This window comes from Chelonoidis abingdonii, chromosome 1 (assembly GCF_003597395.2).
Source record: "Chelonoidis abingdonii isolate Lonesome George chromosome 1, CheloAbing_2.0, whole genome shotgun sequence".
Lineage (NCBI taxonomy): Eukaryota > Metazoa > Chordata > Testudines > Testudinidae > Chelonoidis > Chelonoidis abingdonii.
The window spans coordinates 202,910,674-202,981,984 of record NC_133769.1 but is presented as its reverse complement, the minus strand read 5'-3'; the positions used below and the strand labels follow the sequence as shown (position 1 = coordinate 202,981,984).

At 45.2% G+C, this 71,311-nt stretch overlaps 1 protein-coding gene and 1 non-coding gene across 2 annotated transcripts; both read right to left on the bottom strand.

Moving 5' to 3' along the window:
- Positions 1-1,069: 1,069 nt before the first annotated feature.
- Positions 1,070-2,648, bottom strand: KCNE2 (potassium voltage-gated channel subfamily E regulatory subunit 2). Its single transcript, XM_075073610.1, has one exon. It carries the CDS (start codon positions 2,646-2,648, stop codon positions 2,271-2,273), a length of 378 nt encoding a protein of 125 aa, XP_074929711.1. The 3' UTR covers positions 1,070-2,270.
- A 33,407-nt stretch (positions 2,649-36,055) lies between these two features.
- Positions 36,056-49,742, bottom strand: LOC116827443 (uncharacterized). The gene is made up of 3 exons (XR_012657246.1): positions 49,576-49,742; positions 39,090-39,172; positions 36,056-38,155 (listed from the first exon to the last, which is right to left on the bottom strand). It is a non-coding gene; the product is annotated as an uncharacterized LOC116827443 (transcript).
- Positions 49,743-71,311: the final 21,569 nt, after the last annotated feature.

Here is a 71,311-nt window from a genome sequence, read left to right as displayed (position 1 = left end):
CTTCAGCCTGTTTCTGTCCCTCTCTGCTCCTATCCATCCCAACACCACCCTATCTCCCTCTCTCATTGCTACCATTCACATCCACACACCCCCACCCCCACCCCAGTTCCTGCCCTTCTCCTATCCACCCCCTGCTCCTGGTCCCCATTCCAGCTCTTGCCTCCTCCCTGTCTGCTCCTATCCATCTGCACCCAGCTCCTAGCCCCTTTCTCTATGTGCCTTAATGATAGGTGGTGCTACCAGCTCGGCCTATAGTTATTGTTTGAGCACCAGCCTGGTGGTGATTTACTAACATAGGAGAAGACATTGTCTCTGCCTCCAGAAACCTGTTCCCACTGAGCAGAAACCCACCCACCCAACCCCTCCCATGCAGGAAGAAAACCTAAAAAATGCACCCGTGTGGCTGGCAGGAGTAAGGTCCAATGCTTGGGATCCTTACACCACTCCATATGTGGACGCGCACGCGCACACACACACGGGACCTCACTGGTTCTCAGTGTCCTAACTGCCACATACACCATTGAAAAGTGGGTATAACCCAGGTGTCAAGGTATTTTTCCCACTTTGAACTTTAGCGTCCAAAAAGTGGGGACCTGCATGTACCCTTCTAAGCTTAATTCCTAGCTTAGATCTGATAGCGCTGCCACCAACCAGAAATTCCAGTGTCTGGTACACTCCCTGTTCCCCAAAACCCTTCACTCGGGGACCCGCAGGACCCCAACCACCCCTTCGCGTCTTAAAACGAAGAAATAAACCATGTCCCCTCCCCCTCCCAGACTTTCCCCTCCCTGGGTTACCCTGAGAGGCTACACTGATCCAAACTCCTTGGATCTTAAAACAGAGAGGAATTAACCTTCCTTTTCCTCCTTTCCCCCCACCAATCCCTGGTGAGTTTAGACCCAATCCCCTTGAGTCTTAAACAAGGGGAAAAAATCAATCAGGTTCTTAAAAAGAAAGCTTTTAATTAAAGAAAGAAAAAGTAGAAATGATCTCTGTAAAACCAGGATGGAAAATGTTTACAGGGTATTCAGATTCATATAACCTAGAAGGACTCCCTCCTCCGTAGCCTGAGATTCAAAGTTACAGCAAACAGAGTTAAAAATCCTTCCAGCAAAATACACATTCACAAGTTAAGAAAACAAACATAAGACTAATCTGCCTTTTCTAGCTAGTACTTACTATTTTGAACATGAGAGACTGTTTCAGAAAGATTGGAGAAAGACCTGGTTGCACGTCTGGCCCCTCTTAGCCCCAAGAGTGAACAATGAAGAAAACAAACAGCACAAATAAAGACTTCCCTCCACCAAGATTTGAAAGTATCTTGTCCCCCCATTGGTCCTCTGGTCAGGTGTCAGCCAGATTTACTGAGCTTCTTAACCCTTTACAGGTAAAAGAGACATTAACCCTTAATTATCTGTTTATGACACCAGGTCTCCCAGCTCCCAGCCTTCTCCACTGGACAATAAGAGAGAGGCGGGATTAAGTAAGACAATTAACTGAGGAAGAATGTGTTATACATTTTAGAGAGCACCAGGCTTTGTGACAAAGATTTGGTTCTCCAAAGACTTCAGACACAAAGGTGGTGCCCAGTGCAGATAACCAGTAGGCGGTTAAAGGATGAGGTTAGAGTTCTGTAGCTTTAAAATTGGACTCTTTGAGGTATTGTATTTTAAATGTTTATCTTGGATATGGAAGAATATCAAACTGAGAATGGAAATTTGCATTGTAAAATCAGTGTTATTCAAATTGAATGGATGGAGGGATAGGATATCTCCTATGGCTAATGCCATAAACTATTGTAGATTTATTTTATAAGATTTTATTATATTATAAAAGATGAGCTCCAGCTGCCCTGGTTGGATCATGATCCAAATTTTGAGCACCTTGAAGTTCACATGTCTTCAGATCTGGGGATTTGGTTTTCTCCGTTATTTCAATTTGGGATATTCAGAGTCAGATCCGCATCCAGATTTTAAATCTGCCCATAGTTTGGGGGCAATTTTTGTGAGGTGTTTTCATGCCTCTCAAGTGTCAAACAGAATAGAAAATCAAAATAGAGTATGAATACATATCTTTCTCAGGTGGCTGACTAAGTAACCTCACCCCAAAATCTCACAGTGAAGCAGTAGGTTTAATTTCTCAGGAAGGATCTATACCTAGATACCTCTGGGTATTTATCAGACAATGTGATGGCAATTCAGAATCCTAGCGAAAACATTACATTACATACATGACTTTCTGGTGTGTTCACTGGTGCTATGTCCAAGAAATCAAGGCGATCCAGGGGTTGTTTTGTCCCTTGCACTGATGTTTTCATGGATCGTACACTTCAAGTCGTCTTGATTCAGAATCTGGCCCTTATATTTTTCACCCCAATCATCAACAATGTACTGGTGATATGGGTCATTAGAGTGCTCTTTCCTCTTTGATTTCACTGTGCTCACTAGGATAGCCACAATAATGAAGGAGAACATTCCAATCATTACCATAAGATACAAGATAACGAAATCAAAGTTTTCTGCATCAACTGTTGCTTGCAGTGCATCTTGTTCCACTGTCATGTTCCGGCGCCAGTTATTCATGTAGTTAAGAAATGTGTTTTTGAAAACATCTTCCAATATCTGGGTGAAGTTTTGTAAATCAACCATATTTCCCGTGCACTGCCATTGAAAACAAATACATAGATATTTTTAATTCTGTACTATAACATCTGCAGGGTCAATTCCCTAAGCTAGCGTAAACTTTTGTGCCAGTTTAGAGCAGCTGAGGATCTGGTCCCAAGTGTCTGCATTTTACCATGTGTTTAGGGGATCAAGTGGGTCTTTACTTAGTTCTTAGTTCAGTTCTGTTTCAGTCTATACTTGGGCCAAATGAAGAATTTTGTCTAAGTTAGGACTCAGTAAAAGTTGAGTAAGACCCTTAGGATTTGGCTCATTAGGAATGGTCAAATTCTGCATTGACTAGCAGCCAGGACAGTGCCATTCAAATCAATGAGGCTGCACAATATATATCAGCACAGAATTCAGCAATCCATTTCTTGATTCATCTAAAAAAATTAAATCTGGCATGCCCATATGCAACACATACAAATGCATTTGGAAGAGCATAATATCCAAATATGCACCCCTCGCAAAGTGCTAGCTGAGTGCCAGGCAGAGTGAGGGACAGAAGGAAGGAATCCTGCTCTTTAGGCAGGTGTTGTTGCAGAGTTATTACACAGAGACTACTGACGCACAGTGCCTGCAGTGCCCTTTGTGGCCTTTGCACCCCCAGGTGTGGTGTGGGAAGAGTGCAAAGTAGCAGATTCTCCAGTCCCAAACCAGAATATCTGCCCCCACCTGTCCCATTCTTGCTGCTGGAACACCTCATTGGAAATACATCCTTCTACACAGCCCCCTCCAAATTTTGCCTTTGTTACATGCCAGAACCACACCAGTTCCACCGTCAGGGGTCCCCCTCTAGCCAAGGGTAGGATTTGCCCACAATTGTATATGTAATATTTGGTACTACTACATAGTATGCTGTGTTACTGCATTTCTCTCTGCGCATTGTGGTGTATCATGATTTCAGTGGGAACTGTAACTTCAGATTTTCTTTGTCTAAAAGCTCAGACAAAACGCTTATTTCCTAGGGTGTCTTGGTTTGCTTGTTTGTGTGTTTGTTTCTTGCTTGTTTAAAATAAAATAAAAAGCTGTGATTGGATCACAATTTCACAGATATTTAAGACAAGAAGTGCCTAATAATGATAATCTAGTCTGACCTCCTGCATAGCACAGGCCTTTACATTTCAACCAGTAATTCCTTCAGTGGATATTATTCTTTGCTACTGTATGCATAAAAACTATCAAGCTCAATGAGTTGTGTTTGAGCTACAGTATCCAATCCAACCTCAATGTAAAGACTTAAAGTGATGCTGAATTTATCACATCCCTTGGTAAGCTGCTGCAATGAGGAATTATCCTGTCTGATCAGCATTTTCATTCTATTTCCAATTTGAATTCTTCTAACTTCATCATCCAGTCACTGGATCTTGTTATGCCTTCATCTGCTCAATTAAATCTACTATCACATATCTTCTCCTCGAATGTGTGTGTGTGTGTGTGTGTGTGTGCGCGCGCACATATTCACACAACTGTGTAAGATTAAGAAGACCTAATTAATTTTCTGTGAAAATAAGTAAAATTAAAAATTGTCATGTGCATTCCAATTTGTTCATTATTTATGGTTTTCTGTGGAAAAGATTCAAAAGAAAAGGTATTGTGCTTTTTCTGATGGAAATGAAGAATTATTAACAGCAACTTACCTCTTCTGTGTCTTCGTGTAATTAAATTCACAGCAACAACTGAGATCTTAAAATTTCACTTGCTAATGTTACAATAATCTTGAAGGGTAGAGAAAAATCTTTAGCTTCAAGAAACTACCAGCTTAGACAAAGCTATATACTGGCCAGTGAAATAACTACATTGTATTCTAGTTTCTATGTTTATTTTAAATGAAACGTTAAATCTAATCTTACTGGAAAGTTAAATATTGGCTGAAAACAAATGTAATCTTATTGGCAAACAGTGTACTGCACTCCTTGAGTTTGTAATTACTATAATATCATAAAGTTTAAAAGAACACCGTAAAGGTTTTTAAGATTATACATTGACATAACTTGTTCTGTATTGATTATTCCACATTATAGGCTAAGGGTCAAGACGTGCTTTTTAAAAAATGAAAAAAAGACCTCTTGAATAACTTCAGTGTGATGTGCTGAATACTGCACAGACACAGTAAAAGAACTTTTCTGCAGAGCTGGGGTATCGTCACCCAAAGAGTAGAATTTTCTATTTTCCTTCCTTCTCTCCTCAAATCACAACTATGAGTACCTCCCCCGCCTCCCAATCCTTCCAGCTCTTACTCTTCTCAAACATAATTTTGGGATGTACTAGAAGGACTGTCATAAGCAAGACACGAGAAATAATTCTTCCACTCTATTCCATGCTGATAAGACCTCAACAGAAGTATTATGTCCAGTTCTGGGTGCTACATTTCAGAATAGATGTGGACAAATTGGATAAAGTCCAGAGAAGAGCAACAAAAAAGATTAAAGGTCTAGAAAACATGACCAAGGGGGGAAGATTAAAAAAATTGGGTTTGTTTAGTCCAGAGAAGAGAAGACTGAGGATGAACCTGATAACAGTTTTCAAGCACATAAAAGATTGTTACAAGGAGAAGGGGAAACAATTATTCTCCTTAACCTCTGAGGATAGGACAAGAAGCAATGGGCTTAAATTGCAGCAAGGGCAGTTTAGATTGGACATTAGGAAAACTTCCTAACTGTCAGGGTAGTTAATTGGAATAAATTGCCTGGGAGGTTGTGGAATCTCTGTCATTGGAGATTTTAAAGAGCGGATTAGACAAACCCCTTTCAGGGATGGTTTAGATAATATTTAGTCCTGCCTTGAATGCAAGGGACTGGACTAGATGACCTCTCAAGATCCCTTCTAGTTCTACAATTCTGTGATATCTTTCTTGGGTAGCTTCCCAGCTCCTCTGTCCCAACCTTGCCACTTCCTTTGCCTTTCCCGCAGATGCTTCAGATGGTTGACCTTCCCTTTATTGGTCATTCAGCCTCCTTTTGGAGCTCACACTGCAGAAGATGGGCTCCTCAAGCATGAAGCTCTCCTGGCCAGATCCAGTCTTTTTGTAGTGGATCTCCTCCCAGAGCCACAGCACCCTTCTGGCATGCTGAGCCCACAGCAGCACCTATCTGACCACAGCCTACAGCAACCCTCATTTTAACTTAATTTTGTTTTTGTTTTTTTTTGTTTTCAAGTGCAGACACCTTCACCTCTCATCAGCTTCCTATTCTGAGTGTCTACTTGCTAGCTCCACCAGGAGTCCTCTACTCTTCTTCTTTGCAATGATCTATATTCCAAAGGAAGGCTCAAGAAAGATGTCAGTTTGATGATAGCTCTTAATGGCAAAGTCCTCGTCTTTCATGTGGAACAGGAACAGCACAGGCAGAAGCTGGGCAAGCCTCTCCATGCTGGTCTCTTTAACATGTCTCGACCCTGGCCTGGATGGAGACCACTGGTAGAAGCAAGAGGACGAAATACATTTTTAAAAAAGTGAATTACACATTAACTTTTCTTCTGTACAAGTACCATGCAGAAACCTAGCTGAAAAACCTTAGACATAGCAGTGATTTACTCTAATGTGGCGGAGACCTCTTTGTTGTGAAGGTTTGTAATGGTCTTTGGCCAGGATGATGATGCATCCATTGCAGAGTAACACCCAGAGGCCCCAGCTCAGAACATTAGACTAGGCATTGTGCAAACACCTAGTAAGAGATAGTTCCTCCTCAAAAGAGCATTGCCATTTTACACGTCGTTTTGCACCTAAGCGATTCCCAGAGAAAATAGGTTTTCCAACACATCAACCTGTGAGGAGCTAGACGAAAGCACAAGCAGTCTGGCAACGTATGATCAGCCTGCTCAGAGCATGCAAATGAATGCTGTTGTATTAAAAAAATCATTGAAGCTCCACTGAAGTTAGTGCCAGGCTGCTGACATTGGCATGGCTATTGCCATTGCTTCTGCTGGATGACTCTCCTTGCATGTACACGTCCTAGTGCTGGTGGGCTCCTGGCAGCCTTTACTGCTACTGCTTCCATTTTGCTGCTTCCTGTGTGAATTGCCTTAGAGCTCACAAGTAGTAGGTAAATAGCAACAGGATTCTCTCTTCTGTGGGCCACAGGGACAACTATGGACATCTAATCTGACCTCCTGCATAACACAGGCTGTAGCCTTTCACCCTGGGACCAGGGCTGAATTAGAGCAATGCAGGGCCATAGGGACACCATGACAGAAGGGCCCCTGTGGCTCTATACCTGTTGCACAGGTCCCCAACCAGAGTAGCAGTGGCAAGGGAACCCCCCCACACACACTTCACTTTTTAAGAGAGGCAAGAACAGCAGCATGATCCCTTTTCTTCCACCCAAGGACATCAGCAAGGGACTCTCCTTCCCTTGGGTGCAGCAGGGACAGCAACAGGGGTCCCTTCTCCCCGACGGATGGGCAGGAATGACAGCAAGTGGGTCCCTCTATTTACCCTGCAGCCAAGGTGTATCTGCTGGGGTGGCTGTTGTGGAGCCATCCCAGCATGCTGGGTCTTGGAGTTCCCACCCCATTGAGAAACACGGGGAAGTTCACCCTTCTCAGAGCTATTGGTTCAGGCTGTTGGCAGATTCAGGCAGATGTCACTATATCAAGCGACAAAGAGTCCTGTGGCATCTTATAGACTAACAGCCATATTGAAGCATGAGCTTTCGTGGATGAATACCCACTTCATCAGATGCAAGGACTCTGTCGCTTTTTACAGATCCAGACTAACACGGATACCCACTCTGATATTTGTCACTATATCAGTTACACTTAGGTCACATTTTCAACGTCTTCTTCACAACCATAAGGACAAGAAACTTACTAAAAAAAAAAGAATCAAAGCTGAGATACAGATGAAATCACATGACTCCAAGTGGTGGGAGGCCTACAGAAGGACATATGGTGTCTCTGCCTCCATCCAGCCCTGCCTGCAATTCCTGCATCCAAGACCAACAACTTGTGGTTCAGAAGAAAGTCACTATGCAACACTGCAAAATCCTGAGCTAGCTGGTCACTCTTTCTTCTGTGATTAACTAGATAGATAACATGGAGCTGAATAATAACATTATTAGAGATGGTCTGAGCCATACAATTTTGATCAGGCTTTCTAATACAGCCCACTTTAGAGAGAGGTCCTTTTGATCAAGGTTTGTGTCTGGGCTTTGAATGCCCCCAAAGGTCAGTAGTGTTTGGATTTAGAGTGCTGGGGGAGGCCTGTCTCTAAATATATTAATAGTTGTATGTATAAAGTGCCCCACCCGTGAGGTGTTCAGGATTTTGTATAATATTTACTTCCTGTTCTAAAACAATAAAAATTGCATAAACAAATGGAGGGAGGACTGCCAGGAGAAGAATTGGGAAAGGTTCTACATAGCAGGGCCATCAGTGATCATAATAAAACACTGGGATACAGAGACAATTTCAGTGATTACTTAGAAGTGTGGTGGGATGGACTGAGGGGGCAGGTGAGTTCTACACATGCATGTACACACACACTAGCAGCTCAATCATCTGCCAGCCTAAGACATGGTTTGTGGAGAATCCCTAAATGTAGCTGGGGTGAGAGTGCAAATACCCATCAGAACCAGTCTGAAGGGGATGAGCTAGAAACAGCTCCTACATCACTAAAGTGTTTAAAAACCAGCAGGGGCAACACTGGACTCAGTCTGTTGCAGCCGACATAGAGAATGCAAGGTGGCTGGGATGCAATCATGCTCTGTCCAGTGAATGAATGTGCTGTTCTTTTCAACACACACTGCACAGGATGGCACGGAGGTAATTACAGTAACTGAGCACTGTTGCCATGGCGGTATGTTTTGTTGTTGTGCCGGCTACCTGGGATAAATAAGGGTGTAGCCTGCACAAAGCATTTACATGAAAAAGCAAACACAACCCATTTTACTTGGTCCAGCACATGCCTTCAAGTAACCTCGAGAGACTGGAGTTAACCTCACTGACTAGCAACCCTTTGATAAGCAGGGACTCAAAGACAAACGGAGTCACCTCTGTGATCCTACGAGCCCCTCAGTGCCCACTGGCAAAGGGGTCATTGCCCTGTAACAGCAACTCCCATCAGGCCAGACAAACTCACTACACCTAACACATTACTCTTATGATATTTATCTATAAAGAAGTCCTGTACACTATCAAATGAAAACTTACCTCACACAGGTCATCAGTGGCATTGCATGATGTCTGTGTGGCCGTTAATTAAAAAGTTGTATGTGTAGACTAAAAAAGTGTTTACAACCATGTAACCAAGCAGGGAAGATAAACAAGTCTTCCCCAGACAAAGGAATGTTACCAGTCTGCCTTGGTATCTGTTGTGAATCAAGTATTGCGTAACCAACACAAAGGAGACTATCTTCCGTGACTTCCATGACCTCCGTGACATAAACATAGCCTTATCCATCACTGATAGGACAAAGAGGTCAGCACTCTTTGCATTCTGTGGTGGAGGGTGGATCCCCAGCTATGTGACATGAGTGACACTAAAAAGTTGCTTATCTTAGTCACGGATTGTAGCCTGTAGAGCTAAGTTTTAGTCACTAGGCAGAGTAATTATACTTTTATTTTGTTTGTAACCATTTTCTGTTGCTGTTTTCTCTGCTTAGTGTCACTTCTATCTCTGTTCTTTAGTAATAAACTCATTATTGTTTTTATGAGAAATTCATCACCGCGCTGTTATAGGAGAGGGAGGTGGGCGTCTCCAGCTGAGCCAAAAGGCTGGGAGTGTGTTCTATCTCTTTGTAGACAGCAAACTTGGTCATTTCTGTGAGCGTCCCATGACAGGGGCTGGATGCTGCAGGGCGAGGCTTCTGGAGAGTTCAGGAACTGAAGTACACCAAGAATTAACCAAGGCAAAGTTAGGACTGGTGGAGTTCTAAGGAGTTTGCTTGGCTGCCTAAGGGTGGCAGGTCACACAATTTAGCACTAACAAAGCCCTCCATTGCTAAGGCAGAAGGGTAGCTGGGAAACCTACAGTTCTGGAGGCCCTCAGAGTGTGTCACAGCCTCCTATTGACCACCTGCAATTCTTCTGTCTCCTCAGGACTGAGACTGAGATACCCCTGCTGGAAACATTGTCGAAACATTCTCCCTGGCACCCGCTGAGCTTGCTGAGTTCACAGATCAAAACACACCCAGAGGCGCATCCTCAGCACAATGATAACCCACCCTGTGGTTCAAAATGATCTTGCCCAGTTGAACATCAGGGGAGATAGAACAGATCCTTCTAGGCACACCATGCCACATGCCTTCCTGGGAATGCAGAAACCCCAACTAGCTTCTATCTTCCAGGAGCAACTGGAACCACTGAAGGGCAGTCCCAGACACAACAACAACAACAGCTGTGTCAGAGCAACAACTCACAGGGCCAATGAGAAGAGGGGGGAAGTTGGTACAAATTACTGGGGCTCGGTGGTCCGGAATGGGGCCCAGGGCCTGGCTTCCCTGGCTTCTTTGGCCCTGTTTAGCCGGTCCACCCTTGCTGGAGGGCCTGAAAATTTTTTTTACCGGGGCCCGAACCTGCTCCCTGACAACCCACAGCCATTCCTAGCAAAAGCTGTTGAGAACAGTGGTTTTCGTGTATACAGAGCACAACATCTTTCTCTCCATGGGTCTTGTTCTTTTTTTCAACTTTTAGCAGAAGAGTAGCTCTGACTTCTGAGCTTTACCCTAAACTATGCTTTGAAATTAAAAAAAAAAAAATCAAATCATTTGGGGGTTTTGCATTAGTAGCTTTTGTCCAAGTGCATTCATTTAATGAAAGGCTTTATAGGTTTAATCACCATGCTGGGAAATGTTCAATCCTGGGGGTGGGGAGGAGGGCTTGCACAAATGCTAAACTTTTCTGTACATTCTTTTTTAAAATCAAATGACCTTGCTGTTCCAAGCTTTCTCCCAACTGTGTGTTTAAACACGCAGACAAAGAGGCAAATAATTTGCCTTGTCAACATCTAGGATTCCATCCTGCAAGGTGCTGAATGACTCCAATCCGCACTAAAGTCAGCTGAAACCACACAAGAATTGCAGAGCTTGTAGGAGCAGGCCCCTGCTGTCTCACAAGCCAGACATCACCACACGAGTGAGGTTGAGGGCCCAGAGCCTCCAAGACATTTAGGCACCTCACTTCCGCTGAAAACAACGCTAGGAACCTAAATACCTTGGAGGATTTGGATCTAAACAAATATGTCTATGAAGGCCCCAAATCGCACAGCTACATCCACTCAGGTAAGCCCCTACCCACTGGGGAATTCCATTGCCTTCAATGGCACACCAAGGGGGCTCAAAGGTCCTGCAGTGGAGAGCCGATTGCTTGATTAGGGCCTGATTTATTCACAGCATCATGACTGTACAGAAAGCTCTCTCAGCAGGAAACAGGGACACAGAAGAGAAAGTAGATACATTCCACTCTGAACAGAACAATGTGAGGGCCAACAAACGTTCTCGGATCAACTTCAAATGCATTTTCACCTGGGCTTCAAAGGTCATTAAAGTGTGTCTGTTGCGTTGAAACTGTGCTGTATTCACTGTGGCCTGAAGCCAGTTCCTTGTTTAAGTATGTTGGAATGAAATTAAAAGATGTTTGTAAATGGAAGCAGGCACTATACTTATGATGGTTTAGGATGAACCTGCTTTTTTAATTGGAAGCTACACTTCAGTTCTCTCTAGGGCTGCAGTGAGCAATTGTAAATGTGCATACACACTATTGTGCACACTCTACCAGTTTGAATTTGGCCCTGCCCACAGTATAACCATGATTTCCCACAGTTAACACGCCATTACTGACTAACAGGCTCAGTAACGCAGCTGGGGCAGTGAAACAGATAGATTCAGTAGCGTAGATTCATTAGGGTCCGAGAAGAACAAAACTGTTGCCCCAGTTAGTACACGCTGTACACATAGTGTGCTTGTTTTCCCAGTGCCTTCATGGAGTGGTGTTGGAAAACACAGGCCTTTCCACAGAGCCAATGACTTTTACCTTCCAGTATGAATGAAACTAATCCAGTTTCTTCTAATGAAAAAACAAACCAAGATTATTGGGGTTGGAGGGGGAATGACTGTTTTGGGAGTAAAGTTGTGCCTTCTTCCATCCAGCCCCATACGCCTGGACTGTGCCCACAACTTGTTCAGGTCATTCCTAAAAATGTACCACTCTAGCTTCCCCTACACAAAAATGAGTGTTTAAACTTGAATTTAAAAAAGGAACTTGGAAACACTTCGACATTCCAGGCAATGCTCAGCCTGTGCAAAGGGCTAACTCAGCATGAGGTCTGGGCACTGCTTGAGCCCTATTTTGAGAACTAAATTGGCTTTAAGTGGTTCTCAGGCTTGCAGAGAGGGGTGGACTTGACTTCCCAAAGTACAGGGATAGCAATTCTTCCTGGCCCATTTGTGATCTGCGCTGGGGAAGTCACAAGGCTCCTTACAACACTTCCTCCTCATCTCACTGTGCAGCCACAGTGGCCAGGCAGAATCTGGCTTCTAACTGCTAAGAACCGAGCTGATCCTTTGCCCCCAAATCAGAAAGAGCCAGAAGCCAGGTTGTGTTTTGTGTTGGAGGGGTAACTCTCACAGTGTTTTAGCCCAGGCTAGCTGTATGCACAATATGTGTCCAGTATGTGTAACAGTAATCACAACTTACTTCCTGCCTACCCATCATCAGAAAGGCTACTCTGATGACACTTCCAACCTCATTTGAACCTGGAAATTTCAGGCAAGAGCCTGGCTGGGTGAGATTTCCAGATTAAGAAGTTTTGCGTACTGGTCACACTTTGAGATATTTATCCAAGCTGAACCTAATGAGCTTCACCCATGAATAGTTGCACTACGTGTCAAAAGTTTTACTGCAAAATCCTGTCCTCGTCTGATGTAGCCATACAGAGGGGAGGGAGAGTGGCAGAGCAGGCTATGTGCCTGGCCCAAGAATGGCTTATTAACATAGCTGGGGGCAGGCCACTACCTGCTATACCCTGCTGGGTGCTTTCGCAGCTCCTCTGAGCAGGAGTAGTTTGCTTGACTCTGCTTGTGCCAGCTAGCACAATCTGCTCATAGCACTAGCTGGCTACGGGCCTAGATACTGTCCCTAACCTTCAAACCACATCCCAAAGGACATGGTACATGGACTAGCTTGTACACTAAACCCAAATCCTAGCTCTCCTGTCAACCTGGATCAGAGGAAGGAGGCAATCTTCTCACTCTCTTCCCCCTCCCACTTGTGCTATAAACGTCATCTTCTTGTTCCTGAGCCTGGAGGTGCTTTTTTTAGCCTGGGCCTTATAAAGTAACACAAGGTGCTTTCTTGCAAAAGATGAAGATTAGTTTTTCCACTTCTGAGGCTGGATCAGCAATTTATGCAATGGCAGGGGTAGGGGAAACCATCATTTAAAATATAAAGTTCAGTCAGTTTTAAAATCAAAGCAAATGGATTTTTTCCATATCAATCAACAAGGGGACTGAAAAGCTATGCAGTTAACATGCTTGCATGATGTGCACAGCTGGTCTAGGTGAGAATATGTTCAGAATTAGTGCTGCACAGGAATTTTTCAACAAAATGATTTTTTTTCCAGAAAATGCAATTTGTGTCCCACACACTTTAGAAAGGTTAGGGTGGAATCTGTCTATTCTCTTGCTTTTCCTCCTCCTCTTCTTCTGTAGATGCCTTGAGAACAAAATAATTTAGCTTGGCTTCACCTGGGGTCCTTTAAAGCGGATGTAATATAAGAATGATACATTTTTTCTTAAAAAATTAAATGTCTCTCTTGAAATGAGACTGAAAAACATTCCAAATAAAACACTTTAATGAGCTTTGCTTTTCATGCTATTTAAGTTCTGCATCCCATCAGATTTACTCCACAAAATGTCCCCATTTAGTATGTTTTTAAAGTGCCTTTCTGTAAGTGGGCTCACAAACCCACCTAAATAAGCCTGTTAGATGTTGGGGTTTTGTTTTTGTTTTTGGGGTGGGGAGAGAGGCAAGCCTATAAACCAACTTAAATGCAGCTTGACCAAGATAAACTAAACCTAATGCAATTGGTGAATGTTTGCTACCATTCCCCAAGCTACTGTAAAATGTCATTTCCAGGAGTGAGGAGTCCAGCATCTCCAAACTGCGGTCAGAACAACTTCTCAGGTGGATGCGCCATCTGCTGGAGAACCTTTATCCATCGGCTTTTAGATGTTATCCTTTCATGCTAAGCACATAGGCAGTGAAACTTGTCTTAAGCAACCACCAAAAGCATCAGCAAACTGGTGTTTAAAAGGCAATTTTGAGAGTTGACTCCAAATTCTAAATTTGATACTCACCCACTTGTTCCATCAATTCCCTTATTTATGGCATATTTTTATACTATCCCCTGCCTGAGAAGGTCTCCCAGTAGATGTTTGCTTTCATTCAAAAGTTAAAGGTTTCTTATATTTTGAAAAAGACCAGGACTCAAAGCTGTTCTCTCCAAGCTTTCACTGACCCCTCAGCACCAAGTCTGTTTCCTCAGTGGGAAATGGAATTGCTTTTTAACACTAGTTCACAAAGACTTTGTATGTTTCCTTTATCTGTCCAGGTCTCTCTTTACTCTAAGTGACATTCACCCCATGCACAGCTGCCGTATTAGGCTAATGCACTACTTAAGCCCTCAAAATAGGGTTTCAGTGGGACCGAATGGTGCATCCACTATGAGCTGCCCCTGCACACAAGGCTGAATTTAATCCATTGAAACTGTTGAACAATCAGATAGTTCCATGTATTTGAATCTGAAGAAAGTTTAAAAATACTAGATCATACCTCGGACATCCTGGAAAGGGTTAATCAGCCCTTAGCAGTTGCTAGGAACCAAATCTCAGCTCCAAAACTCCTGAATATAGGGGTTTGTATAATTGCGATCCAGATCTAATGATTGTAGCTTGAATCCATCTCTGATCCTTGCAAGGAATTATAATGGGGAGTGTTTCCATGCAGCTTACTACTGGTGGTCCAAAAACCCAAACTGCTAAATCCAAATCTGAAAACATTTGCAGCTTGAATTTTAAAAAGGCTTGGATTGGAAGCAGCCCTAGCTTTGGTTTTGGATTTGTCAAACCAAAACTTGAACGAGCAGCCTTTGCAAAACCAAATTGAAAACACGGTCTCCTTAGCCCATCTCTAGCCTGCAGGGGTCTCATCTCCAGTGCAGAAAAGTTTCCATCTTGGTAAAGCACAGAGATAAAACAGGTCATGTTGCACTCTCCTGAGCAGCCAGGCCAAAACTGCAGAGATGCTGAGCACTCACACTTCCCATTTATGTCAATGGAAAGTTCATGTGATTGATATCATCTGTATTTAGCATAGATGAATGCAGGAGAATTTGGCTATGCAGATGGGCACACATGGCACAAAGCAGACTGCTTTCCTAGGAACGCTAGCTAAACATAATGATAAATAATGAAGACTTTTAAGACCCTGATGAGATATAAAAATCACTAGGTCCTTGGAGTGCTGACAATGAAGAGGAAACTGATTTAATCTCTTTTAGAGAAACATTTGTTCCTCACAGTCTGAAAACTGATGTCTGGAAGGACTTTATACGAATGTTTTGAACACCATAGATGATGCAGGGCCCACAAAACCCAGCTGGCAACACTATTCTAATTACCATTTCATACTTGAAGGATCTGACTGAGACCATAACTTTACAAGGACGTCAGAATAGGTTTTATTGAAAGCAGTGAATTTTCTTCCCCCCTCTGACCCCCAGACATCAGTCCAGCAGCCCAAGACACGCTTAGAGAGCTTTGTGGTGACCCCAAATGACTGTTTGAAAGAGGGAAAGGAGTCATCCATTTTGTTCCCAGTTAAAATGCTGATCACCTTTGAGACCCAAGGAAGAAAGAGCTGAAAAAATGGCTATGGAGAAAGAAGCAATGGGTTGACTTTTTTACGGCATAGTTCGTTTTCCTTATTGTTGCTGCAATGACAGATTTATGGCTGGGGTTTTCAAGGCAGTTTGATGCTTTAATCACCTGACCATTCTTGTTTTACACTCTTTTTACCGAACCATTTAGCAAACGTAATGGATGTTAAAAGCTCTATTTTTAAGTACTATAGATGTTTGCTGAAAATAAATAAAGATACAGTTTAGCTCGTATACCCCAAAGGAGCTGAAGCCTTCCACATACGTTTCATTTGCTGTGAGGTTTTTGAGAAACTTGGAACTTGGTAAGGAATTTTATCTAGCAACGTTAGAACAACATGCCCTGTACTGTGCAGCATCCCAGATATGATAGCACTTGTGGGAAGGGTAATCACATTGTTTCTGAAGGACACTGACGCATTCCTTCATAGTGATAGAGAACCTGCCCTGATTAAGGGAGCAGGGCTGGCTCTAGTCATGTGATCACAGCAGGCCCCATACTTTTTGCATCTGTGCTCTATCTACCCTATCTCCTGCAATCTGTGGTACTTATATGGCCGCTATTGACATATCTTCAGTGTATTCATCCCTACACCACCCCGTGAGGTAGAAAGCTGCTGTAATACCCATTTGATAGATGGGGAACTGAGACAAAAAGAGATTTAAGCCTTATCTACATGTGAAAATTAATCTGGAATAAGGTAGAGTGTGAAGTTAAAGCTGATTAACTATTTCTGATTAACTCTAAGTATGGATGCTCTTATGTGGATTAATAAAAGTGACAGAGAGTCCTGTGGCACCTTATAGACTAACAGGCGTATTGGAGCATGAGCTTTCATGGGTGAATACCCACTTTGTCAGATGCATGCATCCGATGAAGTGGGTATTCACCCACGAAAGCTTATGCTCCAATACACCTGTTAGCCTATAAGGTGACACAGGACTCTGTTGCTTTTTACAGATCCAGACTAACACAGCTACTCCTCTGATATTATGTGGATTAAGAGCATCCACACAATGCATTAATCGGGAATAGCTACCTCAGAATAACTTGCCCTGTAAAGCAACCTTACCTGACTTGGCCCAAAGTCACACAGGGACTCTATGAAGCAGGGCATTGAACCTGAGTATCCCAAGCCCTGGACTAGAGCTTATACCTTCTCTGCTGGCCTGACATACCCTCTCACTGACACCTTGAAATGCTAACTTGGAACCTCACTCTTCCATGTGAAGACCCATGTAAGTCCCTCACTCTTGAGCTGACAAAGCCTCCTCTCCCTAATTTGCTATGTGGGTTAAGAAAGTTTTCCTGAGAATCCCATCTGACTTTGCAGGGGGCTTCATAAAACCTAGGCCTTGCCCTGTAAAAGGACAGTTACTTGCTGAGGATTTTTTAATTGATCATTAATATCACATAATATGTAGCTGAACCGCAAACAAAGTGCTGGGCCAGAACAGAAGCCCCCCACCTGAACACCCCTGAACTTTATGGAACTGAAGATCTGACCATAAACCAAATTTTGTGGCTGGAACTATCCTATAGTAGGCTGAACTAAATGTCCCATTAATCTGGGGAAACTTTCAATCAACACAAAACTTTGCAGCTCACTTCCATCTCCATTGTACAGTTTTGACTGGTGCCTAACAGTGCAGCATCCGAGCTCCTTCCACATTAATTAGATAGCCAGAGCCAATGCCCTAGCAGATTTCAAGGAGTCTTCAGCTCTACTCAAGTGACTGTAAGACCACAATGTGGTCTTAAATAACCATGCACAATTGTGCCTGAAGATTAACATCATGTTCAGGGTTATGATGAATTCAGTCCAGATTTAGGATGTCAAGGAAATATAAAATATACTGCTTGTACTCCTGCTCTAGAGAGCAGGGCATTTTCAAACATGTACCACTAAACGCCACCAAAGGCTGACAGAGAACTCTCACCTGCCTTTCTAGTTTATACATAGTGTGACAAAGTTCCTCCTCTACCTTGGTGGGTCCTGCGCTTCTTGGCAGATTTGCTCACCTCAGTGATCTTCCCCACAGTCTGGGTCATCTCCTACTGTGTCTGATCAGGAGTTGGGAGGTTTGGGGGCAACCCATGCCCGCCCTCTACTCCGGGTTCCAGCCCAGGGCCCTGTGGATCACAGCCATCTATAGTGCCTCCTGTAACAGTTGCAGAACAGCTACAACTCCCTGGGCTACTTCCCCATGGCCTCCTCCAAACACCTTCTTTATCCTCACCACAGGACCTTCCTCCTGGTGTCTGACAATGCTTGTCCTCCTCAATCCTCCAGCAGTACACTCTCTCACTCTCAGCTCCTTGCCTTCTTGCTCCCAGCTCCTCACACACACTCCTTCTCCTCTGGATCCTCTCTGCCTGACTGGAGTGAGCTCCTTTTTAAACCCAGGTGCCCTGATTAGCCTGCCTTGATTGGCTGCAGGTGTTCTAATTAAAGTAGCTATCTCCACTGCCTTCTAGAAAGGTCTTAATTGGCTCCAGGTGCCTTGATTAACCTGGAGCAACTGCCATTTGGTTACCATGGTCCTAGGGATTTGTTTAACCTGGGGCTAACATACCTGTTTCTCAGTACTTTACTGTAGCCATCTGGCCTTGCCCCATCACAATAGAGAATCGCAGAACAGTGGACACAAAGGGACAAGTTTAAATGATTCAAAGACCTTGTACACACTCCAGAATAGCCTTGTCTCAGCAATCAGTGTAGTTGCACCAGTGCTGACTTCAACAGCAGACAAAGGCCAGCCAGAGTTTACACCAACTTAGGCCTGGGCTACACTAGCAGGGGGGTTCAAACTAAGATATGCAACTTTAGCTATGCTATTTGCATAGCTGAAGTCGAAGTATCTTAGTTCGACTTTCCTGTCCGTCCTCATGCCGGCAAGTCGATCGCCGCAGTTCCCCTATCGACTCCGCTTACTGCTCCTGCTGAGGTGGAGTACAGGTGTCGATTCGGGGATCGATTTATTGCATCTAGACAAGACATGATAAATCGATCCCCGATACATCGAACACTATCTGGCGGGTAGTATAGACATACCCTAAGTAAGACTTGTTTAGGTAGACTCAGTGTTCCAAACTGAGAAGTGATGTGTAAATTATATATTGGGAAATGGGGGAGAGTCCAGGAGATCCTAGAGGAAGTCAAAGAGTATCTGCTTGACTCTAAGTTGGCATAATTGACATGAGCCAGAAGAAGTTAAAAATTACATTATCTTAGATTCACCACTGAATTTGGCTCAGAGTATCTAGCTCATATTTATCAGGAATCAAAGTGCAGAGAAATTAGGTAAATATTTTTCTTCTCTGTGAGCTGGTCTGTATCAAAGATGTGACTGACCGTAATGCTTTAGAAAGTAGATTAAATAGATAATTACACTGCCCTTCATGTTGGCACATCATTTTATCAGGTCATTGCTACATAAACACGATTCAGCTGCTGTGTTTACCCTGAATCTATATATAGCAAACAAGGGATAAAACGGGCAACGGTAATGTATGTCAGTTGCCATTTTCAGAATGACCACATGGTGTCCCCAAAGTGCCGTACAGCATTACTGAAATCTACCACTGATAATGATTCTCACTTGTAACACATCTCAATACACAGACATATGAACCTTTGCACAGCATTGATTTGACCCCTAGTTATCTTTAGAGCTACCAGGAAAATAGTTACGACCTCAGTCTGCAACAAAACCAAACAAAGGGTCAGGCACTATAGTGAGAATACCGATGGTGAGAGTCGGCACCCTTGCACTTAGGGTAAAACCGAGCACAGGTTGAAAATTTGGGCCTGGGGGTTGAAATGATGGTATATAGCACTATGATATAAGACTGCTTTTCATGCATAGCTCTCAAAGCACTTCACAAGGAAGGTATGTATCATTATCATCATTTTACAATGGGAAAACCGAGGCACAGAGCAATTTGCCAAAGGTTGCCCAGCAGGCCAGCAGCAGAGCTCAGACTAGAGTACTAGTCCAGTCTTTAGCATCAGTCCAGTGTCCTATCCACTGGCCCAGACTGCCCGTTTCAAAGTAAGGTGATGTTATGATTGTGTTTGCTGTATCCTTGCACCTTTAAATGTAAACTCTACCTGCCTGGGACAGTGGTGTGAATTAATTCAGTCACCCTGTGCCCCACAGTCGTATTTGTTCTTCCTTTCTTTGTGCCATTTTCTTAATCTCAGATGCCATCCAGACTGTGTCAAATGCCCTGGTTCCACGGGGGTCCCTTTGGCCCCTTTCCGGGTTTCTCTGAGTGCATTTCTACGGGTACCAGACCTGATGCTGTGACCTTTCTTAAGGTGGAATCCCACAATTCGCTCATTCTTAGACCAGGCCCAGGACTACAGCCCCTGGTGCACCAACCATGATTACTCAGCAGGCCTGACAGGGTTTGGCATCTGCACATCTTGGGAGTCGGAGACCAAAGCACTGTCTGATCTTTACAGCAGGGACAAAGCAAAACATAAGATAAAATAGATTTTAAAGCCATAAAAGAGCTACATGCATGTCTGTCTCACCACAGCTTACCGTCCCTCTGGAAGCTTAGGGAGACGTGACTTCCTCAAACCCTCTGCCACAGCAGAGCCCCAGGCCCTTTAAATTGCCGACAGAGCCCCAGGGCTCCAGTAGCAGGGCCCAGGGCTCTGGCTGCTGCTACCCTCCAGGGCCCTTTAAATCATCTCCAGAGCCCTGCTGCCGGATCCCTGGGGCAGCCATGGCAGGGCTCCGGTGGCTATTTAAAGGGCCTGGGGTGGTAGAGGCAGCGGGAGCCCTGAACTCTTTCAATAGCCACCAGAGCCCTGCTGCCACTACCCCAGGGCTCCGGCAGGCTCCAGGGACCCTTTAAATTGTACCTGGAGCCCTGGGGTAGTGGCAGTGGAGCTCCAGCAGTGATTTAAAGGGCCCGGGGCAGTAGCGGCAGTAAGAGCCCTAGGCCCTTTAAATTGCCACCCGAGCCCCGCAGCTGCTACCCTAGGGCTCTGGCAGTGGGGCTGTGGCAGCAATGTAAAGGGCCCTGGGCTCCAGCCCTTTAAATTGGTGCCCTCAGGAAGCCGGTCCACCCCAGTATGGCGCACCAGCTCTTGCCGGAAGGGGTGGCAGGTTTGTAGAAATTTTGGTGGTGCCCAGAACCTGCCCCTGCCCAAACTCCGCCCCCCCAAACTCCACCTCTCACCTGCCCAAGACTCTGGGAGGGAGTTTGGGTGGGGAAGGAGGTCTGGGGTGCAGGTCCTGGGCTGGGGCAGGGGACTGGGGTGCAGGGTGCAGGCTCTGGGAGGGAGTTTGGGGATGGGAGGGAGTGTGGAAGGAGGGGTGCAGGTACTGGGAGGGAGTTTGGGGATAAGACGGGGTTTGGAGGGAGAGGGTGCAGGTGTGAGGGCTGTGGGGTAAGGCTAGGGGTGGATTTGGGATGTGGCTGGGGATGAGGGATTTGAGGTGTGGGAGGGAACTCAGGGCTGAGGCAGAAGGTTAGGGTGCAGGGGGATGAGGGGTCTGGCTGGGGCTGGAGATGAGGGGTTTAGGGTGTTGGAGAGGCTCAGGGCTCGGTCAGTGGGTTGGGGTGCAGAGAGGATGAGGGCTGTAGCTGGTGGTGTGGGCTCTGGGGTGGGGCAGGGCTGGGGATGAGTTTGGGATGCAGGCAGGCTGCCCTGGGACTGGAACCAGAGAGAAGGGCTCCCTCTAGCCCTCTCCCTGCTGGCAGCAGCGAGCTCTGGTTAGGGACCCCCTTCTCCCCCCCGGCAGCACTCTCACCCCCGCCCCCATCACTGCACATGCTCCTAGGGCCCCTCTCAGGTCCAGGAAACCTCCTCGCCTCCCCTGTGGTGGGTGCCCTGCCAGGGGGGGCTGCTATCACATGTGCGCCTCCTCCCCTGCTGCTGCCCCTCACTGTAGCCTCACTGGGGCTGCGCCTTGCCCAGCGTGCAAGAGCAGTGACTGCAGACCAGGGAGTGGCTGTATTGGTGGAGGATCCCACTGGAAAATGAAAGGGTGCTAGGGGGAAAGGCAGCCTGCCCTGGCAGGAGTGGAGGGGGGCACTAGGACCCTGTGGCGGCAGTTAATGCAGGCAGGCAGCATGGAGCTGCAGGGGATGGGGAGAGACAAATGCTCTTCTTCCGGACCCAGGAAGGTGCATGGGGGCAGCAAAGGGGGGCAGGGGCACACTCAGGGTAGGTGTGGGGGGGCAGCATGTGGGGCCAGTGGGGAGACCCGGCCCCGAACATTTGTGGAGCTGGGCTCGGACCCTCAATATTTCTGGAACCAGGAGAAGGAGTCAGAGAGGAAGAGAATGCTCTATTTTCTTGCTGATAGTTACTGCACCTTTTCTTACTGGTCCTCCGTACCGGCCCGTACTGGCTTACTTTCACCTCTATATATAGGTTCCTATTACCCGCCACCCCCATCCTGATTTTTCACATTTGCTGTCTGGTCACTCTAGTCTGTGTCAGTCTGTTCCCCGTGAACAGCGCCCTGACAACTATGAGACCCCAGGACAGAGCGTGCCTTTTTAACCATATAATGGCCTTTGGATCTGTTGGCTCCATGCACTGGCATAACAACTCTTATAAGTTGACTGGAGCTTGGAAGTAGCATCTTCACAGCTAACAGCTCTGGCACTGTCCCTTAATGATCCTCCCTGACACACACACACACACACACACACACACACACACACACACACACACACACAACCCCCACCACCACACACACACCACCACCACCACCACCACCACCACCACCACCACTGTGCTGCCATTCTGCTATTTTCCTAGAAGCCCTGCTATTAAACTAAACCAGCATCCATATACAGTAAACATTCCAGTAACCCAGTATACAGCAACTATCTCAGTAACCGGTTCACATGCACTAGCCGTAAATTATTACAGATCAAATCCCTGTCCTTCACCATGTGGAATGAAGCTTATATCAGCAAGCACATTTTTCACATCCTGTACTGTAAGCTACAGCAAAGCCATCAGATGGTAGTGACTTTGGGTTTTATGTGACTGGGGGCTAGTTTTGCCCAGGTGAAATAGAGATAAAAGGTGTGTGCTCTCTCTCATGAGCAGCCCCAGGAGCAATCCAATTTGCTGATGAAGGGTAATAACCTGCACCAGCCTTCATTAGCAGGGCTTAAAGCCAATATCATAGAGCAGAACTCTATCACTAAACTGAGGAAGTAACACCATTAGCTGGTAGCAGTAGTAGAATCTTATCCTCTATGGCAGGGATTGGCAACATTTGGCACGTGGCCCGCCTTTGGCATGTGGGCCGAGCTGGTTTGTTTACCTGCCGTGTCCGCGAGTTCGGCCGACCACAGATCCCATTGGCCATGGTTCGCCGCTCCAGGCCAATGGGGGAGACGGGAAGAGGCAGCCAGCACATCCCTCAGTCTGCGCCGCTTCCTGCAGCCCCCATTGGCCTGGAGCATCAAACCGTGGCCAGTGGGAGCTGTGATCGGCCAAACCCAAGGACGTGGCAGCTAAACAAACTAGCCTGGCCCGCCAGGGGGCTTACCCTGGCAGGCCACGTGCCATAGGTTGCAGATCCCTGATATATGGAGACCAGTTACTAGAAGGGAATGCAACACATTTTTAAAGCGTGCTGTACTACCATTCCCCCATATAAGCTGTTTATATCTGACTGTTGTTACTCAATTGCTGCCCCCCTGCTTCTTGATAAAGTTCCTTATAAAATGCACCATTTCCCACCAAACCCCTTACAGCTTGCAGGTAGGAAGAGATTCCCCATCTAAGGCTTGGTCTACACTACGCGTTTAAACCGATTTTAGCAGTGTTAAACCGATTTAACGCTGTACCCGTCCACACTACGACGCCCTTTACATCGATATAAAGGGCTCTTTAAATCGGTTTCTGTACTCCTCCCCAACAAGAGGAGTAGCGCTAAAATCGGTATTACCAAATCGGATTAGGGTTAGTGTGGCCGCAAATCGACGGTATTGGCCTCCGGGCGGTATCCATAGTGCACACTGTGACACTCTGGACAGCAATCTGAACTCGGATGCAGTGGCCAGATAAACAGGAAAGACCATGAAATTTTGATTTTCATTTCCTGTTTGCCCAGCGTGGAGCTGATCAACACGGGTGGCAAGGCAGTCCAAATCCAAAAGAGCTCCAGCATGGACCGTCGGGAGATACTGGACTGATACGCTGTATGGGGAGAACAAATCTGTTTTATCAAAGCTCCGTTACGGAAGACGAAATGCCAAAGCGTTTGAAAAAAAAATCTCCAGGCTACACAGTGCTGCGTGAGAAGCATAACAGGAACCAGAGACTCCAAATGACGCTCATGGAGGGAGGGAGAAGGGGGATACTGAGGACTCACCTATCCACAGCCACAGCAGTCTCTGAAAAGTATTGCATTTTTGGCTGAGCTCCCAATGCCTGTAGGGTCAAACACATTTGTCCGGCGTGGTTCAGGAATAGCTTGTCAATTTACTCTCCCACGTGAAAGAAAAGGGAAAGAAATAGTTTCTTGATTTCTTTCAATGTCACCCATATGTCTACTGAATGCTGCTGGTAGATGCGATGCTGCAGCAGTTGAAAGCCAGTATCCGCTCCGCTTCTCCGCTTCCTGTGCAGATTGGTACAATATGACTGATTCCGTCGTTACCACAGACCGTAGAGTGCCTCCTGGCTCCTCAGGTGAGGCTGGCCCAGGGGTGCCTGGGTAAAAACAGGAATGACTCCTGTCATTCCCAGTAGTAATGGTACAGAAACGGCTGGTAACCAACCTCATCATAGCAACTGGGGGCGAGCTCCATCAGCCCCCTCCCTTTCATGTGTAAAAGAAAGATTGTTACTGCCGACTATCATAGCAAGCGCGACTGCTGGACGTCCTCCCCCAGCACTGCTTAATTGTTCTGCCTGGACTGGTCATAGCCCGGGAGCTGCCTCCCCCTCAATTATCTCACTAACAAGTCACTGTTTCTTATTCCTGCATATTCTTTATAACTTCATGACAACATATGTGGGGACAGGAAGGTGGGGAGGAGGAAAGCAATGGGTGGGTTGTGCCAGGGACACCCCCATGAACGGCATGTAGCTCATCATTTCTCCAGGAATCTACACAGAGCACCTGTCTCTCTGATCACTGGTTCTCTAGTTACATCCTTGCCAATATCTAGGAGGACTGACTCTATTTTAGAACCATAAGAGAGGATGACTTGCGGGAGTTCATTTCCCGAGTGTTGCTTTGAACCCCCGGCAATCCTCAGCCACGGCACCCATGATAGCAGCAGACCAGTACAGAGGAACAGATAACCGTTCATCTATTGCCAATTTTACGCCAGCGCAGATGCTACAGAATGACGCATTAACCATTCTGCTATCATGCAAAAGCAAATGAATGCTGCTGTGTCGCGCTGGAGTATTGCCTGTCCGCAGCATCCAGACACAATACGGTGACTGTAAAAAAAAAAAAGCTTGAACGAGGCTCCATGGTTCGGTGCTATGGGATCTGCGCAGGGCATCCAGGGAAAAAGGGCGCGAAATGATTGTCGTGCCGTTGCTTTCCGAGGAAGAATGATGATGACATTTTACTCCAGAACCACCCGTGACAAGATTTTTGCCCCATCAGCCACTGTGCTCTCAACCCAGAATTCTAAGGCACGGGGAAGACTGCGGGAACTATGGGATAGCTATGGAATAGCTACCCACAGTGCAGCGCTCCGGAAATCGATGCTAGCCTCGGACCATAGACGCACACCGCCGAATTAATGTGCTTTGTGTGGCCGCGTGCACTCAACTTTATACAATCTGTTTTATAAAACCAGTTTATGTAAAATCGGAATAATCCCGTAGTGTAGACATACCCTAAGTTACCAAGGGAGGGCATTCAGCATCTTAACCTGTAACCAGCGAGGGTCCCAAACTACACCATTCAGATCTATTTCCAAATGTCAGATACTTCCCAATGGGGAAATGCTCACATCTGGGGTGTTGATTTCTCCATTATACTGATAGTAGCCAGCTGCAAAATTTTAATTTGGATTCTGATTTCACATTTGGGGCTGTTTGGATCCAAGGTTTTGATGAAGTACAGTACTAAATAAATAAAGTAAAAGCTATAAAGTGATTGTTTTAACATGGATTACAAATTTCTGTACAACTCCACAGGGTGCTGGCCATCTGCCATGTAGCTGGGCAAGAATTTTTGAGTGTTACTCTTCTTGAAGTCTCATAACTTGAAGTCTGGGAACTTAGGAGAAGTCTCACTGCAGTAAAGCAGTGAATGGATGCAAAGGCGCAGAGAGGAGGAGCCATGGACACAGTAGAATAGTGCAGCAGCACTTCTTATTTTGGAGTTTTTCCCGATTAGATGATGAGTAGAATTCTTACCAGGCGCTCAAAGGCTGATCTTCTATCTTGTGTTCTTCCTGTTAGTGTCACTTTCCATTGCCTCCTTCAGAAAGTAGGAAGAACTCAGATATGGGAATCAATCAGGAGTGCCCACCTTGGGACATTTTCCTATAGGGGTTCGGCATCAGTTATAATGACAAGTTCAAGGCAATTCTGGCCCTTGCTAGGTCCACTTTATGCTCCTACAGCAGTAAAAGAGACTTAAAGTTGCCCTAACCAGGCTATGAGGATTTCTCTGGTGTGGGAGAACCTTTAGCTGGCACAGAGCTCTATTTCACCTCTCCTTCCCCAGCACCAGCACAAGGCTGTATTGGAAGTGTATTCAGTGCATGCTGCACTCGTGCAATGCCCAGCCAGCATAGCAGCCTTTAGCAGGCTGTGACAAGCCAGCATGTTTGAAGCACATCCGTGAGACTGAACCATTCAATGTAGGCCCAAATGACAGAAGTTAGCTGTCTCATCAGCAGTCAGGACATTGGACATCCAAGCATCAAACCTGCATGCTGTTCCACACAAACAGAGCCCCACCTGGCTCTGTGCAGGTGCAGGGAGCCTCACAGAACAGGTTACAGGATAGAAGGCCTAACGCCTATCCTCTGGGGCCACCTCTGTTGTGCCTGTCAGTATATACATTGGCAGTTCTACTGTAGTCCTGTTCAGAAAAGTGAGATTGGAATTTATTTTTTTAAGGGTGGACGGGGATTATTGGATGTGGATTTTTTCTACTCTCCCACAACGAAAAAGTGACTAACAAGCATTTGCTAAAGCTCTCTCTCTCTCTCTCTCTCTCTCTCACACACACACACACACACACACACACTAACCTTCAGGCAGAAACCAGGCATGGAAAACTTCATCTCCAAAGGTGAATGTTTTGGAAAGTTAGGAGTGTGTAAAAGCAAGGAGCTGTAATGCAAACTGTTCCTACTATATGTGCATACTTGAATTGCCATACTGGATTCTTTCTCCAGCATTATAACACACACTGCCCCAAAGTCAAACAAAGCCAAGAACAAACTGACCAAAATGCAATGTTGTTCCAAGAAACATAGTTGAGGTGAGGTTGTGTGGAATGGAAGTTGAGGTTAAGGGAACACAAAGACATAGGAATTTGCACAGTTTGGGGCATTTATGGTAAATATCTCTCTCTTCATCTGGTACAAATTGGAGTTTGACATGCAGAAATAGTGTATAAACTGTGCCAATACAGTGGTCGTGCTTAAAAATATTTCATTTGCCTTAGAAAAGTGAACATCATTTTTGCAGTATTTGTGTATCTTCAAGGTAATGTAGGGAAGTCTAAGGAGTGTTGCAAATACTAAGCGCTTGTCTACACAGTGGGGTTGGGTGCTTTGTGGGAGTGTGATTTCTAACACACACTAAGGTGTTGCACTTCATCTAGTCCATGTAGACCCTGCTGGTGAACTTTACAATAATGTTGTTTGAAATTGTACTATGTTAAAGTGTGCTGCTAGAGAATCCTCAGTGCAAACTACCAGGGTCTACATGAACCAGTTGGTGCGCAATACATTAGTGCACTTTAGAAATCACATCCCCATGGAATGCATTGCCCCACCATGTAGACAAGCCCTAAGAAAACATTTCCCCATAGTGTAAGGCAAATTTGGAAAGAACAAGAATGGCTAATGTAGTTGTGATTTGGGTGGGACACCCCTGAGGCCAGGCCCTCAATGTTACATATATGGGTGGCACTTCCAATGGATGTTATCAGACAGTGAGAAGCATTGGTCCAAATTCTATTGTGTTCTATCTTTCTATCAATCTCTCTCTCTCTCCCTCTGTCAGCAATCCATTTGTTGGTCTTTGTTTTAAAATTAGACTTAATGCACTGTGTTCATATTTGCCCTTTCCCCTATGATATCCCTCCACTGGGGTCAGCAAAAAAGCTGATCAGAAATCCAGATCTCTTTTATGGCATTTAGAGCACAACTGAGTTCAATAGTTCTCCTCTTGTTCCAATGGACTGAGTGCTTATGGTCAGAGGCTGGTTACGCCCAACTGTGTACCACATGAATTACCTTATGATCAACCGTTGAAGAGATGCCCAGAGTTAGTGCTTATCAATTTGGGCTTACACTTGAAGTAATGACATTCTGTAGGGTGGAAGTGAAAATGGTGACCACATTTGGTGCACACCTCCCTAAAAATTTACATTGATGGGCAAAATGAGTAATGCCAGAAGATGGCAAAACTGTGGGGCAAAAGGTCCTGATAGAAATCAGGAGACCTTGGGGTATTTTAATTGTTATTCAAAATGCCCGCCTTCTACCAATCTATTCAGTGAGCTGGAAGCCGTAGACTGCTATCAAGACGGCAAGATGGCCACCCATGTCCCTACACCCTTGCATGTGGAAGTGAAGTGAAGCTGCCTCTTATAGAAGTGGCCATTTTCCATTGTTTCTTATGGAAATGAAGCCAGGATGCCATCAGTGAAGATGACCAGACCCTTTGTTCTATGGCTAGGACCCTGGACTGAAAACTGTAAAGGGACAGGAACATCTAGGGAATAGGAGAGGGAATAAGGAAGTGCAAGGGAATAGGGTATGGCAAAGAGGAAATGTGATAGTAAGAGACTGCCTGTGTGTAACAGATCAAAATTTGGCCCAGTGTTGCTAATGATCTGCTGAGGGTATATCTATGCAAGCAGTCAGAGGTGCCACAGCAGCATGTGTAGACATACTGGAGCTAGCTAGCATGCAGACCAATAGCAATGAAGCTGTGGTAGCACAGACGTCAGCACAGGCTGTACAAGCTTGCCCAGAACCCTGGGTATTTCCTCGAGCGGCTAGCCCACACCGAGGTCCATGTTGCCACAGCTTCACTGCTATTGGGAGTCATGCTAGCTAAATAAACACTAGCTCAGCTGTATCTTCAGGTGCTGCAGTCACATCTCCAACTGCATTGCAGACTTACCCTGACATTGTCTGTCCCCTTTTCATGTACTAAACACCCAGCTGCTGCTAAACCCAAGGAAGTCCCACCACTCCTCTGATAAATAGGAAGGCTCATAGAGCATTAGATTCAGAAGGGACCAAGATCAGAAAGAGAGGGATGGAAAGTATTGCCCTGGGCATATTTGAAGGCAAGGGCATATTTTTAGTCTAATTTTATTATCCAAATCTTACATAAGGAAACATGAGCCCTAACAGTACAATGAATGTACTTTTAATGCATCAGAAAATAAAACCATAGGTCCCAGTTTGGTCACAAATGTCTGAATCTAGGAAGCACCTGTCCCAGTGAAGTCATTGGGAGGCCGCACAGAAGAAGGTACTGTGCAGAGTAAGAAGAGGTAGCAGAAGTCAGACCTCAGAAGCAATGCACCATATGTGTGAATACAGAACAGAACTGCTGTTTGTCTACATGCTTTGAGCATGCTAGCTTTGAACACAGCTCCTGCTGCTATGTAACATCAATGAGATGTTTGGCTATTCCCCGCCCATATCCCTCAAAGACCCTGCCATGAGGTGATTCACTCTCCAGCCGAAGAGAGGATGGAGGAGAGGTTTCCTGGGAGCACATTTCTGTTGTCACAGTAATTCAAAAAATAAGTTTACTGCACAGTATGTTTAGTCCAGTAAAGGATAGGCTGTGGTTGGACCAGTGAGAGTGCTCAAGGAGAGTCCGAGTGCAAGGCCCACACTCACACGTTAGGCCAGCCAGTCACTGTCTTTGCAAATCAAGGCACAGAGACTGCAATAGACTGCCACAGCTAGAAGTGCTAGCCCTTGCTAACGAGGGAAGGGGTGTGGGCAGAGCTATGTCCCTGACCCCCTCGGTATTAGCTAGCAGAGGTTAGCCAGTATGTGAAGGCGAAGATAAAAAACAGAAGCTCCAGCCTCTAAAATGATAGTAGAATTGGCTGTTCCACTGAGCACTCCCCCATTCTCAGGCCAGCTAGCCCATGCCACCACTCCTTCTTGCCTGTGCTATCAAGGCTTCACTAATATTTTTAAAGCACTAGAGTGAGTATGTTTATGTGCATAGCGTCGACTTCTGCTTCCGCCGGTGGGTGCTTAACCCCTTTCTGTTCCGGGCCCCGCCCTGACTCTACCCCTTCCATGAGGCCCCGCTCCTGCCCCACCACCATTCCAACCCCACCCCAACTCCACCCCCTCCCTGCCGCTATTCCGACTCCTTCCCCAAATCCTTGCCCCAGCCCCGCCTCTTCACCGCCTCCTCCCCTGAGTTCTCCACGTTTCTGTTCCTCCCTCTCCCTCCTGGAGCTTGCTACACTGCCAAACAGCTATTTGGTGGTGGCTGGGTGGGAAGCACCGGGAGGTAGGCAGAGGAGCGGGGACACGGCGCACTCAGGGGGAGAGGTGGAGGAGGAGGTGAGGCAGGGTGGGGGAAAGGGGAGCATGGCTGCCGTTGTGTGTAGAGCACCCACTAATTTTTCCTCATGGGTGCTCCAACCCTGGAGCATCCACAGAGTCAGCGCTTATGTCTATGTGAGATGAGAATCACACCCCAGCTCATAGTGTAGATATAGCCCAAGTATCTCTCTCTCTCTCTCTCTCTCTCTCTCTCTCTCTTTCACACACACACACACACACTACAGTATGCAGGCAGTAGCTTAAACCTATCATCTTATCCTAAAGCTTTACAGGTCATGACTCATTAGTGGAGTGCAATGCTTTTTAAGAAAATAATTGAAATAACGTTTCCCCACTCCGAGTAGATTTGGAAGATAGATGTCAATGTCACTTAAGTTTTTCCCCTTCCTCCTCCCCCAGCAATCACAGATGCCTTAAAAAAAAAGATAGATATATTATCTTTCACTACATTTTCAATCACTGCCACTTCTTGCATTGGCTACAGAGATGTGTCAGTTGAGAGATTCAAATGAGAGATTCCCATTCCCCTGCCCTCATAGGCTAAGCAAGGTGCCTCCACTGAACTCAGCTGGCCCAGGAAGTAAGGGTTAGAGCTACAGGACCAGCCAGCCAGACACATGGATGTTTAACAAGAGGAACCCATTGTGTTACATGTATTCTGTTGTGTCGTTCTTTTGGGAAGCCCAGAACTGCAAGTCGCTGTGTTAGCTCTTTGTCTCAGCAAGAGGGCTTTGCTAGAGCTTAAACTGTGTGTCAGCTCCCTGCCACCCCACTCTGTCCACCTTGCCAGCAAACTCCACAAGACTCTGCCAGTCTGAACCTTGCCTTGCAGGTAATACTCAGTGAAACCCAATGCCTGAGCTCACCAGAGACGTCTCTCTTCAGGGTCCAGAGTACATCTCTCACAGAAATTAAGTCTGCTGTCTCCAAAGAGAAAGAATTCACCTCAGCCTGTTGGCTCACCGAGGGCACATTCTTTACCTTAATACACAACACTGAGATGGTTTAACTAAGAATAAGTTTATTAATAAAGAACAGAGATTTAAGTGATACAAAGCAGAGATGACAAACAGAAAAGGATTACAAACAAACAAAACAAAACACGCTTTCTAGGGTCCAGGAGTTAACTTTAGGCAAAGATTGTAGTTTGTTAAACAGCTTTCTCAGTTACATCAAGCTACCACAGGGATGGGCAAACTTTTTGGCCTGAGGACCGCATTGGGTTTCAGAAATTGTATGGAGGGCCAGTTATGGGAGGCTATGCCTCCCTAAACAGCCAGACGTGTCCCAGCCCCCGCCCCCTATCTGACCCCCCCCTGTTTCTTGCCCTCTGACAGTCCCCGAGACCCCTTGCCCCATCCACCACCCCCCGCCCCGCTGTCTGTCCCCTGACCATCCCCGGACCTCCCACCTCTAACTGCCCCCTGCCGTCCCATCCAACCTTCTCTCTCCTTCCTGACTGCCCCACCACGGATCCCTCCCCCATCCAACCACCCTGATCACCCCCTGACCACCCTTGGAAACCCGCCTTCATTCAACCCTCCTGTTCCCGGCACCTGACCACCTCCCTGGCCTCTATCCAACCCCCCTTCACCGTTCCCTGACCCCTTACTGCTCTGCCTGGAGCACCGGTGGCTGGTGGTGCGGCTGCACCAGGACAGGCAGCTGCACCACCTGGCTGGCACCACCCACACACCACGCAACACAGAGCACCAGGTCCGGCCAGGCTCTGATGCTGCGCTACCCCAGGAGCTCCCAGCCCTGCTGTTCAGGGCATTGCACCTACGGCACAGTGAGCTGAGGCTGTAGGGGGAGGGGAACAGTGGGGGGAGGCTGGGGGCTAGCCTCCCAGGCCAGGAGCTCAGGGGCCGGGCAGAATAGTCCCATGGGCTAGATGAGGCCTGCAGGCCGTAGTTTGCCCACCTCTGAGCTACCAGTTTCTCCATCCATTTTAGCAGGAGGAACCAGTGTTCAGAGATGCAGAGGGTGTTGTCCCCTTTTTCCCCAACGTGATGGATAACCAAGGGGTTCTCTTTCTTCTCCTTAATAGCCCAGAAAATGTTTCAAATTTATTCTCTGAAGAGTAAACCCAGGCAAAGTTCCTGTCCCCTGCTGCTGGTTCTTTGTGTTTCAAAAGCCAACCCCTAATTCATCCTCAGAGCAAGTTGCTTTTTCAGTTGTCTTAATCACTTTGTTTACCATAGATATAAATGTACTTTCATTGTCCTTTGCCTGTAGTCAAGGAAACAGATAAATCCACATTCCTTTGTCTAGGGCAGGCTTGTTTATCCACTGGACCCAAAAGATATTTTAAGAATATATTTCCAGCACATGTACATAGCTTTTTACACACAACCCATACATAAATCAGATAATGATATTCATGGCCAGCATGTCAAGAATATTATTGTGTGATTTATTATGGATTGTACATACTGCTGAGAAGGATCTAGGAGATGTGGTGGATCATAACCTCAGCATGAATAAGACGGGGTCCCCAGGGTGCAACCTGCACTGTGGGACCGCTGAGCCCTCCAAACCCACCAACCGGGGCTGCCTTTCACGCTGTGACACTGATGTTAAGCTACAAGCCTCTGACAGGCACTGCTCGTACACAGCCATCCACAAGCCGGGACACTCCCACTGAGTTGTGTGAATGATCTCCCAGCCACTCATGAACCATCAATAGAGAGGCTCCAGCCAATTCCCCTCAGCTCCCCAGCCTTGCACCCCAGAACTGTGCCATCTTGCACTGCTCAAGTTTCCCTTGGACAGTGCAAACTCATTAATAAGTCCACCACTCCCTCAGTGTAGAATGGACATACACTAGCCTTTGAGGTCTGAGATGAGATTTTCCAAGCACTTCAACCAAACACACTGTTTTAGGTAAAATATAAAACATTTATTAAATACAGAAAGATAGATTTTAAGTAGCAGGCATAGAGATCAAAGTTGGTTACCTAAGAAACAAAAATACATCTTCAGTCTAATTCTAGTTTAAACAGACTAAGCAAGATTTGAATCAAGCAGTGTCTCACTCTGTCAGATGGTACAAGCAGGTTACAGTTCCTCAGTACACAGACTGGACCACCTTTCAGCCTGGGATCAAACTTCCCCAGTTTGAAGTCTTTGTCTTCCAGACATTTTTCCAGATGCTGAGATGGGGTTGGGGGGAGAGGCCAAGTGATAATGTCACTTTCACTCTTTTATACTTTCTTCTAGCTGCCAGAAAGATTCTTGCTATGATGTGGGTTAGCCTGCCCCCATGGCATACAGGCCTTCTCCAAGAAGCCTCTGGGCCAGGGGATTCAGTGTTGATGAGACCATGAATGCCCAGCAGACTGATGATGGCTACTCCTTTGTAGTAACTGAAAGGCCAGTTGTGGGTTTTCCTAACCTCACAACATATTTCAGTAACACACACATAGCAATACTTCATAACTTCACATACAATGATAGTACATACAATTCAACAGGATATTAATATTCAACAGATCAAGATTTTTAAAGTGATCTCATAAGGCATACTTTGTACAAAACATATTATAATTATATGACAGTGATGAATATGGGGGTTCCAGGCTGCTACTTTGAGGTACCGAGTGTCACAATGAGTTAACAGTGTGATGCTGTTGCAAAAAAGGCAAATGCAATTTTGGGTTGCATTAACAGAGGCATAGCATGCAAGTCATGTGAGGTGATAGTACAACCTTCTCACTTGAAGTACTATGTCCAGTTTTGGTCACCACTGTATAGAAAGGACGTAGAGAAATGAGAAAGGATCCAGAGGCGAGCAACAAAGATGATCAAAGGGATGGAATGCAAGCCATATGAGCAAAGGCTGAAGGAACTGAGTATGTTTAGTTTGGAAAAGAGGAGATCAAGGAGGGAACAAGTAGTTGTCTTCAAATATTTGCCAGGCTGCCATAAAAAAGATGGAGAAAAATTGTTCTCTCTGCCGGCAGGGCAAGAGGCAATGGATTCAAATGGCAGCATAGCAGATTTAGATTAAATCTCAGGAACTACTTCCTGACTGTAAGAACAGTAGAACAATGGAACAGATGCCTAGGGAGGCTGTGGAATCTCTTCACTGCAGATTTTCGAAAGGAGGCTGCATAGCCATCTGTCTGGGATGGTTTAGATACAACAATTCTGCATCTTGGCAGCGGGTTAGACTAGATGACTCTTGCCATCCCTGTTAACTCTATGGTTCTATGTCCCCAGTTTTTATATGATGCCTTACAAGTCATTCTTCGGCTAAATATTCTGACAACAGCGTGTTGAATGTGCCCTTTAGCAATTACATAAAGAGGTTCCTAGGGTCATATATGTATTCGTGACTAATTAAACATTTTTTCCCCTCACAAATGTTTTGATAAAAGGGAAACACTGACTATGCTATGAATGGGCTGATCAAAAGAACCCTATCACATACTTCTCTTCACTACAGTTCTATGGTTATAGGTATCAGCAGTCACTGGTGTTCTAACCACCATGCCCTTTAGAAATAATATGATTAGGGTGAGACAAAATGGAAGTCAAAACACTGGTGTCTATGTACACTAATACTACCAAGGGAGATGTTCAAAGATACAACTGTTAGCTAGGTGCCTAAGCCCTATTGGCTTCCTTGGCAGTTAGGCAGCTAACCTCCCTGTTGAGCCTTTGAAAATTTTCCCTTCCACTATTGCTACCGCTGGCAGGAAAATTTAGCGTAGCTACCTCCTTGTATGCTCCATATGTTAATATTAATGTCCAGGAGAATTTAATGAGGAATAGATGTCTGTAGCACATGTGGCTTTGCTGTACTTATTTACATTTCAGATACATCTCCTAATGTGAGAGCCTCAGGAATCTTAGTTTATCTCCTTGCTTCTCATTATTTTTATTAGGCTTACCATGACTCTGCAGATGGCATAATTTAAAATATATTTTCCAAAGCACTGCAACATCTGTGTCAGTTCATTGCTGTGTTTCTAATCATCCCATTTTTCTCTGCACCTACTAACGAGTAGAATTATGTATGGTGATCTTTGGATGGGATTCTTTTACACAAGTCATAAAAATCTTTTTAACTAAAGTTAATATTTGGCTTAGAGACCTTATACTTAAAAATTATTTGTGCAGCTCTGCATTCCGATTAAGCAATTCCTTATACAATACTATAAATTCACTAATTTTTTTTTTTTAATTGTAGGCATGGTATCAGGTTCACATTTCTGTAGTAAAACTGAAAGGTGTGGAGATGCAATTTGATTACAAGGGTACATATCAGGTCACATGATTAAAAAAATTAATAGTTTCCCTGTTTCGAATTTACTGTGTTAAAATAAAATTTGAAAAGACTCAGGGCCTGAAATATTTGATTGTTGTTCAGCTCTTCCTACTTCATAACTTCTTATAACCCTCAATGGAAAATTCTTTGATTAGCATTCCTCATGGTGACTGAGTACTTGGGTTTCCACCCTCAACCTTTGTTCAGCCTTATTTTACCTATTCCCATTTTGGACTATGGAGAATTTATACGGCTTGCTTGCGAAAAGCAAATATTGTAGGTATGTCAACTGAGAGTTTATTGTTAACTGAGTTGGGACTCCACGGACACATAATGATTAGTATAAGAATATTATCCTAAAAAGATAAATAGACATTGAGACATGAACATAACATTTGAGTTCTATCAGCCAGAATATTGTAGGACAATCACGCCTAACACAGCATGATGTGTCTAAATGAGGCCCAAGTGAAATTTAAGTCTGTTTTATCCAGTGAAAAATTTAAAAAATGTTTTACTAAGGAAAAAAATTGTGGCTTGATTAAGCCCTGTTGTAAGTTTGGTTTAGAACTCTTGGGGGGAAAGGAAGTGTCCCTAAGCTACTCGGGTGTTTGGTAATGGCACATGGAGTCTTCTACTACTGGGACATCTGTCCAGGTCACTGCTGAAAGTCATTACCATCAACATGAGTTGAGAGTTCTGCTTGATCACATTCAAAGGTGCCAAGAGTTTGAGGCTCTGCTACTTACATGCTGTGAGATTTTGGGCAAGCCTCTTAACTTCTCTTGGTCTTGCTTTACTCATTACGAATGTGGAAAAGATAAGACTGTATCTTCTTCACATGGGTGATGTGAGGCCTTATTTTCTGCAATGTCATGACCCCTTGTAATCCAGCAGACTCACCCCTGTGGCGCCCCCTGCTGGTGTCTTTGGGGAATTAGCTCGGTTTCCAGCCCAGAGCACCCTCTGCAGGCCAGTGATCCACCTGTCCTCTGGCCCCGTGTCTCTCGCTGGACCCGGTGCCCTTTCACCTGGAGTGCTGCCCCCAAGCAGTCACCCCTTTCCCTGAGGGTTTCCCCTCTCCCGGGGGACCCCCACCCTCTATCCCCACTTTGCCTCAGTAGAAGGCTACTGCCCAGTCTCTATCTAGCCCCCGTTCACTTGGGCAGACTGCAGTATCAGCCACTCATCATAGGCAACGGGGTTTGGACTGGCTGCCTTTACCCACCCTCTGGCTGCCCCTCTGCAAGCCCAGTACCTAGGAGGCCTAGAACTAGGCCCTACAGCCTGGGGAGTTGCTGGCTTAGGGCTTCCCCGCTCCTAAGGCCTTTCCCTAGCCCTACCTTCTTCTAGGTCCCCTGGGTGAGTTCCCAAGCAGCCAGGCCTGTCTCCTTCTCCAGTCAGAGAGAGACTGTTTTCTTCTGGCTTCCCTAGCCCTCCTATAAGGCCCTGTTGCTCGGTTTGGGGCGTGGCCCCAGCTGCAGCCACTTCCCCAATCAAAGCAGCCTAAAGGCTGCTTTCCCCAGCCACAGCCCCCTCTCAGGGCTGTTTTTGACCCCTTCTGGGCAGGAACAGGGGTCCACCCTGCTACCCCCCTCTACAGGTATACGTGACAAAATCTATTTAGCTGTAAGCGTTCTACATGACAGAACCTCCTGACATAAGGGGTTTCCCAAAAAGGCACCGAGCTGGGAGCATTCCAGGAGGGGGGTATTCAGGCTATTTTCAGCTGCTTGAACAACCTCTAGTTGTCTGTTGCAGCTGCTTGTAAATGAGAGTAGGCCCTGAGGCAGCTGTAATTTATAGTGAGGGGAGGACAGGTTTCTGCAAGGGGCTGAGAACAGGGGAAGCATCAAGGTGGCTTTTAAAGGCACCTCTCACTCAGAACCAGACCCACCCCTCTTCCTGCACCATACAGAGTGCAGCCAGAATAAACAAGCACTTTATGTTTTTCCTTGGACCATTTGATTATATATCACACTGGAAAGTTGAGAAATTCTCAGCACAGCCTGCAGAGCAAGCATGGGGCACACCTTGTTGCAGCTCTTCATATCGTTAGTCATATTGCACTTCCACCTTTCCTGGTGTCATTGCAACAACACCACATAGTACAGCTGTCCTCAGAACTACCCAGCCCCTGTCAGCTTCTGCGCAGAGGAAGCACAAGCCCCTTCTTCTGGCCCTGTGCTGGCACCAGGTTTATAAGCTCTTTTTTGCCCCAGAGTAGCTAGTGGAGACTTCTGTTTAATGTAAACACAGCTAGTGTATTTCTGTCATGTGGAATTTCCATATTTATTGTAATGAATGCACTTTCATTGTAGTGGGAACCTCTTAGGCATCTTTCAAATGATTGTCATGCCATGGAACAGCTGACCCTTACCTGAAAGCCTAAACCGCTGCAGTGATCAGATTCCAGTCCATTTCTCTTTTGTCTCCAGACTTCTTGAGGATTGCTTGGTTCTGCCAAAGTTTGCAGGGTGTCTGTTTTTCTTATTTCCTCAAATGCCAACTAATTCGTTCCTCGTTCTATTTGACCAGCTGTTTCATATAATCTGTCATTACAATTGGCATTAAAAATCCCCCTGGAGGAACACAATAACTAGAATTTGTTGGCTCTGCGGGAATTCATGGAAGATGGTTAGTATGCAAAAAATTCACATTTTTTAAATGTGAGCATCACCATATCAATCCTATTGTGACTGATCTAGCAGTTTCCTGCAGTATCCTTTAAAAACCTTATTTAATTAAGTTTAAGTATCGTTGGAGTCCATTGTGTTAAATGCAAAAGTTATGTATTATTGAGAGCCCAGGGAAGTGCTATGAACGTCAAAGGACTATACTGAACAGTGGGCCAGCCAAGAATGGACTTTTGTGCAAACGGTTTCTCTGGGGAATCTCTAGGGGGAGGTGCACGCAAATTCCCATCTCCGTTTATGCCAAAGCCCAGTCTTTTGAAGAAGCTGCACTATGAGGAAAGGAGCATTATCTATTGCTTGCCTTTTTCTGGAATCTAATGATCAAGGGCCGATATAACGGAAAGGCTAATTCATTCATGGGTGTGTTCTAAGCTAAAGCTGTTATGAACTTGTAATGTCACAAAAACACTTTTATGGTCTTCGAAGGACTGACTTCTACCAGACCCTTTATTAGCATGTACATTTTTGTTGTTTTTAATGTGTGTTCTCTGTAATTCTTTCAACTTAAGAATAAATATGCTTGCTTAGAAAGAGCTGTAACTTAGGGGCAATTACGTTGTTTACTTTCTCTTCAGAGGGTATGATGTGTAGAGGCTGGCTTGTTTAGGCAACGTGGCTTTCTGGGAATAACAGTGTAGGCAGGGAACTGTAAGCACTCTGGTTAGGAGGGAGAGAGGGTCTCCGCCCAGAACAGGTGATGCTTGGGAGCCAAAAGCCTAGAAGTGAGTGCGCTTGGTGGACCACGGAGGGAGAATACAGGCGCAATTACCCTGAACGATGACACCTACTGTTAAGGCTGAAATTATACTCTCATTCTTACCCATTTCAGTCATGTATCATTTCCCCCAAAGTTCAGCCTGGAACTTCTCGTGCTCAGTCTTAGTCCGGGGTTGAATTTGTTTCCTTTTGAAATGAAAGAGAATGTGTTCAGATACCATTAAACAATCAGAACTGTTAAGAAAGTTATTCAGATGCTTCCTGAAGTTGGATAACTCAAGAAACATTTTGTGCAAAGCTTCACACTGGGCTTGCACGTGTGGGGCAAACATGGGTTTGTGTTTAGGGAGGAGATTTGAGTAGGAATGTTCGAACTGTTTCCCTTATTGATTTAGAACACCCAGCATGTCATGTTCCAGATGTCTCTAGCAGTGGTTGCAGTAATAGTCTCGGAGCTGCTGGTTATTATGGTTGGCTCTACAGTAAGATGAGGTGTAATCTGGAACCCATTTGATGGAATTATAATAGTATATCTATGCCGAGAGAGCCTAAACATTTTGCTTACAGCAGGTCTTTTAGCTTTGCAGCATGTCACCTAAACAACAGCTTTATACAAATATTTTAAGCTAATGGCAAAACTCCAAGCTTGAGTGACATATTTGTAAAGCTACTCTGGGCTTCATATATTATGGGTGTTGCCATAAATTGCAATTGGAGACGCAGCAACTGGATGCTTTGTAGAGTACAGGCCAGATCCTCAGCTGGTGTAAATCAGCATGGCACCATTGATTTAGAGTCATAGAGATTAAGGCCAGAAGAGGCCACCACATCATCTAGTCTGATCTCCTATATATCACAGGCCACTCACCCCGCCTGGTACCACATCAACTCCAACAACCAGAATTAGACCATAGTGTTACAGCCCTCAGCTGTTTGTGCCACTGGCAGAAAACCAGAGGGACCAAGGTGCACCAATGCCCATGGTCTCTGGAAAGTCAGGGAACTGAGTAAGTGCAAGATACCCAGAGGACTTCAGTGGTCCTATGCCAATTTACACCAGCTGAGGGTGTGAGCCTAGGACTTTACTAGTCTGAGTTGATATCATTTGGTGTGCTAAGCAAAGCAGAGTTTGTGGATCTGTAAAGAAACAGCCTGAGGAGCATATGGAGCTGATTCTAGAACCTGATCCAAAGGCACAGAAAGAACATAAATAAGCCACGAGGGTGATATAAGCAGCTCTAGGCTCCCCCTCTCAAGAGCATGGTGGGGTGAAACCAGAGCCAAGAGGGTGCATTTCAGGGACAAGAGAAAGAGCAGCCATCCCACTCGGTGCTGTGGAGGTTCTGTGCTGCTGTATATCGCATAGGGAGTCAGACAGGCTGACATAAATTAGAGCAGCTTTCATGGCAATTTTAACTTATGCTGGGGTCAGTTTCAGCAATCCAGGATATGAATGACACAAAAGTGGGATACACACGTGCTCTCCCAAGAGACAGGACGAAGAATTGGCCCTGTTTTCAGTGCACCAAACTGCTGCTTGGAGGGCTTGAAAAGAAGACAACTGACAGAACAAGCCATTTCTTTTAGCTTCTTAGCAGTAGGTAGCAGGGGCGGCTCCAGGCCCCAGCACGCCAAGCGCGTGCTTGGGGCAGCATGCCATGGAGGGCACTCTGCCGGTTGCCAGGAGGGCGGCAGGCAGCTCCGGTGGACCTCCTGCAGCCGCAGGTCCCGCGGCTTCAGTGGAACATCCACAGACACGCCTGCAGGAGGTCCACCGGAGCTGCGGGACCAGTGGACCCTCCGCAGGGACGTCTGCAGGAGGTCCACCGGAGCCATGGGACTGGCGACCAGCAGAGTGCCCCCCGCAGCATGCCGCCATGCTTGGGGTGGCGAAATGACTAGAGCTGCCCCTGGTAGGTAGCCCTGTATGATATTTTGAAGCAGAGATCCCTCGTTCATTTTCACTGTGGGAGTGAGAGTTTGCAAATAAAACACAGCCTCTTGCCGTTAAAGCACGTGATCTTTGCTCTATTCCTGGAACTGTGGCTGATTTCCTGTGTGGTTTTGGGCAAGTCACCTAAGCCAAAATGTTCAAATCAAGAGCCAGGCTGCTGGGTGCTCAGCACTTTGGAAAACAAATTGAAATGTCTCACACTTGTCCTTGGCCCACAGGTGAACGAGAGTTTTGTCTTAGAAGGGACTGCAGGGTTTGGCACTTTGTAATTCTTCTCCCCAACTCCCCCCAATGTCCGCAGACATAAGCCCATGTTATATAGACCAAGAGCCTGCAATATGTAATTTAAGCCCTTTATAAATATGAAATCACAAAACAGGAATCTGAAACCACTAATTTCAAATTTTTTTCCAGTCCCTATTTTAAATAACTTGTCAAAATAAACAAATACCTCCTAGGCTGAGACCTTATCTGGTAATTTTTAGGCCTGAGTGGATTTTTACAGCCAAGTTATAAGTCCCTTCAGGGACTTATAACAGGAACAATAATACAGACTTATTTGTAATGGCATGAATGGCACCACAAAAAATATTTTGAATGTGCAGATACTGCATAATATTTAAATAGCAAATTCCTTTTTATTTTTACTGGCAGATTCCTTAAGTATAGATGGGTAATTGCGAAAGGGGAACTTTTATTATAGTACCCAGAGGATGGACAGATGGATATTGGCTTCTATATTCTGTTTTCACATACAGCTACGATACTATGAAGAGGGAATACGATGAGATTCCAGGGAAGACGGGAGAGATTCCAGAAGACTTGAAAAGGGCAAATATATTGCCCATCTATAAAAAGGGAAATAAAAACAACCCAGGAAACTACAAACCAGTTAGTTTAACTTCTGTGCCAGGGAAGATAATGGAGCAAGTAATTAAAGAAATCATCTGCAAACACTTGGAAGGTGGTAAGGTGATAGGGAATAGCCAGCATGGATTTGTAAAGAACAAATCGTGTCAAACCAATCTGATAGCTTTCTTTGATAGGATAACGAGTCTTGTGGATAAGGGAGAAGCGGTGGATGTGGTATACCTAGACTTTAGTAAGGCATTTGATACGGTCTCGCATGATATCCTTATCGATAAACTAGGCAAATACAATTTAGATGGGGCTACTATAAGGTGGGTGCATAACTGGCTGGATAACCGTACTCAGAGAGTAGTTATTAATGGCTCCCAATCCTGCTGGAAAGGTATAACAAGTGGGGTTCCGCAGGGGTCTGTTTTGGGACCGGCTCTGTTCAATATCTTCATCAACGACTTAGATGTTGGCATAGAAAGTACGCTTATTAAGTTTGCAGACGATACCAAACTGGGAGGGATTGCAACTGCTTTGGAGGACAGGGTCAAAATTCAAAATGATCTGGACAAATTGGAGAAATGGTCTGAGGTAAACCGGATGAAGTTCAATAAAGACAAATGCAAAGTGCTCCACTTAGGAAGGAACAATCAGTTTCACACATACAGAATGGGAAGAGACTGTCTAGGAAGGAGTATGGGAGAAAGATCTAGGGGTCATAGTGGACCACAAGCTAAATATGAGTCAACAGTGTGATACTGTTGCAAAAAAAGCAAACGTGATTCTGGGATGCATTAACAGGTGTGTTGTAAACAAGACACGAGAAGTCATTCTTCCGCTCTACTCTGCGCTGGTTAGGCCTCAACTGGAGTATTGTGTCCAGTTCTGGGCACCGCATTTCAAGAAAGATGTGGAGAAATTGGAGAGGGTCCAGAGAAGAGCAACAAGAATGATTAAAGGTCTTGAGAACATGATCTATGAAGGAAGGCTGAAAGAATTGGGTTTATTTAGTTTGGAAAAGAGAAGACTGAGAGGGGACATGATAGCAGTTTTCAGGTATCTAAAAGGGTGTCATCAGGAGGAGGGAGAAAACTTGTTCACCTTAGCCTCTAATGATAGAACAAGAAGCAATGGGCTTAAACTGCAGCAAGGGAGATTTAGGTTGGACATTAGGAAAAAGTTCCTAACTGTCAGGGTAGTTAAACACTGGAATAAATTGCCTAGGGAGGTTGTGGAATCTCCATCTCTGGAGATATTTAAGAGTAGGTTAGATAAATGTCTATCAGGGATGGTCTAGACAGTTTTTGGTCCTGCCATGAGGGCAGGGGACTGGACTTGATGACCTCTCGAGGTCCCTTCCAGTCCTAGAGTCTATGAATCTATGAATAAGCCAAAACCAACACCCCATTAAGATACACACAGTAAACCTCACTCCGTAGGAGCTCCCAGTCTGCTGTGTTTCAGGCTTAGCTTGACCAAGACACACATCCTGGAGAACAGTCATTCTTTGCAATATGCATTAGATCAACTGAATAAGTAATTAAAGGCAGGTATGGAAGCAGGCAAAGCATCTAAACATTCTGGCAAAGTGAATTAAAAATCCAAAGGGATCTTTAAACCAAATATTGGCTTTTCACAACAGCAAAGTGTTCCCACTCAGCCATAAAAGTTACTGTGGTTGTGCAATCGTGTTGGTACTATGACCTTAGGAAATATATTCCAACAGAGTTAATTGAAAGGAATATTGAAATTCCCCTGTTTAAAAAAAAAAAATCAAAAGAGGATAGTAATGAACAATAATGGACAAGGCCTCAATTCAAGCTTCCTCAACAGCATAAGTACCAACCTGAAGAATTCTAGGGAAAACGTACATTATTACATATGCGGAAAAAGTTAGACACCTTATTTTTTTAAGGGCCTAATCCACTGAAGTCCATTGAAAGACGCCCGTTGATCTTAAAAGGTTCAGTATTCGGCCTTAGGCATGCTACTCCCTGGCTCCTGTGTGGAGATGTCCACAATGTATTGCCCCAAGCTGAGTGCTCTGAGACTCTGAGATCCACACAGTTATTTAAAGTCGGGGTCTGACCTGAAGAAGAGCTCTGTGTAGCTTGAAAGCTTGTCTATCACCAGCAGAGGTCCAATAAGAGATATTACCCACTTTGTCTCCAGTATGATTTGGCAGCCAGTGCAGTTCAGAAATGGTCTGACTATAAAAATGTCCCTTGTGCTAGGGCAGATTCATTCTTTTAGATCTCACTAGTCAGGAAGAGGGCCAGTCTTGTAAGAGTCCATCTCTTGGGTGTCAGGCTTGAGAAAACTGTATAGAAATAGTCAAGAACACATGAGCTGTTGTAGAAATGTAAAGAATAGTAGCGCTGTGTGTCTTGGAATTTGAGCATAAATCAAAATAAAACTGCTCTAAAATGAATGCCCCAGTCATTTATCCAATACTTTCTTACATCCATTTACAGTGCCTCTGAATTTGTTTTCTTTACTCTCTATTGTCCAGCAGACAGGCAGGCAGTCTTTCTCTCGAGCCCCCCTTATTACTCACACTAAATAAACAGCCCAGAATTGTGACTGTTTGTACCATTCAGGAATATTTCTGGGGACTCAAAATTTCAAGTTCTTTTGATTAGGAAAAGTGTAAGAGCATCGACGTATGCAGTGCCTTCTTATATGAGACAGCATGGGACAGAGAGCTCCTGTCTTAATATACCCGTCCTCCAAGCATTATAAACAAAGTTATACTTCTGCAGATCACCCATCTGAAGACACTCAGTACTATTATACTTGGCTTTTCCATGCCAGCTCAAACCCAGGCAATTTACCAGGATTGACCAATGTGACCCAATACCGCCTAATATTTACATAAAAGCTTCAGAGCTTCAAAGTGCTATGAACCCATTTCAGCATGTGAGACAGGCAAGTGTTACTATCCTCACTTTACAAATGGGGAAACCAAGACCCCATTTAGTACATATTCACAGGATGCCCTAATTACACATCAGTCTTATTAGAATGTATTTTTTGTCCAAGGACAGTTCTTAGATGTGACAATTTACAAGACCCTGAACTATAAATGCAGTATCGTGTATGGTCAGCTGGCTGGACAAACTCCCAAATGAACGTATTTCATGTGCTCAGTCACAAGTGTTGCTTCAAATATTTCCCCAAGTTTGAAGCCAGATCTATATAATTCAAAGAGCTCTAAATAGAGCATCAAGATGCACTGAGTATGGAGAAAGCTTTATCGAAATGCTGCTGGCCAAAGGAAGTTGCTTTAAAGCACAAAGACAGTTGGGATGAGGGATGGACTACTCAGCCCTCGCGGTCTTCAAACCCATGTATCTGTCTTGCTAGTTTAGTCCAAGTCAGGGTTTGACCCTTGTGGATTCGTGGGTGAGCTGCCATGGGTCAGATTCTAAATACACCCAATTCCCTCCAGCCCACATTCAGACTCTCCACTGCCTCACCTATCAGTACACCATTTCTGCTTTAGATGGGGGCAAACCCAAATACTCTGTGGTATAAATTACAATGATCTGTTTTGCACTCACCGGCTGGGATTTTCCTAAGTGCTCAGAATGCCATAACTCAGCGGCCATTAAAGTCAATGGCAGTTTTACCACTGACTTTAGTGAGAGGAGATTTAGGTCAATGCTGAGATCTCTTTGAAGATCTCACCCTACATTTTCTTTAAAATATTTGTTCAATCCTGTGTTATACAGTTGTGCCAACTGGGAAGGCAGACAGAAGGTCGAGAGGCAAAATTTAAAAAGTCTCTTCCAAATGTCAAACTCAGAAGACACTCAGTGACTTGTCATGAGTGAGTCTCAGAGCCTGGGTCAACTGATTCAGGCTCATGCTACAGTACTTAAAATAGCAGCATATATATGTTCCCAGCTGGGCTGGTGCCTAGACTCTGAAACCCAGCCAGAGAAAGGTGTCTCTCCATCATATTCTATTTCCTGTCACCCCTTTAATTTTCTTCACTCTTACTGTCATCTCTTGTTTTCCCACTTTTGATTCACATCACCTTTTCTGCCATCATTTTCATTTCTCTCTCGCTCATTGTCTTTTCAACTATTTCCACCAAGTTTCACCACCTTAGAAGCACTAAAACACTACATATTTTCATGCCACACAGGGTCTGGTTTCATTTATGGCCAAACAATTAGTCGCCCAATGTTTTGTCTACAGATTTTGTGGAATATTTGATTTCATTTCTACAGCACATTAACAATGATGGATGAATGGGGAATGTTCCTACTATAAATTCTTCATCTAAGAAAAAAAAGTATCTAGATCACTTTAACAAAAATAAATGGATCTGTTGCTATAATTCAAATCCCCTGGAAAGTGCACTGTATGCTTGCTACAGTCCTGATCCAGAGCTTGTTTAAATCAATTGGGGTCTTTCCACTGCCTTCAGTGGGCTTTGGATCAAGCCACAATTTGTTATAATATTTTGTTTTCTCATATATGACCTGTCATGTGAGCAGTTTCGTGGTTATTTAAGTTAACCTGTAGGAGGAAGATATCAGCCACCACAATTCATGCTTAAGCTGGGTGTATATCCTCAAAAGCTGTTACATGATAACAAAAAGAACTTTATCCTCCAAATATACCTTCTTTAATGTCCACTGTTTTTTAAAGTTCAGTTCTATTAAATGTTTCCATAGCAATAAACTTTCACTTAGTAATACATTCTCCACGCTGGAGGGAGCTTTTTAGATCTACAATAGGCAAATGGAAAGATAGTTGGACCATCTAAACCCAAACTGCTGCTTAGCTTTTTCTTGATGTATCTGAAAGACATCTCATGGACTCCATTATACTATCACCTGCACCCCAAATATTTCTACATTTAACAGCTTACCAGTGAGATTTAAATTTAAATCAGCTTCTCTTCCAGGTGAAAGACTGATCCCAACCTATAATACTCAGCTGTCAAGAATGCAACCAGTAATACAGCTGGTTCACTTCCATCCAGCATTTACAGTTTTATAACAGGAAGCTGCTGCATTGTGTGCTGTATTTTTTCCTGTATTTTATGTGGCATTATTAAAGAATGTAAGGGGGGAAAAAGGAAGACCTGAGCTGCTAAATCTGTATCAATCACTTTGTTAACATCAATGTACTGGGAGAATAGAATTGGTTGGCACATTTTTGAAGTATTTTAGTTAATAACACAGATCAAAATAAAAACTGATGTGCCCTTAAATCTTCAAAATTGCTGAAAGCAAAATTGCTGAAAGCAAATGAAGCTATGCCATGACATTTTCTACCAGCTCAGGGTCTGACCCCCAGTTTTACAGTCCACTCCTGCCCCCCTTCATTGAAGCAAGTGGCAAAACCTTCTGGCTGAGATTTTCAAGGGACTTCTCATGCACTTCTGTACCAGATATGGGCTGGATAGAGAGCTTTCTTATATATACCAGCTGTGTTCATCGGAAGATCCTTTAATGCTCTGCCAGGTATGGCTGAAGTTAGCTTAAACAGAGTATTTATACACATTGCCACCTAGTGGCAGAACAGTATAAAACAGTTTAGCATTCTATTACATTTCCCCCTTTAAATTTACATTCCTACCATTTAGATCGGGGGTCGGCAACCTTCAGCATGCAGCCCATCAGCGTAATCCGCTGGCGGGCCACGAGACATTTTGTTTACATTGACCATCTGCAGGCATGGCCCCCAGAGCTCCCATTGGCCAGGAAAGGGAGCTGCTGGCGACCGCGCCTGTGGACGCTTAATGTAAACAAACTATCTCACTGACCACCGGCAGATTGCCCTGATGGACCGCAGGTTGCCCTCCACTGCTGTAAGTTGTTTCCATGTGAACTGGCCTAGGTAGTTAATACCTCTAGGGCTACTCAGAACTGTGTCAGGTGACTTCAGCTCTGGAAGGGGCTGACGGGGATTACAAATTCCTTCTGAGATGACTTTGAAGTCAGCTCTTGAATCAGTTTTAAAGTCAATAGTCTTGCAATGAATATTTAATGTCATTCTGTAGGCAGGCTCTGTGTCATCAGATGTGATAGACCCCAGAAACAATGGCTGTTGATTGTCTGTAATATACGTCAACTCCTTGATGGCTTTGGTGTGCTAAACAGCTGCAAAGAGTCCATATTTCAAGCATTTATTACACTGTGCTCTGTCTAGACATGCATTATCCCTTGGGAAAAGTTGTGAAAAGAGTGACTAAGGCTGGAATTTGGAAGTTCGTTCTCCTTGCCTCAGGGGTTTCATGAAAGTGATTTTTAAACACTCAAGTCTCTGTTTACAGTTTCCAAGATAAAATTGAAAAACCTGAAACTGTCACTTTCCCTTAGGTTTTGTTGTTTCACCAGTTCAGACTGTTTTGCTTTTTAAATAGTTGTGTGTAGGTTTATGTCTCTCTTTAATGGAAGCAGCTGTGAAAGCTAATCATTTGTTAACCCAATAACCAGCCTGTCTCCAATGTTTTCATATTTTGCATTCCTAAAAATCAGAGAGTTTTCAGCCAATGTATGCAGAGCTTGTATAAAAGATTCAACATTTCCCCTTGGTCCTTGAATTCTCTGGTGAAAACATGCTCTTGCATAAGCCACATTTCTCTGAGGTTTAAAGAATGCATCAAACATAGTCAAAATAATTTCATAGTCATCTTTGTGACTATCTTCAGTAAAGTCAAAACACTTGAAGATATGCTATGCTTGCTGCCCCATAGCATAAATTTAAGACGATATCTGTGTATCTTTGTGGAGCTTGGTAGCAAGACAAAATCTTGCAAAATATTGTTTCCAGTCTCTCAGTTCTGAAAGTATGTGAAAGCTTAAGTTTTCTCACGCATTGAAGAGTAGCATGTTGATGAAATCCTACAACCTGTGTTGCTTTGTTCCTTCTGTTTCTGTTCTTAGTTTACTTTGGACACCATGTCACGTACTTCTGTGATATGGACTGGCTACAGAATTTGCTTATATGCACCAGCTGTGTTTATCGTAAGTTTCTTTAATGCTCTGCCAGGTATGGCTGAGCTTAGCTTAAAGAAAGTGTTTTGCTCACAGCACCAGCTACTGGCTGAACAATTTTATACAGTTTAGCATTCCATTACAGGACCTAAGGCAATTAGGTGCCCAACTCACCTTGAAAGTCAGTGGTATCTGGAGCGCCTAACTTCCAGTGGCCCTATTGAAAAATGCCAGCCTGCATGTCATTAGTGGGAGCAGAAGCTGGCCCTTTGTACTGTATGTATTTTAATAACCATAAACCTCCCAGCAGCTTCTCAAAGAAATTCTATACACTTTTCTACTGGTATTTTTGGTGCCTCAGGACGATATCTGTGTGCGGTCTTCCTGCCTTCCTTACTAAATGGGCTTTTAAGCTAATTATGTAAAAAGCAGTTTAAAAAGCAACAAAAAAGCTTGAAAAAGATAAGTGTTTAAAATATAGCATCAGCCAGAGTATAATTCCTGCACACTCGAACACTTTTATTACCACAGGGCCTGCTTTGCTACAAGCTTGAATGAGAGGGGAAGAAACATGCATAGCAGTCACCATCATCTGAAATTATACCTTTAGCAGCTGAGCCCCTTTCCTCATCATCACCTGCCCTTGAGCAGCTGAACTGGTTACACAGAGGCATCGTACAGTTCTTGTGCTGAAGTCTATGCAAAATGCCTACCAAGCCCCCGAAGGCAGACAGAATTGTGGTGCTATTTTATAAACAAGAACTCATTGTTTAGAACAAACATTAATTATACACAGAAAATAGGCCTACTGGACTTACCTTTCTCAAGCATTACATTTCCATACAAGTTAATACTGGAAAGCAAGTCACAATGATTGGCTATAGCTGCAGAGATCAGGGCGGGTTGTCATGCCTGTGAAATAGCCTAGCTGGGGATGTTCATTTCAGATAAAAACCCTGGAGGAATGTTTCACGTTCTGTTGGCAGATAATTTTACAATCAAAATGCTAACGTAGTGCCATTGCTATTGAACGAAATACAGCATCATGAAACCAATTTGCGATATAACCGCTGAGCTCCTAGGCTATGTATTGAATGATCTAGGCTGTCCAACTCATCGTGGTAGGTGATACAAAAAGATACGTCAAGTAGGCACCTCTCAGTCTCTGCTGGGACTGCCCGTATTATCTTCCTGCTGCGACAGGCTGCTGGGATTGACTGTTTGCTGCCCGGTTGGTTTCCTGAATCCTGCAGCCATCTCCTAGGCTGAACGCTCAGCCCTGTCAATCTGACATGTAATGTACATCCTCTTCTTCCTCCAATATGGTGCAAACTCACCCTGATTCATGAAAAAGCATAATCCACCTTCCCTTTCCTGGGGAATATCCGGGTCTGACCTACTGCTCTCTTTTCCTCACTAACTTTATGCAAAATATAAAATGCTAGAAAAGAGATATGCCATAAAACTTCTTTTGAAAACCTTTTTTTAAAAAAAAACAAGACATGTGCTTTGGGGCTAATAGGTTTCCAAACAGAAGCCAAAGGTGTTGGCAATTTCACCCAGCAGCAGCACTCCCAGCAAAAAACAACACAAATGCTGCCATGTTGTTTGCACTGTAGATGGACTCAGAAGCAAATGCAGCTGTGATGACTTGGCACACTGCTGTTAACTCTTTTGCCACCCAGCTCGTAGGCATTGGAGCTGCTACTTTACTAACTTGGTTAAAGGCACACCACGTCTAAGAAGGAGTTAACTGTACACCTGTGTACATGCTCATAATGTGTATTTTTTCCTGAATACATTATTAATCGGTTATCTGACTTTGAGCCCATAATGAAGTCATTATAATGTCACCAGTGTGTTTTGCCAGAAAGCTGGAAGCTCTTAATCTGCTTCCTCTACAACATGTCACAAAGGAAAGGAGAAACCAAAACACTGATTTCAGCTAACAATACATGTATTTGCAGTGGTGGGTCCCAGAACATGCAAGAAGAATTTTTTTGTTTGTTTATTTCCCCCTCCTTGTTATGGATTTTATTTAGCAAGCAGGGCATAAAAGACCCCTTACTGCAATTCCAGCAACAAAAGCTAAGCCAGCTTTTACATTCTTTTCATTTTATCTGTACGTTCCTGTGACCTTTCTTTTAGTTCAAGCACCCAAAGGCTGGCAGATGAAGTGAAAGAGGTCAGAAGTCATCTCTGAAAAAGCAGTTACTAAAGATGAGTTGATTGGAACATACTCATTCTCTGTAGAAACTCCCTGCTGCAATCAGCAGCTTGTTGGAGTGCCATATAAATATATAGGTAATGGGGTTCTATGGGAAGCATGTTAGAAAACAATGGTTTTCATGCCTTTGGAAGTTTTTGCCTTCCTCTGCAGTATGTTGGTCACTTACCAGGCTTATCTGGCTATGTCTCACTGAATTATTTCCCTGCCATTGCCGGGGCCTTGAGAACTGGTGCCCCTCAGCCCTTCCTCTTCTCTCCCTGTGGCACATGATCGTCTAATCTCCTGTGGGCTGTAACTCTTTGGTCTAATGTTGGTGGTTGGATTTAGTGTGCGGATGCTGGGTATACAAGAGGTCAGACTAGATGATCTGGTGGTCCCTTCTGGCCTTAAACTCTAAAAGAGGGCTCGTTTGTGGGAGGTATAGGTACATAACTGATGTATGTGAGGACACATGTAAGTGGTGGATAAAATAATCATGGTCCAATTTCAGTTCACCCATGGATACACACACCCCTCCCCTCCACATACTACCAAATCCACAATTAAACAAACTCAGTGTATTAACCCTTAATTTAAAACTAGCATGAGCAATAAGACAGGACAAATGGAAGCCAAGTAAAAACCAGTTAAGTGCATAAACCTGGAAGCTGAATTCTAAGTCCAGCCAAATACTATGGCAATTCTGCTGATCCTGAGTCCATTGACATCAATCCAAAGACTCCTGTTGCATACCTTCCAACTTTTCAAGTGGCTAAAGTGGGGGGCCCCTTCCCCACACAGGGCTCCCCACCATGCGTCTTCCAGCCAGCTCCCCCAGGTGGGCATCACTGCAGATTCCTGTCCAGCACCTGGATGACAGCAGCAAAGCTCCAACTGGTCTGTTTCAGATACTGGAGCCAGAGTCAACTCCATTGCATCAGCAAATAGAAGCAGTGCTCAGTGACCACAGTGACTCTTTTGTGCACTTGTTTGAGTTCCTTTTCTTTACTCCATGTTAGCACGGCCCTGTCTGGCTCTTTGGTGCTCATCTTGGTCTAGGAGGTACTGTTTCTGGGCATTCTGAGATCTCTTTCTCCCCATGTCTATGGCTTTTGCAGTGGGTTTCTCCTCAGAGTTATTTCTCAGAAGAGCACGTCAGTTCTTTATGTTACCAGCTTCTGACTCCAGCTCCGACCCTTAACTTCATTTCTGGTTTCTGACTCCAGCTTGGGCCCAGGACCCTGGCTTCCAGCTCTAACCACTAGATCAAGTCCAGCTCTAATCAATAGGTAACACCACCCACAGCCTAGTCCTGCCATCTAATCCTAGAGAATGACTTCAGAGTTTCTCCCTGCAGCCCCTTTCTTCTGTCAACTTCCTGCCTTTATAATCACTCCCCAGCTGGGCTTCATCTCTAATTAAGCCTGGCTCACTCTCCAGGTGCAGCCAGATAACATACTTGTCCCTCAGAACACATGCAGCCTTTCATGGTCTGTGTGGGGTTACACACCCCATCATGTGCCCACTCAAAAGTCACACTGTGGTGGCATGAAATGATATACTTGTCCATTTCCTCTTTAACTGTATTGAACTGTTTCATCTGGATAGCTGTGAGGCTTCTGGAAAGGATAGCGTTCCCTGTTGTAGATCCCATTATATAGAGCAGCAGTTCTCAAACCGTGGGTTGGGACCCCAAAGTGCATCATGACTCTGTTGTAATGGGGTTCCGAGGGCTGGTTTAGACTTGCTGGAGCCTGGGGCTGAAGTCAAAGCCCAAGCCCCACCACCCATGGCTGAAGCCAAAGCCCGAATGCTTCAGCTTTGGCCATGGATGGTGGGGCTCAGGTTACAGACCCCTCACCCAGGGCGGCAAGGCTGGGGCTTTTGCCCCCCCAACTGCGGTGGTGGACTGGGACAGGCTTCTATCCCCTCTCCTGGGGTCACGTAGTAATTTTTATTGTCAGAAGAGGGTCCCAATGCAATGAAGTTTGAAAGCCTCTGCTATAGAGCAAGGCATTAACGTGTTTCTCCTTGAATTGGTAATTTAAACTGGAAGCCTGGTGGAACCTTTGGAATCTGCTTACTCTGAATAGCAATCCCTCAGGGTGCTGGAAACCAGATTTGGATAGCGGTGGTATTTAGAAGAAGGCTGGCTCAAATGTAGCCATCTCTGCTGTTTTAGTGTACTATAGATTTGCCCACCCTCCCTTTTTTTTGCTTTGTTGCCTTCAGGTGGAATAACCTGGTATGGCCCTTAACGTGGTCCTAACCTTAGCTTCACTGTCCCTTACTTTCCTATCTTAACTCCCTGCTGCATCCTAGACTCCACACCGCGGGTTTTTCTGGGCCTTCTATTTTTAGGCCTCTTTTGCTGCTCGCTGTGTGCAGCTTTTAGATTCTTCTGGCTGGGTTGGAGGGCTTGTAGCTTCTCTGTTTTCCTTTTCCTTTTTTTTAATTTTTTTTTATTTTGCAGTGGTGTTTCTGTGGTGTGTTGGGTCTTTATCTGACCCCATTCTAACACCATGTAGAGATTACAGGTACCCAACATACATACCATGGTTAGGGTAAATGCAAGACTGACTTTATTTCCTGTTTACACAGACATTTGCCTGCTTGCTATATGCCCTTAGGGACACAGTGGCTCTAAGCACTCCCACCTAACACCACACAATGGTCTACATTGGAACCCAGCTGCAATAGTGATTTAATGCATAGATGTTTTCTCAGTACAGCAGTTGTCAATATTTACCACAAGTCACCAACCACACAGTGTTATCGGAAATGCCAGTCATTCTCTGTTTGAAGCACGAGGAAATACAAGGACTTGTATGAGAAGCTGAACTTGCTAATTATGATTTGGTAAATTAAACAGTGTATAGTTGCTCCGTGAAAATACCTAGAAACAAAGATCCAAGAAAATTAGTTCATAAATAGAAAAAAAAGCAGTTTGAACACATGGGAATTGGCTGTGGTTTAGCTACAGAATTGTATGCCTCCTTGCATAAGGGAATTGTTGTTGTTGTTTGGTCTATTGCTGTTCCTTGAGAGAGAAGAACTATTTCCTCTTTTATGAGCTACTGCAGATTAGCTAAGTGGTTAGGGCACTACCCCCAGGGATGTAAGAGAGCCAGGGTCCAGTCCCTGTTCTGATCCAAAGACTACCAAAGCCTGATGGCATGCTTCCCAACAGCCCCATTAAACCTCCAAAACCCTCTTTCCTGGTTGAAACAGAACATTTCCCATCTTAACCTTGCTACCTTAAACTTCAAGCCAATGCTCAAGGCAAAAGGCAGAGTAAGGACAGCAGCTTTGCTTTCCACCCACGTAGGTCAGGCCCCTCTCCACACATGTTCCCTTATCTTGCAGTGGGAGTTGGAGGTGCGATCAGTAGCTTAGGCACTGACTGCCTCACTGCCCACTCAGGTTTGGCCCTGGAACCAAGTGTATTCGTCCAGTAAGAGATACCACATGCCGGAAATGTCTAAAAAGAGGACATTATGCAGCAGACGGGTAGTCTAAACACAAGGTAGACTTCAAGGTCTGTTGTAAGAGTAAAAGCCTGGAATCACTCTCACAATATCAGAGGGGTAGCTGAGTTAGTCTGGATCTGTAAAAGCAGCAAAGAGTCCTGTGGCACCTTATAGACTAACAGACTTATTGGAGTCTGAGCTTTCGTGGATGAATACCCACTTCATCGGATGCATGTAGTGGAAATTTCCAGAGGCAGGTATAAATATGCAAGCAAGAATCAGGCTAGAGATAATGAGGTTAGTTCAATCAGGAAGGATGAGGCCCTCTTCTAACAGTTGAGGTGTGAACACTAAGGGAGGAGAAACTGCTTTTGTAGTTGGCTAGACATTCACAGTCTTTGTTTAATCCTGAGCTGATGGTGTCAAATTTGCAGATGAACTGAAGCTCAGCAGTTTTCTTTGAAGTTGGTCCTTGAAGTTTTTTTGCTGCAGGCTTGATCGGCTTACTTTAATTGCTTTGTGTTGTCCAGGGAGATTGAAGTGTTCTCTACAGGTTTTTGTACTTATTGCCAATTCTATTATCTGACTTGTGTCCATTTAATCCTTTTATGAGGAACTGTCAGTTTGTTGATGTACATAGTAGTGAGGGCATTTAGCTGGCCTTGGATGGCGTGTATTACGATTGTGGACGTGCGAGTGAATGAGCCGGTGATTGTGCGTCTTGGTTTAGGTCCTGTTGTATGGTGTTGCTGGTGTAGATTATGTGGATAGAGTTAGCATCGAGGTTTGTTGCATGGATTGTCCTGAGTTAGAGTTGCTATGGATGTGGTGTGTGGTTTTGCTGGTGAGAATATGCCTAAGGTTGGCAGGTTGTTGTGGGCGAGGACTGGCCTGCCCCCCAGGCCCTGTGAAAGTGGTAGGATCATTGTCAGGATGGGTTGTAGATCCCTGCATGATGCGTGGAGGGTTTTAGCTGGGGGATGTATGTGATGGCCAGTGAGTTTTTGTTTGTTCTCCTGATTGATCTAAACCCTTCATTATCTCTAGCCTGATTTTGGGCCTGCATATTTTATACTGCCTTTCTTGGAATTCCCACTACAGCGTCCTCGACGAAGTGTGTATTTCACCCCGGAAGCTCCGTGCTCCAATACATACTGCGTTTAGCGCCTGATAACAGCTCAACTTGTAAGCTGCGAGTGGCCACTATACCCCCTCCAAACCGAAACACAGCTGATAGGGGCCGCAAACCTCCCCAGCCCCGCCAGAAACACCTCTGCCCCTAGTCCGCCAGCCCTGTTGAAAACAACCCTCCTTTCCCCAGCATTGCCCTCACCAAAAAAGCTGTGGGCCCAAAAAGGAAGGTTGGCATGTGGGGAGGTTGATAGTCTCTCCATTCTTAGAATCAACCGGGGGCTCCCAGCTGAAGAGATGGCTGGGAGCCCTCAGGGTCAAATTAAAGGGCCCAGGGCTCCGGCGGCTGGAGGAACCCAACAGGGCCGGTTTTAGGTTTTTTGCTGCCCCAAGCAAAAAAAATTTGGCTGCCCCGCATCCCAGCCCTGGGCTATCCTCTGTACACCCCCTGCTGCCCAGCGCTGGGCTTCCCCCTTTCCTCCCCGCCTGTGCCCTCCCCCCACCCCACTGCTGCCCCAGCCCTGGGTTCCTCCCCACCAGTGCCCCCACACACACATCTCCTGCCGCCTCAGCCCTGGGTCACTAGTAACGCTCCCAGGCCGGGTCATTCAGTAGGAATTTTGGATGTGCACGCAACACAGACAGGATTGGTTCCCATATGGTTACAGAGCTGCAGTAAAGTGGAACAATTTTCAGCTTGTGTGATTGGAGGAGATCTGGATGCATATTATAAGACTGTCCTCAGTAAATGAGGAAAAGTTGAGATGCCTTTATTATTCTTTTGTTCCACTCTTTCTTTCTATGGGGAATTTGCTGATGCAATATCACTGTCTTCCTTTTAAACAAACAAAAAGGCAATGGCTGTTGAAAATAGCAATTCCAGTCCTAATAAGCATTTCTTGCTCAATTTTATCCTACTTTTTCTACAGCAAGTTACAGTGGATCAGTATATTTGATTTGGGAGAAATGAAGTAACAGGTGCCCAAACTGAACTTGAGCACTCCTGAATTTTGAGGTGTTCAAATCTGGAAGGCAGGTGCTGTGGGGGACCCCTGTGGGCTCCGCGGGGGAGCATGGCAGCAACGTGTCTGGAGCTGCATGGAGCCAGACATGCTGGTCTGAGTGGCACAGTAAGGGGGCTGGGGGTTGGAGAAGGGATAGGGGGTTCCGGGGGGCAGTCAAGGGACAGGGAGCAGGGAGGCTTGGATGGGGCGGAGGTTCAGCAGGGCAGTCAGGGGACAGGCAGCAGTTGGATAGGCATGGGAATCCCAGGGGTTTATCAGGGGACAGGTAGGGGATGGGGTCCTGGGGGAAAGTTGGGGGGGTCTCAGGAGCAAGCAGTTGGGGTCAAGGAGAAGGGAGGCTTAGATAGGGGCTGGGGTCCCAAGGAGCAGTTAGGGCCAGGGGTCTCAGGAGGGGGAAATCGGGGTCCTGGGGAGCAGTTAGAGGCAGGGGTCCCGGGAGAGGGGTATCAGGGGACAAGGACCAGCAGTGTTAGATGGGGGTGGGAGTCCTGGGGGGCAGTTGGGGCAGGGGTCCGAGCAGGGGGCAATCAGCAGCCACGGGCCAGGATTCAAAGGGCTCTGGGCTGCCCACAGCCGCGGGGAGCCCTGAGCCCTTTAAATCCCAGCCACGGCTGGGAATCTCTGCAGGCAGCCTAGAGCCCTTTGACTCCCGCCGCGGCTGGGATTTAAAGGGCTCTGGGCTTCCCCCGCTGCAGGCAGTTCAGAGCCCTTTGATTCCCTGCCACGGCCGGGATTCTAAGAACTCTGCGCTCCCCGCGGCTGCAGGCAGCCCAGAGCCCTTTGACTCCCGGCCGCGGCTGGGATTTGAAGGGCTCAGGGCTCCCCGCAGCTGCGGGCAGCGCAGAGCCCTTTGATTCCTGGCCGCAGCTGGGATTTAAAGGGCTCTGGACTCCCCGCCGCTGCAGGCTGTGCAGAGCCCTTTGATTCCCTGCAGCGGCTGGGATTCTAAGGGCTCTGGGCTGCCCGCAGAGCGCTGTGTGCGTGGGATTTAGAATCCCCCCGTGGGCCACACAGTGAGGCTCCGCGAGCTGCATGCAGCCCGTGGGCCATATGTTGTGCAGGCCTGGTTTATAAGGTGCCACAAGACTCTTTGCTGCTTTTACAGATCCAGACTAATATGGCTACCCCTCTGATATTGTAAGAGTGACTCCAGGATCACTTACAGGAGGATGAAAGCACCAACACTTCAAGAGCTCAAAAAGATATTGATAGGCCCAGGACAGTCCCCCATTAAATGTGAAAGAAAATTTTTTGGCCACACTAAAGCTAGGAGAGAAAATTGTAGATGACCTATACACTGATCTATCTGGCACTTCTCTGCCTGGGTCTGTTCAGCAGTACCCTGTCTCCCCTTGCACTCCCTAAATCTATCTCCTGTTCCCCAATACCTTGTTCTCCTTCATGCTCCCTATCTACTTTTCACAATGTATCTGTTGCTCCTGCAGTCCTTGAATCCTGTCTAGCTCCCTGAACCACAGAGTGTCAGCCATTTTGCCTGTGGGCAAGGCTTCTGCCTCACTGAAAATATGACATGGGAGATCGCAGGCAACTTTATTAAGAGTAGTCTCGCTTCTACATGCAGATGGACTGTAGGGAAATGGCAGCCATCTTGCTGGCTTCAGCCCCATTGATAGGGGCCATTTTGAATAAGAAAAAATTCATGAGTTGGCTCTTTTCATCATGTTTTCATGAGACAGGAAAAAGAGCAACCAAAATTGCTGGAGTTGCAATAAAATCCTGAGAGTTGGCAACACTGGAAGTAGGAAGACTGGAGAATGAAAGTTAAAACCTATTGGGAACCCTGCTTTATCATTATTACTGAGCAGTTTGAGAGGATGCCTGTGATTTCTATCTAAACTCCAAAGATTTAGGGCTTCCATGGGGCAGGGCTAAAGACATTCCTTCTATAGCATCAAAATTATGGCACATAAAGTGCCTTGTTAAGGATAAGGGAAGGAAGGGATTAAAGGACAGAAAAATGAGGCCTTTCTTGAAGGTTTCAGGTTAAAGGCCTGATCCTCTTTCAGCATTAATGTGTTACTGATATTTGTTTGGTCTGTAGCTGGTGTTGGTCCTACAGCTGGATTTTCTCCCTCTGTCTCACTGAAGTCTTTCTCACTACCCTTTTTTGCTCCTTTTTCGTCTTTATGGTGACTGATTTTTAAGTAATAGAAGGAAGAGGATTTGAAATATTTTAGCATGCACATTCAGACACGAAACTAGGAGACTCAGATAATGAGCAATGACTGTCATACACAGACCTTCTGTCCCTCAAGGTTGCTATAAATAGAGCTGGTTAGAAAAATTTTGAACAAAATTTTTCCATGGAAAATTGCCATTTCCTTGAAACTGAAATGTTTTGCAAAAGCGTGTGTGCCAGTGAAAACTTTGTTGAGAAGGTTTCCCAAATAAATCCAGGAAGAAATTTCTAGTCAGCACACATGTGCCACTGCAGAAGAGCTATGTGGTTAGGGTATTGCCCCTTGGGATGTAGGAGATCCAGGTTCAAATCCCTGTTCTGACTCAGACAGATTCAATCTTTTCTCCTGCTCTCATCAGTGCAGAAAGTTGACCTAGGATTGTCCATATCCTTACACCCCAGGTGAGAATATTTGGCTATTGTGCAGTGGCTTGTTTTTTCATGAAACCTTTTAGAAAAGTCTAATTTTTGTTCCACATTGGAACAAAAATAAATTTCAAAATTTTTCACAAAATAGATTTGTTGTTTTCCGGCCACCCTTAATGTAACCTCCAGCCCCTTACTTCAGCCACTCCTAGAGATCCCCAGGCTTTCTCTTGTGTCCCTACTGACCACAGGCAGCTTCTTAGGAACATCTTTTTGGAACAAAGGAACACCTTTGACTGAGTGGCTCCAGGTTATGTACTTTTTCGTCCTCCTAGCCAGGGGTGAGAAGTTCATTTTCCTTAACTTCAGGAACAGACCACAGTGAATATCCAACAACCAGCCTTCAGCCAAATATACCATAAATGAAGCAAAGTGTATTAGAAAGTTGAGATGAAAATCAAAGCAAAATAGCAAAATAGGTACAATTCTACACCCACTGTTTAATGTATTTATTCTCACAACAACCCTGCTGGGTAGGGAAGGATCATCATCCCCATTTTACTGATTGGAAATGGATGTACAGAGAGACTAAAACCCAGATCCTCAAAGCTATTTAGGAGCCTAACTCCCATTGATTTCAAGGGAATTAAGCATCTAAACACCTCTGAGGATCTGGGCTTAACTGACATGGCCAAGGTCATACAAAATGACAGTGGCAGAGTAGAGAATTGAACTTGGTTCTCCTGAGTTCCCTGTTAGCACTGATGCATCTTTCTATTAATTATACTCTATTATTAATCATTATTATTATTATTGCTAATTATATTGTAACCCTTCTGCCTGGTGGAGTCAGCAGCAACAAGGGCCAGGTTCAATGTCTAGGGGCTTCTCTTAACACAAAATAGAACCGGTTTGAGCCCCCACCCTGAACACCTGTAGGAGGCAACACTTCCCCTCTCGCAAGCACTCAGTCTGTGTACAACAAAATAAAACTTTTATTAAAAGGGAAAAGGGGGAGCCAACATTAATTTGGGAAAACAACACAACCATCATTCAAAAGCATGTGACCATAAACTAACATCCACCCCACAATGCATTGGACAGTGTCCTTTGCCTCAGTTTCTCACCTTGCAGTGTGAAAGTCTGATAAACAAATGTCCCTTAATACACCAATTCCATCTCACCTGTTGCCCCCCACCCTCTCCTCGTAGTTGGTGGTCCTTAATTAGCAAAAACTCAAGAGTTCAGAGGTGCATTCACAGGGTTTTAAACAATACCTGCTGCTGCTGATGCTTCTGCAACTGGCTCACAGCTGCTGCTGTTTCTCTCTTGCCACTGACCACTGCCTCTCTATCACCAGTCTTTGTGATGTCATGTTCTAAGGTCCAACCACTTAACCCAACTCCTAGTGATTTCAGCAGGTAGTAGGGAACCTCACTACCTATGCAGGTGCAATGTTGTCTTTTGCTGCAATACTATCCCCATACAAGGTCTAAGGTTTAGTCCCCAGACCTGCTAAACAGCAACATCAGCTTTTAGAATCATCAACTAGAAACAAGGTCTATCAGCTATATTTTTAAACAGCATCTAAGGCTCTTTAGGGAACAACTACACCAATAGGGGGGAAGGAAAAAAAAACTCTATTTCCCTGGGGCTTTGGAATCCATACCCACTACTTAGCAAGTCATGTTCAGTTTACGGTGACACCCTCAATCAGGGCACACTAAGTACAGTTCTGCTGCCCTTTTCTCATACAATAAGGATAACAACATTTCATTACCTCTGCATTCAAATACTAGAGTGATTTGCAACCCAAATTGATCATTTTGGCAAAGTAGCTCCATCTGCCGTGCACTTAGGGGGAGTAGGCATGTCTATGCAAACACAGTCTGCTCCTGATGCCTTTTTCCCTAGCTCATCACTAGATGGCAGGGGAGAGCTCATTCAAACCCTGTTTACAGATTGCTAAGAAATTAGCAGCATTTTGTCAGTTCGCTTTTCTAAAGAATAGAGTAGATTATTATTTACTAGGAGTATTCTTTAAGAAAAAGGAAGTATCACTTTTGTTATAAGATAATTTGACTCTTTTCTTTCACCCTTCTGTAATGGCCTACGTGCAACATTAGCTTAGTGACCTTTGTAATACTGGTGTTTTCCAGGCTTCCAGCCAGGTGAATGTGTGAGCATATTAATGGGCCAAAGGAACGTACAGCAAAGGACATGTAACCCTTGAGGTTGTGTATCTCCAAAAGGTTAAACTTCAATGTTACCATGAGGTGGACTATCAGACAGAATAGGTCAAGTGTGTTTGGTTTAGAAATCCCCTGGCCAAGGCTAGGCATTACTGGCTTCAATTATTACCTGTCCCTAAGGGGGTCAATTCTGAATCAGAGTACTCCCAAGGGTGGAGCTTTGGGGAGGGTGGGTACCATCCATGAAGGTACTTAGCTGCCTAAGTCCTGTTTTTAGGCACCACTGTGAGCCTCGAAACTCCCACTCAGCTGCCATCTGACGCTGTAGGTGCCTAAGCTCACTTGGCCCTGAAGTCTATTGTCTCTGGGCAAGCACACTGACGCCTCATCTAGACAGCTGGACACCTATCTGCCACCTCATTGCATGCACTGCTGCCTCACAGTAGACACCCAGATGCCTGCCTACTGCCTAAGCCACAGAGTGATTCACAAATTGGGAGAGTGGCGTTTGGCCACCTAAGCAGCCTGTGGGGCCCTACCTGCGTTCAGAGGCCACCTACAAGATTAGGCCCCTCAGGTGAGTTCACACAAAGCAGCGAGGGGGAAGAGGACTTCCCTTATAACCTTGTGGATAAGATACTCACCCAGGATGTGGGTGACCCCCAGTACAAATCCCCGCCCACCTGCAGGGGAGAAGGGATGTAAATAAAGGTCTGCCACCTTTTAGGGGAATATCCTATTAGCTAGGCTAATGGTTAAAAAGGAGATTACCTTCCTCCTCCCCACTGCCCAGCCATTTTGGTTTGGGCCCCACATGCAATTTAGGCATCGTCCATCTCTGCTAGCAATCCATGAACTGAGGGAAGACAAGTGTTTGACCATCTGTCTCTGTGAGAGGGATTGGGCTTAACAAACAACCCTTTCATTGGCTTCTCCCATTGACTCACTTAGGCAGCACCCCTCCTAGCGTGCTGGCTTTGCGGATTGCAGTCTAAGGTGCATATCTTTCCCCATCCCTTGGATAAGGAGCCTAGGCACCTTTCCTAAATAGCAACATTGTTCCTCTGATTCTCTAGGCGCCTAAAAGTTAGGCACTGTATCTCTCAGAGCTGTAACACCAATGTCCCTTTGCAGATTGCCCCTGGCACCCAGGGAAATCGATGTGTCGGGTCCTATTCCCTGGAAGTGTTACCAGACAGAGAGTCTGTGCCTGGGAAGCATATGCAAGAGGCCACAGCCAGATACTGTGGTTGAAGCTTGCCCAGACTTCTGAGTGCTTAGAAGCACAGCTGCTTGATGAGCATCCGCAAGGGAGAACTCAGCCAGGATTATGACACAAGGTCATTTTAATACTGCTGACCCTCACATGGAAAAAAACTGTGCTTGCATCTCAGTTGCTGGAAGAATAGCCTAGAAGTATTTATAATAAAACAGGACTAATTGAACAGATCCATTAAATGTGGCATTTTTTACTTGATTTCTGTTTGTTTCATTGTACTCTGTAAAAACTCCAGAATTATAGCAATTTATTATGAAAACCTGTTCTCTTAATGTGAATACTCTTTTTGGCAGAACATTTGTTTACAGTTTCTAACTGCTGTTCATTGTTTGGCGATACTGTAGGGCATCATTAATAAATATATTTGTGCTAAACAGATGCCTCATGCACGTATGCTTTAATAAAAAGCCAGCTGCACTGTGGACATGAACCAAAAGCTGGCTGGTCTGCAGCAGATTAGCTGCCATGGGCTATGGCAATGGATTATCTTCATGCCAGCAATACTTACAGTTGTTCTCTTGATCACACACCCAGTTTCAAAGCCTGCCTGTGTTGAAGAGCCAAATCGTCATCACTACAAAAGATGAAGAAGCAAAGAAAGAACAGTCCCCCTGGCTCCCTTTCTTGTTGAAAGCACAAGATGAGGTCACAGAGAGCAATGAAGGCAACAAGATGTACACAAAGGTAATCCAGAGCAAACTGAAATGAAACAACTGCGTGTATTTCCTTCAGACACACGTGCCTCTAGAATTGGCCCCTCCAAGCCTGGGGAAGATTACATCAGTACTGCCTGTGCTGTGGCCATTCTGTAGCTATACAGAATATTTCATTCATTAAGGCTATTACTGCAGCACATTTCATGAGCATTAAAAGAGTTAGACACATCAAAAATAATGCAACAGCCACATTTCTAGTCCCCTGGGTACAAAGACATCTGACTTTCCCATACAATTCTTTTCTTTCTGTTTATTAATTTTTCATCCTACAACACATCAGTTTGATTCAGGGGAGAAAGTTTGGTAAATACTTAATTTTTAGTTTATTGTCCCAGGAGGAAAGCTGGGTTGGGCATAGCTTTTGGAAAGGGCTGTTTGGCTCAAGCAGTGAGAAGACGTGAATGTATCCACGGCTGAATCGACTGCAGAGTAGGGTTTGTGAAAACTGCATACAATAAGGCAATTCTTTAACAGGCAGGACCATGCACATGCCTAGACTTCAGCCTCCCTGGCAACAGGTGAGTGTCTGCTTGAGAAAGTCAGTGTCACTTTCTGAGTTGCTCATGGGTTTTAATACCAGAAGGGACCTGTATGATCATCTATGACTTGTCTTCATGGTGAGGTAATGCGCACTACAGGAGTGTGATTTCTAAAGCACACAGAAATGTTATGCATTAATTGGTCCACGTAGACCTTGCTGGTGCCCATTATAAGTTCCCAGCACTACATTCAAAGCAGTAGGGAACATTTAGTGCACACCAGAAGGGTCTACATAGTCCATTAATCATAAAGTCATAGAATTGTAGGGCTGGAAAGGACCTTGATAGATCATCTTGTCCAGCCCACTGTGCTGAGGCAGGACCAAGTAAACCTACACAATCTGGGACAGATGTTTCTTCAACATGTTCTTTAAAACCTCCACTGCGGGGGATTGGACAACCTCCCTTGAAAGCCTCTTCCAGAGTTTAACTACTTTTGTAGCTAGAAAACTTTTCCTAATATCTAACCTAAATTATACAGCTCAGCCTTCTTGATGTCATCTCTGATTACCTCTCCTTCCCTGCTAAATAGAGGACTTAAACTTTCCTTGGTCTTTCTCTTCCTCCTAATGTATCTAAAGAACCTGTTCTTATTGTCTTTTATGTCCCTTGCTAGATGTTACTCATTTTGTGCTTTAGCCTTTCTGATTTTGTCATTGCACACCTATTTTTGCCCTTGTGCTATTCTTCTATGCTCCCCCTTAATGCACAGCCCATTAATCTGCTTTAGAAATCACCTCCCCATAGTACATGTGATCCCATCTTGTAGAAGAGACCCTAGTCTGCATAACACAGGCCATAGAATTTTACCTAGTGAATTCTAGAAATGTTAGGACTGCTTAAGGCCAACAGCTTTGCGTTGGATCTTCATTTCTCCTGGCTGGCTAGGTTGGTAGGATCACTGTTGGCTGAGACTGTCAGTCTCACTCACAATGGGGGAGCAGCCCTGGAAACTCTCAGAGAGAAGACAGGCCATAAAAAATGGGTGCTTGTTAGTTTTCGTATGGTTCTCTTTTGCTTTCTCTGCAGATAAAGTGTTCCAGTCAAATGGCACAGTATCATACAAGGTCATTTTTGTGTTGTGTTTTCTCTATATTTCTGGTCTCCTGTACTGTGTGATGTTAGCCTTGTAAACAGAGGGCATAAATGTTTTGATCCTATTACTTGAGCAGGCAAGATGGCATTTCAACCCGGCTCTAAAATATAGGGAAACTATTGTCTCCTTCCAGAGAGACCAGACCACATGGATGCAAACTTGAGTATCCTACAGAGCTTCAGAGCGTGTCATATGGGCAAGCAAGGAATGGACATGGTATCAAAGCATCTGAGAGAGGCATCTGGAACAACAATTTTTCTGTGTGCTGATGTTTTTGATGTGAGAGGTGCATTTGGAGGGATATAGATGGATTCATTGGGGAGAATAGGGGTGAGAGAGATGGGGCACAGAATGAGCACTACATAACACTTGCATATTCTGTTATACCAAAAAGCATCAGTAAGATTTCAGAACAAATTAATCTCTGGTGGAGTTGGACACAATGCCATGGACCTCAGTGGCTGGTAAATTTGGCTGCTCATTTCAGAGAGAGAAAAAAAGAGGTGGAAACCCCAAAAAGCTCTGAGTCCTTTTTCTCCTACTTAGGAAGAATGGAAGGAGCTGAAAGACAGCCTCTGAACAGTGCTTTCAACTTCTACATGCCTCTTACATCCCTAAAGAGTACCTAGAGACACAACTGAAGGGAAAATGGAGGGGTGCTATAGAGAACATCCCAATAGCTCTACTAAACTTTATGCCCCCACTTCTAGGAAGCATCTCTGTAAAAGAGTCTGAGCAAGCATATAGGGAGGAGCTCCAACATACAGCTTCTTAGTTTGGCAATATTTTTTCCCCACTTCAAAAAGTTTCAGAGGTATGGAAAGGGAATGTGTCTGAAATGGTACATGGGATCCTGCCCTTCTGCAGCACAGGCTTATGGTCCTTTCACTCTTCCCTATCTTGAGAGGAGACAGTTGCCCTTCCTGAATGGGCAGGCCTGGGCCTCACATTCATTTGTATCAATAAATGAGGCTAGGCATGTTTTTAGTTGACCAGACAAAGTAGGTTTTTTTTTAATTAAAATTTGTATAAACATAAAAATCGCCAAGGGCTGGCTGTTTAGAACAGTGTCAGGAGCATGCCCTGTAAGCCAATTAACTACAGACCAAGAAGCATCTGCAGGCAGTTCCTGGCAGGGCTGGGAGACAAAATATAAAATGTCAGATGCCTGGTTGCCACAACCCGGTGGACTGTATGGCATCTTCGGAAAGTGCCAAATTTCACAGTTGCAAAGTTCATGGGACCCTGGCTAAGATGAATGGGCAGGTCACATCTCTCAGAGATATTGGTTCAGGATCTCTGAAGACTCAGGCAGATGATACTGAATTGGTTTATGTACGATGCATGTTTTTGAGATGATCTCTGCAACAATAAAGACTAAGGTCTTAATTTTTTAAAACAAAAGTCAGATTCTAGAGCATAATTCTGCATTGGGGGTGGATTCTGCAGCATATTCCATAGCTGTGAAAGTGTGGAATATACAGTAACTCCTCACTTAAATTCATTCAAGTTAACGTTGTTCCATTGCTACTTTGCTGATCAATTAGAGAACATGCTCGTTTAAAGTTGTGCAATGCTCCCTTATAACGTCATTTGGCAGCGGCCTGCTTTGTCCACTGCTTGCAGGAAGAGCAGCTCTTTGAAGCTAGCTGGTGGGGGCTTGTAACCAGGATTGACTGGCAGTCTCCCATCAGCTCCCTGTTCCCCTAAGTTCCCTGTGCAGCAGCCCCACCCTGCAGGCTATCAATTGGTGGGCAGCTCAACTGTCCCTCCCCCCACTGCCATGTGCTGCTCCTGCCCTCTGCCTTGGAGCTGCTCCCTGGAGCCTCCTGCTTGCTGTGGGGTGAGGGGGAAATGGGGGCTAATGTCAGGGTGTCCCCCAGCTCCTGCATCCCACTTACCCCATTTTCCATAGAGCATGGGGGACACACAACAGGGCTTAGGACAGAGGGAGCTCCCTGTCAGCAGCTGCCGTCTCAGCTTGCTGATCTACTGAACAAGGCAGCCTACTTAGTGTGGGGTCAGAGTACTTAAAGGGACAATGCGCATCTCTCTCATACACACACGGTATGTGTCTCTGTCTCTGTCTGCCATGCTGTCTCCCCTCCCTCCATTCGTGCTGCCTTGTAGAGTGTGAGGGTACATTAACAACAACATGTTAACCCTTGAGGGCTGAGCTGACTGCTAGTTCATCATTTAGCGATAAGGCACTCCCTGGGAAATATCCCATCCTCTGACTCCACCACCTCAACCAAGCTTCACAGTCATCTCTGTGTACCAGTATTCAACTGTTTGTTTAAAACTTATACTGTGTGTATATATATATGTAGCCTTTTGTCTGGCGAAAAAAATTTCCCTGGAACCTAATCCCCCTTTATTACATTAATTCTTATGGGGAAATTGGATTCACTTAACATCATTTTGCTTAAAGTCGCATTTGCCAGGAACATAGCTACAATGTTAAGCAAGCAGTTACTGTACATGGCCTTGAACATAATACACCCAAATGTGAATACAAATAAAATCATATAATTTCCTTTCTATATACAGCCTTCCAATCACAACCTGTGGGACTCAGCTGGACTATTTCCAAATGGTTGGTCAGTGCCAGTCTCTTCTGGCTTCTTTCAATGACTTTGGATCAAACACCTTCCATAACACTCACAAAGAAAACCAAATTCAGAATCATCATGAAAGCATGAAAAACCATAGCAGGGCTTACTCACAGGCTACACCTTTCTCTCCAAAAGCATCTGAGAGACAGTGCCAAGAATAAAGTATTTCAGAATGCAACAGATGACCTACTGAGCACCACAGGCTGCAGACAGCACATGACAGCGCTATGATGCTCCACTCCCTTCTCTGCTTCCCTGTCCAATACTGACAATAACCATTATTTATAATTTGCAGTGGGATCCATGTTGTGCTTGGTGTTTTCCAGACAAAGAAAGAGAGAGGCCCTGTCCCAAGCAATGCTCAATCTAACGATGGACAGAGAGAAAAATAGCTAATCAGAGACCAAAAGATGGAGAAAAACAATAGTAATTTTCTCTTCTGTTCAAAGTGAGTGACTTACATGTGGACAGAGCAGGGGCTTTGCAGATGAATTCAGAGAGTTTGATCTATGCACAAGGGCCGCATGACAGACACAGAGGTGATTATTTGGGAAAATGTGACAACAGGGAGAGCCAGGGCAAGGATGCTGACAGGGTAGATGAGTTGATGTGAAGAGTGATAAAGAAGAATGGTAAAAGCAGATTTATGTACAGCCTTGTAGGCAGTGACCAGCAGCTTAAATTCAAGTTCTGATCTGAATCGTGTATTAATTTGCAGTGCTTTCTCTCTCTTTCCCCCTGCCTCCCCAAACCCATCCAAATGACAAGGATGCAGCAACTATTTAGGAAATTCTGTATCCTCTATATTCTTCATCTGAGTGAGCATTTTGAACTAACATTGCTCTTATAAACACTTAGAGCTTGCCCAAAGACACTGATTTGCTTTCTTTTAATCTTGCCTATTTTCTACTTAGTTTTTTTTTTTAAGAATTATTTTAAAAAGTTACTTGTAAGGAAAAAAGTTTACTTTCTTTCAAATTGAGCTCCATCCATTATGGACATAGTGACAAGATTTTCAGAAGTGATCAGTGATTCTGAGTGCCTCAGTTTCTGGGTGAAAAACTTCAGGTGATTTTTCAGAAAGCAGCCAAGCCACTCTCTGAAAATCAGGCTCCTTTACAGCACCTCAGGTTGGGAGCCCAAAATCACAGAAGGGTTATAATTAAAAGGATAGGAGTGTGTCTGTATGTATCCTCTATGTCTACGAGGAACTAGAAGCCACACTTCTCCAGCATCATGCAGTATCCCAGCCTCTACTGGATTCTTCACTGGTCTTGATTTTACAAAAAGTTGGGATGGCCTGTTGTGTTCTTTCTTTAACTGCACCAGGAGATTGTGATCTTCCCTCTCTGTTGCAGACAGCTCCTCATTATCCATGCCTTTGTTGCTCCAGGCTAGATAACTGTTATGTGCCCTATTTGAAGCTACCTTTGAAAATGATCTTGAAGCTTCAGCTTCAGTGGCAGGCTGGAGCGTCTAGCTAATTTTCAAAGGTAAGTCAGTGTATATTAATACCAGTGGTTCTTGTTCTGCAATGGCTACTACTAATGTTCCCTTTACATTTTTTTTTTATTTTATTTTATTGGTACAGGGCAGTCTGCAAACTCCACTGAGCAGTACATTTTTGTCCTTGGGCAAGCTTACACTTTTTTTTAAGGTGAGGCATATATATCGGGGACATTGGGGCTTGTATGTATAGGAGTCTGGGGTGGGGGGTTGTGTGTATGGCGTGAGGAAAGTGGAGGAGGGTTGTGGTATACACTGTCAGGATGTAGCTCCAGAGTCTCCGCTGACCTGCATTGATTCTGGGGCCACACAAAAGAGAGGTGAATGACATGGTGCCTGTCCTGTGCCGTACATACAGGATTCCTGTGCAGCCACCCAGTTTACAAGGAACATTGGCTACTACAGCAATATTCTGGGATGATTTCCCCCCAGAGATCTGACTAGATCATTAGACTTATCAAAGAAACTGGCCCTAAAGAATCCACAGCTGGTTTTATAATGAACCACGTGCACGCTGGGAGTGGGACAGGACTTGGGGAGTTTAGTCACAGCTATGTGGACACCTACCTGTGTAGACATGTTTCTCATAGCAGTAGTTTTGTACCATTCTTCAGTGTCAAATCTTAGTGCTATAACCTAGAGAGCTTTCAGTAACCTGTGACACTACTGGATCCTTCAATGCTGCACATATTCTGGGAGGCAGTTATTTGGTGGCTCATGCTGTATCACGCTAGCTGAGATGCCTAGGAGTGCTATTATTAGGAGAGCATTTCCAACTGAGAGGCCTGGCCTTTGGAATCTGTTCTTTCTAATGGTTCTTCAGAACCCACGTTTGGTGATCATCAGGGCACAGTGTCTTGTTCTTTGTTTAATTTGGCTGTTGTTTATTATTACTACTTATCATAAGGCAGACTGATTGATGGGCTCACTGCACTGAAGGGCCTGCTGAAATGACTTGAATGTTTCTGTTTGTTTAATAGAAGATGTGGCATCTCGCTACTATGATAGGTGCAACAATACAAACTTATAAATAAATGAGTAAATACATTTACAAGGCCAGATTCTCAGTGAGTGTAAACTGGTGTAGCTTCAAGTGTAAACCCTTCATTAGAGTCATGCTGATTTACACCAGCTGAGGATCTGTTTTCTAGGGAAAATAAGAACTAAGCTTTTACAAAGAAAATTCGCATTCTCAAGATTTTTCAAACATCTTTATTTTAAATGCTGCATTACCATGTACTCATAAGATATGCAGCTAACTCATTTGTGGGGATCAATACCCCACCCCCCAAGAGCAACATGAACATGTCTGCATTATGAAGTATTCGCAATTCCTTTTCTTTAATGACTTGGTACTGTTCTACACTGCAGGTCAGGCAGACTGGTCAGCAAAATGAAAAGCTAGGACCCCAGATAGTATACAGTTCATGTGTATCTGCCCATTTGTTTTGTAATTGCACTGTTATTTGGAAATTGCAACATTGGAATTGAAGAGTTTCATCTGTGTACAGAACTTTCTGGCTCCAATGCAGATCTGCCAGGTCTCTTTATATGCCAGCCAGGGCCAGCACTAGGATTTCTGACGCCCTAGGCGCCGGGACATTTCGCCGCCCCCTGCGCGGGTCTCGCGGCTCCCTGACCCTGGGGGGGTGGGCGCCCCGGGCCGCCGGGGACCGCGCGACGGCTCCTTGACCAGGGGGCGCCCTGGTTGCCGGGGACCACCGTGGCAGCTCCCTGACCCGGGAGCCGCCCCTGGCCGCCGGATACCGCCGCAGCAGCCTCCCGACCTGCCGGGAGCGCCCGGCGCCGCGGACCGCCGCGGCGGCTTCCGACCCGGAGCGCCCCGGGCTGCTGGACCGCGCGGCGGCTCCCTGAACAGGGAGAACGCCCTGGGCTGTGCCGGCCGCTGCGGGCAGCTTCCTGCCGGGGCGCCCTAAGCTGCCGGGCTGGCGCCCGCCCTGCCGACCCCAGGGGCGCCCTAGCTGCCGGTGCTGCCGCGGCTGCCACGGCTGACCCCGGGGGCGCCCTAAGCTGCCGGGCTGCAGGCAGCTGCTGCCGCTGGCAGCTCAGACTACGCAGCGGCCGCTGCAACCATTTAAAAAATTTGGGGGGGCGCCGCTTTTTGGCGCCCCCAAATCTTGGCGCCCTAGGCAACCGCCTAGTTCGCCTAAATGGTTGCACCGGCCCTGATGCCAGCATACATAAAGTTC

Coding starts and splice junctions, on each gene's coding strand:
- KCNE2 (XM_075073610.1), bottom strand. CDS start 2,648: ATGGTTGATTTACAAAACTTCACCCAGATATTGGAAGATGTTTTCAAA.